Genomic DNA, 72,089 nt, shown 5'->3' with positions numbered 1-72,089 from the left:
AACTTGTGAGTTTCTTTGGGAAGAGGCACTTAGAAATGTTTTCTGAAGGATGTGGCTAGAATCCAGGGTTGAGGATTAATATAATCTAAGGCGTTAACGGCATATGATCAAAGGATAACTAAAGAAGCCTGGCTAGAGTTAAGGAAAATGAAAAAAAGATTATCTAATGAATGATGTCACAGGTTGGATCCTCTAGGAACAATATCTGAGAGATGGAAAGCTTATCAGGAAATGAACTTGAGATCAATTTCTTTGGGAGGGAGTCAGGGGAAAGCAAAATTAGGCAGAGGTGTGATGTAGTCTCATTGGAGGCTTCAGCCAGTCGACTACTTCTGAGTAGTTCAGAAGTTGGGATAATGTTTCAGAGTTGTCTCTGCTTGGAGCAAAGAGGTCAGGCCTTTATATCCCACACCTGACAGCCATAGGATGAGGGTGAATTAGGAAGAGAGCATGACCTTGGGCCAGGAGGCTGCCTTCAGCAAAGCCAATCCCTGAAGAGCCTGAGAGATGAGAGATTTATGCTGGGAGAGCAAGCATCTTAAATAATAATAAAAATAGTAATGATAATGCTAGAAGGGGGGTACATGTTGTTATTTTTTATGTTTTCAGATTGCTTTGATGTTATTTATCTTCTCAAACATCACAAAATCCCTATGAGGTGACCCTATGTCACCATATTCTAACTTGATATAATGAATATTTTCAACTTTATATAACTAGTTAAAGATGAGCTGGGTATAACAGTATTACCAATGATAACAACAAAATCCCAGGCTTGTCAACATTTATAGCACTCGCTTTCCTTCATGACAATACCAGGTACCAAACTTTAGATTTGCTCAATAAAGGGCCAGGTGTCCCTGAAAAATTCAAATGGCTCTTTTTAATATTAAATTTGTGTATCTGCTTTATACAGAAATAAGTTCATTTTTCTTTCCCTATTTTTCCTTTTCTGTCTTCATATTTTCATTCCTTTCACCTACCTCTTCCTTTTGCCCACCTAAAATCTAAATAAAATCAACCTTTTTCTATTGCTGTGAGTGAAATTTTAATGGTAAAGAAGAGCTTACAATTTCAAAACACTGTATAAACACTTCTATGATTTGTATCCTTCATAGAACCCTTATAGGAATAAGCTATCAGTTTTATGATTTCCAACCCAATTACATCCCTTTTCATTCTAGTTATTAAACAGACAAAAATACTTCATTAAAATGCCAACAAAGCGCTCTATTATTCCAACACAGTTACATAAATGAGGGCTATTATAATGGCCTATGTTTTGAAGTCAAGAAGGATATCCTAAGAAAATATTTGCACTCTCCAAGACTTAGAAGTTTTATATTTGAAAGACAACAGAAAATGATTGACTTAATTGTTAACATTCTCTAATTTTTTTTTCTAATTTTCTCAAATGTGTTCAGTCATTTATTGGCTATTTATCAGCTGCAAAAAGATTTATATTAATAGTAATGTAGGACTATTTCTGTCAAGGCAGAATGCTTAACATTCTTACCCAGAACTCCACGCCCCCCAAAAGTATGATACTGTTTAGTGGGAAATGGTTATTGAGGTTAAAAAAAAATCCCAAGTAGCCTCAATCTGGCAATGAGTCTGTCAGAAGGTTACTTAACATCTCTGTGCTTCATTTCTTCACTTACAGAAAAAGCCTAAACCATTAGCTTCACCAGGTGGCAAAAAGAGCAACCAAGACAATAAATCTGACAAAAGTCAGAGGCACTTTTCCAAGAGTGCCTTCGCAATAATTACTAGAATTATAGTGATATAGACTGGTTTAGATGGTAAAGAATCCACCTGCAATGCAGGAGACCCAGTGTTTGATCCCTGGGCCTAGAAGATCCCCTGGAGAAGGGGGTGGCTACCCACTCCAGTATTCTTGCGTGGAGAGTTTCACGGACAGAGGAGCTTGGCAGGCTACAGTTCATGGGGTCGCAAAAAGAGTCAAACATGACTGAGCAACTTACACTTTCACACTCTTCACTTCACAGACTCGTTATAGGAAATGCACAGAAGAAAATAACACCTTATCACATGAGGATGAATTCATTCTTTTGTATTTTTGTTTAATTTTATTTCCTGTTTGCCTAGCTTTTTGTCTGATCATTTATTTTGTAAGAGAATGGTCTGAGGTTCTATTTTTGCTGCTGTCCCCCAGGTGAATCATAATGTCTGCATTCCCAAACTCCTGAGCATCAAGTTCCCCCATATCACTATGCAATACAATTTCTCCTGTTACCCTATATTAAAACTAGTCCCAGGACATCCCTGCTGGTCAACGGCTAAGACTCAGTGCTCTCAACACAGGGGGCCCAGGTTCAGTCCCTGGTCAGGAAACTAGGTGCCGCAGGCCACAACCAGGGGTTTGCATGCTGCAACTAAGACCCAGAACAGGCAAATAAATAAATGTTAAGAAAAAAACTGACCCCAGAGAAACCTGTGTCATAGAGCTTTTGTCATCTATCCATGAGAAAAGCCAAGGTATATTGCAATATGGATGATGAGTGGCAATCAGTAAACGCTTAACATAGATATGCAGCTTCAGATTTCCAATGACTACATGTTATGGGCCTTGGAATGCACTTGAAAGTAATCTGACCCTCAATATACATGAGAAAGTATGTTAGTCTGCTCAGGCTGCTATTACAAAATACTATAGGTTGGGTGGCTTGAGCAACAGAAATTTATTTTCTCACAATTCTCACCTGAGACCAAGGTGCCAGTATGGTCAGTTTCTGGTGAGACTTCTCTTCCTGACTTGCAGAGGGCCACCTTCATGGCACACTCACACGGGCTTTCCTCTGGGTTCGTGGAGACAAGAGAGAGAGACAGAGAGAGGGCTTGAATGTCTCTTCTGAACACTAATTCTGTGAATTAGAACCCATTCTTATAACCTCATTTAATCTTAATTACTTATTTAGGGGCCCTAATATAAATATAGCCACACTGGGGGGTTAGAGCTTCAATATATAAATTTTGGAAGGGCCCATAGTTTTTCACAGAAGGCTAAGCACCTCCCACGTACCATTTGATGTTCCTTTTTTTTTTTTTTTCAAAAAAACTTAACTTCAAAATAAAAACATTTTCCTGGTTACAAAATCATCATAAAATAACTTTTATGTCTAATATGCTTAAGCAAGAGAATGTGTTTGAATTTATTTAGACATTTTACCCCTGTGATATTGAATATTTAATTCATTACAATATTTACCTTTATAAATATTAATGTGATGAAAAAATATGCCTAAAGCTTTACCAGTATATATTATTATTTCCTGGGGATTCCAAGCAGTTGAATTAGTGAGGCAAATGATGTGAATATATTAAAGGTGTTCACAGGATTGGGTTGGTATTAATAAGACCTTGAAATGTAAGAACTATACCTTTTGTTTTTAGATCCAGAAAGAGAATGTTGCCTTTTTGGAATTTAAGACATTATAATAAAGAGGAAGATTTGAATGGGAATGAATAGGGACACTGGGCAGAGTTGAAGAGAGCTGTTGAAATTACCAAAGAAAAGCATTTACTCCTTAGTGGATTTACCTAGGGCTCTAGGAAATGCAAGCATAGGAGCCAGAGCTCTGACAGGGAAGAAGTGGCATATGTTCACCGGTAATTTGAGATGTTAATTGGGGTTATAAAGGGTTAAGCAAGGTGTAAGGAAACTAGCAAGGGCTAGTGGTTCTTTTTTTTTAATGTCCTCTCCCTCCTGAAACTCCTGAACCTCCCACCCAGCTCCCTCCCCATCTCACCCCTCTAGGCTGCTGCAGAGCCCCAGTTTGAGTTCCCTGAGCCTTATTGCAAATTCCCATTGGCTATCTGTTTACATATGGTAGTGTATGTTTCCATGATACTCTTTCCATACCTTCCACCCTCCCCCTCCTCCTCCCCACCCCCTCTACCGTGTCCATAAGTCTGTTCTCTACGTCTGTGTCTCCACTGCGTGCTTTGTGCTAAGTCGCTCCAGTCGTGTCCGACCCTTTGCAACTCCATAGGCTGTAGCCCACCTGGCTCCTCTGTCCAGGCAAGAATACTGGAGTGGGTTTCCATGCCCTCCTCCAGCTGTGTCTCCACCACTGCCCTGCCCTGCAAATAAGTTCCCCCGGACCATCTTTTTAGATTCCACATATATGTGTGTGTTGTTTTATCACAGTCGGGAAGTGTGAAGAAGCCATTCCTAGCACCTGGAGAATAATCATATGGAAAAACTGTGGAACTAGGGCAGAATTGGATTTCCCTTGTGGCTCAGTGATGAAGAATCCGCCTGCCAATGTAGGAGACACGGGTTGGATCCCTGGGTTGGGAAGATGCTCTGGAGAAAGAAATGACAACCCACTCCAATATTCTTGCCTGAGAAATCCTATGGACAGAGGAGCCTGGCGGGCTACAGCCCCTGGGGTCACAAGAGTCAGATACAACTTAGCGGCAACAACAGGGTAGAATTACTTCTCATCAACATTCACGGTGACCTTCAAGGGTTTCAATCCAGTGCTTCAATCTGTTCTTTACTGTTCCCATTGGAGGCTCAGGTCTGGGGCCCAATCATTATCATTCTACTGACTCCTGGTGACGCGTCCTCTTTTTTTCATGTCCACTGATGAATCTAGTGTAACTGAGATCCCTGCTTTGTGTGTTTTGTTTTTTCCCCTGTGTTCCTCAGAAGTTCATGCACTAAACATTCCAACGCAGGTCTTTGTTCCTTTGTTTTGTTTTTCCAGCGATGGCATTATTCACGGTGGTTTTGTTCCTGGCGGCTGTGTGGCTTCCATTCTTTCCTGCAAAGGGACAGGTATGGTCAAGGGTAAAAATCTTTTCACAACAAGCCATGCAACTTTGAGGGATCAGTGTTTGAAAGTAAAAAAGACCGGAGTGTCTGGTACATTGCAAAGTACTTCTAAGTTGCTCACTGTTCTTCAGTCTAAGGCTGTGGCAACCAATATGGTAGCTTCTAGCCACGTGAGGATATGCAACACTGGAAATATGGATAGTGTGAATTGAGACCTGCATAAATACAATACAGTATGATGTAGTGAAAAAAATGGAGGTAAAAATCTCATTAATAATTTTAATATCGATCACATAATAAACACTGTAATATATTCATCAAGTGATATATATTATACTTAGCAATTCAATGTTTATTTTTTCTTTTTTTATATTAAAATCATATGTGATGCCTTAATTATATTTCTGGTGACAGCACTGGTTTATGGATTTAAAAGCTAATGATACTTCTCCTGTCCCAAGATCTTTTCTGATTTTACTTTTATTTAATACATTTCAAAGTGACTCCCACAGAAAATTAGCAACATATTTATATGATCTCAAATTAGCAAAACTTCTTCCCACACATCACCACATTTAATTTTCATAATTATCCTGTGAGAATAATTTTAAATTAAAAGGCAAGAAAATTCACTAAAGATATTAAGTATTTTGATTTTGCCCATAATTTTACAATTAGTATAAGTTAGGTAAGATGTTCTAATTATTTCTAATATGCTGCCTCACTTTACTAATCTCCCAAACAGGATCAATCATGTTCTCCAATGATTAGTGTGAAGATGCCCATATAAGGTGTTGACCTCCTGATCAGAGAACCTCTGAATGTGAGGAGCTTTGGGCACTGCTGTCTGTTCCTACACCCTCCTTTGACTCCAGGCACACAAGATTAGCTAGGATCACAAGTTTCTGACATTGCATTTAACCTCATTTGGCATTTACAAATATAGCTATTGTGTTATTATAATCAAAATTTCAATCCAAATACAATACATTCATCAGCTAGGGTTTCATTCAAGTTGTTTGCTGTGTTCCCAATTTCTTCCCTGAAGATTCCTTCTATGGCCCTTTCTAGTCCCCTGTTATGTGTCCAGTCCAGGTCCCAGTCTTTATTTATAAAAGTATTTAAAAGGGAGATATAATTTGGGTCCTTTGCACCAGTAAATGTCTCTTGATCAGATACTCCACACACCCTCTGCCCAGAGCATTTTCTCCAGATGCCTAGAAAACACAATTTATCTTTCAATATCCCAGTCCACACCATATTTTGTGAAATCTTTTCTAAGCTCAATCAAGAAGAATTAATCCCTCCTCCCTTTATATCTAGTAGATCCCTCCTATCATTTCAGTTATCAGGTCATAATTATCTATTTATGTCATATTGCCTCTCCAATATAAACTCTTTAAGGATAAATAGATACCACCTTTTATCCACTCTACTTTCAACAATTTTCATATCACCTGTCACTTAATAAAAACTTTATCAATGCTCATTTTTAAAACAAACCAATGAAAAACATGTCTTCTTCAATAGAATTTATCTGCAAAGCAAGATAGGGTAAGAAGCAGAAAATAATGACTTTTCAGAAACAAAATTTTGGTATGCTTTGAAATGAAACTACATTTTTCAGAATCAAAAGGACATATCCAGGGAGCTATTTTACAATCTGATGTATTTAGGTTACTGAAAAAGTAATTGTGGTTTTGCATTGTTGAACTTTGCTATTTGATATTGGAATACACTCTTAAATAAATATGGTTAGGTATACATCATTTTAATATGCATTTATCAATTTTTGCTAATGACATTGCTTGCTGTATATTTTGTATTTATTTTAGACTAGGGAAATGATCTTAGGCAAAAAGCAAATTTGAGCAATTTTCTTATTTGAGTTCAGAATGGGTTGGAAAGCAATGGAAATAACTCTCATCATCAACAATGCATTTAGCCCAGGAACTTCCAAGAATATACAGTGCAGTGATGGTTAAAGAAGTTTTGCAAAGGAGACAGGAGCCTTGAAGATGAGCACAGTGGCCAGCCATCAGAAGTTGATTGACCAATTGAGAGCATCATCAAAGCTGGCCTCTTAAAACTACATGAGAATTTGCCAAAGAACTCAACATTGACCCTTCTATGGTCATTCAGCATTTGAAGCAAATTGCAAAGATAAAAAAGCTCAGTTAATGGGTGCCTCTTGAGCTGACTGAAAATAAAAAATATCATCCTTTTGAAGTGTCGTCTTCTCTTATTCTATGCAACAACAAACCATTTCTCAACAGAATTGTGACATGTAAAAAAAGTGGATTTTCTACAACAACTGGCAATGACCAGCTCAGTGTTTGGCCTGAGAAGAAGCTCCAAAGCACTTCCCACAACCAAACTTGCACTCCAAAAAGGTCATGGTCACTGCCTGGTGGTCTGCTGACCATCTGATACACTGCTGCTGCTGCTGCCAAGTCGCTTCACTCGTGTCTGACTCTGTGCGAGCCCATAGACGGCAGCCCACCAGGCTCCCCCGTCCCTGAGATTCTCCAGGCAAAAACACTGGAGTGGGTTGCCATTTCCTTTCCAATGCATGAAAGTGAAAAGCGAAAGTGAAGCCACTCGGTCGTGTCCAACTTAGCAACCAGTGGACCGCAGCCTACCAGCCTCCTCCGTCCATGGGATTTTCCAGGCAAGAGTACTGGAGTGGGTTGACATTGCCTTCTCCCATCTGATACACTACAGCTTTCTGAATCCCAGCAAAACCATTACATCTGAGAAGTATGCTCAGCAAATCCATAAGATGTACTGAAAACTACAACACCTGTGGCTGACACTAGGCAACAGAAAGGACCCAATTCTTCCCCACAACAACACGTGACCACATGTTGCACTACCAACACTTCAAAAGTTGAACAAATTGAACTATGAAGTTTTGCCCCATCTGCCATATTCACCTGACCTATCGTCAACCAACTACAATTTCAAGCATCAAGACAGCTGTTTTGCAGGGAAAATTCTTCTGCAACCAGAAACAGGCAGAAAATGCTTTCCAAGGGTTCACTGAATCCCAAAGCAAGTATTTTTATGCTACAGGAATAAACAAACTTATTTCTTATTGGCAAAAATGCGTTGATTGCAATGGTTCCTATTTTGATTAATAAAGATGTGTTTGAGCCTAGTTATGATGATTTAAAATTCACGGTCCGAAACCACAATTACTTTTACACAGAGATTGGTATTTCACATCGGCTGCTGCTGCTGCTGCTAAGTCGGTTCAGTTGCATCCTTGCTATTTAGGAATCGATAGCTGGGAAAGCGCCCAGTCTGGGAGTACCACACATTCAATATTGGTCCCTGTCTTTAGGAACATACAAACAGGCAGGAGAAATGGACACATAACAAGATCATGGCAATAAAGTGTGGTGAGACCCATGTTCACAGTATTTGTAGAACTTTGAGGAGACTTAGCACTGGGGAAGGGAGAGAATAACTTATCCCAGGGTGTCAGGGAAAATCAACAAAAGGCCCTGTCTGGGCTTAATGCTTCAAAATTTTGCTCATGTACATATACCATGAGACGCTTCTGTAAATTTAAGTCACCAAATTGCTCAGACTTTCTGATAACTATTTACACACCCTACTCTACCTCCAGACTCAAGCCTTCCCAACATACATGCAAAGATACACTAAAAATATCAGCACCTGACTTAATATCCTGTTAATTATATTTCTGTTACTAAAAGGAACAAAGTCAGCAATAGTTCATTAATTGGAATGGCATTGCTCCCTCCAGATTGCTTTGGAGATTTTTTTTATAATATTGTTAAACTGTCTTTTGAGAGACCCCATGAAGTCTGTGACATAATAGGTAGAATTATTTACTGGAGTATTGAGTACACCTGGATTCTGCCTAAACATACTTTCTCTAAATACATACAGCGTGTCAGTTCAAGGTTCCCCAAACATCTAAAACAAGGGTGCCCAACCTCTAGGATCTAATGCCTGATGATCTGAGGTGGAGCTGATGTAATTAACCATAGAAATAAAGTGCACAATAAAGCTAATATGCTTGAATCATCCTGAAACCACCTCCTGCTCCCCAGGTCCATGGAAAAATTGTCTTCCAAGAAACCAGTTCCTGGTGCCAAAAAGGTTGGGAACCACTGGTCTAAAAGGAGCCACCTACCTGCACCCTATCACTCCCTTTCCACAGCCTGATTGAGTGTGAATGAGAATGTTTAATGGCTCTAATCTTGTAACTTTGTCATTGTGTTTTCATTCATATGTTTAGAAAACTCACACTGAGATGTCTCTTCATTCTAGAAAGTGGCATTTATAGCCCCGGAGGTGTCTTTATTTTTTGACTGCACCATGCAATGTATGGAATCTTAGTTCCCTGACCAGTGATAGAACCCGTGCCTCCTGAAGCAGAAGCACAGGGTCACTGGACCACCAGGGAATTTCCATCGAGGCATTCTGAATCATCACGGCATGAATTACAGCCCGACTCTTAAAATTCAACATTATTTCTTTCTTAAAAATTATAGTTTGGGCTCAGATTCATTGGCAGTGCTTAATAATACTGACTTGAACTGAACATGTCTGAAAATAATCTTTTTTCTCTTAAATTAACTTATGCATTCTTCTATACAGTTTCAAAACTTTTAAAAACTAATCCTAAACTGACTTTCCTTCAGGATCAACGTTTTGCTGATTTGTCAACCACCCTGAAAAATGTCCAAACTGAGATTGTAAACAAACACAATGACCTAAGGAGAGGAGTCTCTCCACCTCCCAGTAACATGCTGAAGATGGTAAGAAGCAGTCACATAAAGAAAGTGGCTTGAGCTGGCTGTGGTAAGAGCTGGCACCTAGTAAATTACATCTCTTAAGAACTTTCAAGCTTTGGAAGTTCTGGCTCTGCTTTGTTATTTCATTTGAGCTGTGTTATGGACAGGGAAGAAATTCTTCTTCTTTTAAATTCTATATACTATTTTTTGCTTAAAAATCATACTTCCTCCTTCTGTATTCTATTCACGACAATAGTTTAAATCTGTCAGAATCTATAATCTATCATGCATATTTCAGAGTTTACCATATTTGAAAGTGGAATTTCTCCCCTAAAAAGAAAAAAATGCATCTACATACAAACGTATACAATCAGTATGAAGCTCCAGGGTGCCCATGGAACCCCTGAAGCCTCTCCATGAACCCTGCCGCTGAGGTTAGTATGTGCCTTCTGACCTTAATAAGCTGACTTTTAGATACTTTCACTAGGTTTTTTCTGTTGTTTTTTTATAAAAACAGCTTTCTCATAACTTCTCTGGCCTGTGTGCTCCCTTCCTTCTATTGCCTCTCTGTACAGTCATAACTACAATACCATCACCCACACCATCCTCATGATTAATGTCCACTCCACCTGGGCTGTAATTTATGACCGAGACCTTTTCTAGAAGATACGTTATTAGCAGGAGAAATCCAAGTTTTGTTAACTTTAAGGAAGAGAACATAAAAATATCTTACCACTGCAAATGTTACCACTCCCTCCCCACAAAAATGGCCAAACATCTTCTGAGGTGCCCTCTTGCCACTCTGAAAGGGCCTATGCAAATGAGGGGCCTTCATTAGCTCATTGTCTCATTGGTCTCTTAAATTTTGCTTCATTATAGTGAAGCAACTTGTCTAGTTTTAAGGGCTATCTAAATTGTGGGGGGCAGAAGTAAAAGCAAATCTTTAGATATCAGTGAGAGATGTCTTTCTGCTCAGTATTTCTTCTAACCTAGAGTTAATGGGTTATTACGTTTTGATCTAGGGTAAATAACAGCCCACTGTTCTAAGTCCAGTACTGAAGGCCACATGTCTCCCAGACGTACTTTCTTAAAAAAAAAAAAAAAAAGGAACTAAGAGTAAAGTATGCCAGCTCAGTACTACAGGAAAAATAATCTCAACACCTCCGTGTGTTGATCAATATTTAGAGAGGATCATTACTAAAAACTGAGGTGTGTCTACTGTGCCATCAAAAACAGACCATTAACTCTCTTAGATTTTTTGATTACTTAGGGCAGATGTACGATTTTGTGGAGCAGAAAAAGACACATGAAAAAGATATCCATGGATATCATGATAAGCAGAAGATGCACATAGAGAAATTTTGTGCTTATATAGACTAGTCCACTATTCTAATCATAAAACTTATCCTCCTTTGTAATTTAAGTCATTGAATGCATCTTTTTTTTCTCTTCTTGTTTTAGCAATGGAACAGCAAGGCAGCAGCAAATGCCCAAAACTGGGCAAACAAGTGCCTTTTCAAACACAGTAACAAAAAGGATAGAATAGTAGGTATGTAATATAATATTTTTGTTGAGTCCATAAACAAGCAAGACCATAAGGGCTATTTTTGACCTTACATTAAGAAAGCTTTGTGAATAAATGTTGCTTATAATGCTGCCTTTTTCAATTGAAAAACTCTCTGCAGGAGAAAGAACTCTGAGAAGTACCACATTGTGCTTATTGTGTGTTTTATATTTTACAAAAACTGGCTCACACAATATCGTATTTGTGCCTCTTAACCATCCCCTAAGTAAAGCAGTCATGAGTCATCTCTTCCTCTGTTTTATAGAACAGAAAACTGTCAGAGAGAAATCAGTTGTTATCTTTAAACCTATTTATATTTGTACTTATAACATATGTTTGATTAAATCATTTTGATGACAGAATGTCAAGTCTTTTGTATATTCTGGGTGATTGCCATACAATCATTACTATATAGATTAAAAAATAACCTGTTAGACATGACTTCTGCATCAGGAAACATAGAAACAATGAGATAAAATATCTTATTATTAAATATTGGATAAAATATTTACTGAAATTATCAAAAATGGCATAGATTTAGGCAAACCCAATTTGAAAGAAGCAAATGACTTATCTGTTTTAAATGTAGAACTGTCATTGTTACTTGTATTTTTTTTACTATAATTTAGTGAAATCAGGAAGAGGGATGACAATATTCAGTAGAAGATTGGAACAAATTTTCTTGAAGACCTCAATCTACTGTTAAAATCTTAGCTTCTTTCTTTCCTTCTTAAAGGATTTATCCAAGAGTAATTTAGTTTGTACTCCCTTAAAGTAGCACGTAGACATTACATTTAAAGCCACCTAATTTGAAATATTCAACTTGAAAAATATATTGAGATATATATTGAAAATATCTTGAAATACTTCTGTTGTGCTACAAGTCACTTCTTTCCTTATTCTTTGAGAATTTGGCCTGTGATGCTCTTATTTGCTTATTAAGGGGAGATTCATAATCTTTGAAAATATTGTCTTTTCTAGTGCCATTTGCTTTATATTGGGGTTTTTAATTAAAGGCTGAGTGCTAGCTTTTTTTCAAAGTTCATACAGAATAGCAATCATAAACATTTATTTAGGGTCCTATGTATAAAACAATCTTTGATGAATGTGGGCAAGCATCAGAGAGAAATTGAGTTAGTCTCTGCCTGTAGCCCACAAAGCAGAGTATGCATTAACGCATATGCTCGTGAAAATTTAAAGTGTAAACAGATGAATCTAGGGAGAACAGATACTAAAGAAAAAAAAACTTGATGTACTCAAAATCGTGCACGTTAAGGCCATTCTCAAGGTGTTAAGCACATCTGACTTCTTTCCAGCTTATAGCTGATGAGAAACTCCCTCATGGATTAACAGCTATGAGCGCTGTGAAGGACAGGGACTTTGAATGTCTTATGGCTTTCGCCATGAATGATCTGTTTCTTCTCAGGTACAAGGAACTGTGGTGAGAATCTCTTTATGTCAAGTTACCCTTCCACATGGTCTAATGCAATCCAAAACTGGTATGATGAGGTCCATGATTTTGCTTTTGAAGTAGGGCCGAAGAGTCCCCAAGCAGTAGTTGGACATTTTACCCAGGTAAGGGAACAGATAAAAACATTCTGACATCAGTACTTTAAAAAGGAGGCTTCTCCAAATTTTGACTGATTCCAATGTTGAACTGAAAGGAAGATCTCAAATGGGTAAAGAGTAGTTTTCCTATGTTATGGGTATGTCAGCCGTGAGCTGTCATTGGTCAAAAGCCTGCACACTTTGAATGGGGAAATAGACCCTGTATTTTTCTTACAGCCTAAATGGATTAAATAGTGAATGTACATGGAAATGTAGTATTTTTAAAGATTTTTAGGGAATTTCCTGGCAGTCCAGCAGTTAGCACTCAGCACTTACACTGCCGTGGCCTGGCGTCCATCCCTGGATGGGGAACAAAGATCCTGTAAGCTGCATGGAGTGGCTAAAATAAAATAAAAATAAAAATAAAATATATCAGTAACATTCTTTTCAGTTTTATATTTCTTATTATAGTTTTTTCAATATATATTCTTCTGTAATGTACTCTCCTATCTTCACTTATGTGCTCATAGGTTGTTTGGTACTCATCTTTCCTTATTGGATGTGGAGTTGCCTACTGTCCCAAACAAAGTCTAAAGTACCTCTATGTTTGCCAATACTGTCCTGCGTAAGTATTTACTTTCAAGTTTGTTGTCAATACATAATGCCATCAGCAATCTAATATTTTAACATTGTTATCTAAAGGACAAACCAGACTTTTAAAAAAGAATTTTTCAGTAGAGGGGAGGAGGGATAAAACTTTAGAAGAGTTTCTTAAATTTGAGGCACAACCAATCTCTCCCTGTCTCTTGATGGGATATGTTTACCTCTTGCCAGCATGTGAGGGTGCACAGCCTTACCAAGTCCATCAAGTTTCAGTTCAGTTCAGCTCAGTCGCTCAGTCGTGTCCGACTCTTTGCGACCCCATGAATTGCGGCTCGCCAGGCCTCCCTGTCCACCAACTCCCGGAGTTCACTCAGACTCGCGTCCATCGAGTCAGTGATGCCATCCAGCCATCTCATCCTCTGTTGTCCCCTTCTTCTGCCCCCAATCCCTCCCAGCATCAGAGTCTTTTCCAATGAGTCAACTCTTCGCATGAGGTGGCCAAAGTACTGGAGTTTCAGCTTTAGCATCATTCCTTCCAAAGAATCCCAGGGCTGATCTCCTTCAGAATGGACTGGTTGGATCTCCTTGCCGTCCAAGGGACTCTCAAGAGTCTTCTCCAACACCACCGTTCAAAAGCATCAATTCTTCAATGTTACCACACTGAAATGCACTCTGTAAAACTTTAGAGCCTATTAGCCCATTTTGGCTCAGGCTGTTAGACTAGGGTCAAGAAAGTAAGTGCACATGTGAATTATTCTTACTTTGCATTGGGATCTGTGTACACTTGGGGAATGTTAGTTTTTCACTCATTTGACATGATTTAAAACACTAAAAGATATTTAGTCCCATATGATGATGGATGCTTCCCTTGGAGCATAAATTAAATTTAAAAAACGAAAAATGCTTGACATTTTGTATTTCAAATTTCAGTGGTAATATTGTTGGCAAACAGCATGTCCCTTACCAAAAGGGAACACCTTGTGGCAGCTGCCCCAATCACTGTGACAACGGACTATGCAGTAAGTTTGAAACCACTAACTGGCTAATATAAATGACCTGACATGGCTGAGCATTAGAAGATATTCTGAATGTAACCAACTTAAGCAATGCCTTCCTCCAAAAGGCAAAATTAAAATTATTCAGCAGAGTGCCTTTAAGCAAAAAGTTTACACTGTTGAGAATTCTTACTTGCAATGAAGTTGGTTACTGTACATAACCTAAAGAAACATCTACCACCAATGTATATTTGTAGCTGTGTTGAACCCATGACATATTGGCATATCTGAAAAACTTCCTGTGGAAATTAATCATTGCAACTGAATATGAACTTTCTTTTCACTAAATTTAATGACATTATAGCAAAGATGGAATTTTAAAAAGAGAAATATGTACAAATATAAAGATGTGATACCACAGAATATGACTTAACCTGGAAAGGCATATTGAAAATTATAATTCCTTATATGTTAATGAATTCATCATACTAAATTCCTCATTTTTCCCATAGGGTAATTTAATCATCAGATTTGGTTTAATGAACACTTGTATTTTTATCTGCTAATAACTTTTATATTCTTTTAAAATGTCAATCAAATCTGCTTATAGTGTTATTTGCTCACATAAACTTCACATATATCTTAGTAAAAGGAGTGAAATTAATGTCATATAATGTCTTAGTCCGTGTTGCTGTTAACAGAGGTATAGCATTGGTATTTTTGTTTAGTTGGTGTATGTTATTATAATTATTATTCACAGTGCAATTAACCCATTAACTGAGATTTCTACCTTTTAAATGCATTCACCTAACTGAATTACAGCACTCTCTCTGGAAGAATTGCTCAGCCATAATTCAGAATAGTGATGATATCAAAGCTTTGTATAAATTAACTACAGAAGAAAATAATTACACCTGGGCTGAATACTATTTGTTGAGGAGCTTGGAATTTATCCTAGTAGTAATGAGCAACCAATTGAAAGATTTCAAATGGAAGAATGATGAAATCAGAATTGTGTTTTACAAAGAGCTCCTGGCAATAGCATGCAGAAACAATTGGATGGGAATCCAGCTTGGAGACTGTTGAAAAACACGGGTTTAAAAGCAAATATCTTTACTGCATGAGGGCAAAATGAATGAAGAGAAATGGACAGAGATAGGAAATAGGAAGAATGTAGAAGAGCCAGTGTTTCTCACCTGTGCTTGTTGCACGCTGATGAAAAATAGGGGGAAAACATTGTTAATCAACTATACTTCAGTTTAAAAAGAAAGAGAGAGAAACTAGAAATATAGAAGGGAATGAGTTCAGGTTAATTCCTAGTGCCTGGATTAAATTATGCCACTTCTCTGAGTCTGGGTGAAAGGAGGGGAGAGTTGGGAAGCAATACTATAAAACTGCCAAGTTTGTAGGTAGGATAATGTACTTGGCTTGAGATGTGTTGAGTCTGTGGCCACTGAGGGACATCTGAACGGAAATACCCAATAATCATGGTGTAATTTCCTTTTGTTTTTGCAATTTTGCACCCACATCTTCTTAAAATGATTTCTTATTCCTGAAAGAAAGACTAGTAGAATTAGAATCTACAGCAACAGAGTCCAGTATAACTTCTTGCATTCATGGAAATGTTAAATAATTGTACTATCTCTTAAAGTAGCCCTTGGCCACATTGGTTATTGAGCACTTGGAATGTAAGTAGTATCACTGAGAACCCAAAATTTTTATTTTATTTTATTTTAATTCAATTAGGTTTAAATGTAAGCAATCACCTGCCTAGTGCTGATCATTTCGGACAGTGCAGTTCTAGAGAGATTCATTTAAATTCACCATACTCTGTTTTCTGAGGAAGGAAAAGAGGCCAATTCATTTTAGAAATATTTTAAAAGATTAAAATTTTAAAATAAATGGTGAGCTAATTGACTAGTTTAACTAAGAGACCTTATGTGTCCTTCAAGCTATGAAGTGCTTGTCACAGGGTAATGATGCCAACATGTTTGCTCAGTTTTCTCTTTCTCACTCACATTGAATTTACTGTTTGTGTTGCTGCTGTGGAGGAAAATGATAATGAAGTGATTACTTTCTTTGCTTTTATTCCAGCCAATAGTTGTGAATACGAAGATACCTATTCTAACTGTGCATCTTTAAAGGAAACATGGACCTGTGCCTCTGATTTTGTGAAGACCAATTGCAAGGCTGCCTGCAACTGTCAAGGCAAAATTTATTAAATTCCCAGTACTGACCAAGCAGGGCTACATGATGGAAGGCTGCATCATCTTCTCAGATTTGATATTTACTAACAAGGAAATCACAGACATGTTAGCTACAAATTTGATTTCAAGTAGTAATGAGTCTTTTTCTCCTAGATCTGCTTTTTATTTTACAGAAATTTTTTTTCGTACAAAAAATAATTTAATGTAACCTAATCTATGATAACAACTTTGGATTTTGATATAGACTGGGTGATGTAAATTTAACTGAATTTAATCAAGTTGAAGATTCTGAAAGCTGTATTCTCTTACAAATATGATCACTAGAAATTTGAACTGAAATTGAGAATCATGTATAAAATAAACAAGCTATAAGGATATTCTGTATGGCACAGGGCATGTAGCCAATATTCTATAATAACTATAAATGGAGTATAACCTTTAAAATTGCAAATCACTATGTTGTACCCCTGAAACATATAATATTGTACATCAATTATACCTCAAAACAACCTGAGGAGGAGGTAAAGAGTTATATCAGAAAACTTGGGATCCCCAAGGCCTGGGAGATGGGACAGAGGAAGCTCTGATTTAGAACTCACTTTTCAGCTCCTACAGGCAATGCCCAGACCACCTTGCCTGCCAGTCTAGGGGCGTTCTCCCCGGCGCCAAGGCTTCCCACTTCTCCTCCATCTCTCAAATCCTGGCTTGGGGCCCTTGGCTTGAGGGTAACCCCATGCTGGGAATGTGAAAGAAAGAAAGAAATTGAGAATCATATTTCTAGAACAAGATGTATGAAAAGGTCAGAATGTAATATCATTGTCTCATGAATCCTGAACTACAGTCCTCGTTCCCAGTCGCACTTTATAGCTAAACATCTTCAAAGATACATATGCTATCTTTAATTCTTCCTCTCCCAGCCATGCTCTTCCCACTGATGTCTCCCATTTTTACAATTAAATTCAAATCATTCTTCCTAAGGTAGCCTCCATCTTCATTTGGCCAAAATCAGTGAAGACTTTTGGGTCTTCATCTGCATAAATTGCACAGTAGACTATGACCACGCCTTCCTTTTAAAGTCTCTCTTCTTTTAGACAAATCTTCCTTAAAGAAAAATTCAAAATAATATATTTTGAATATACCTTCCTTTTGAATATACCTCCCTTTTGAATATACCTTCCTTCAGGAGGTAGAACTTTGTCCACTCGCTATTGAGTCTGTGCTGAACTTAGGGACTCACTTCCACAGCGGAAGGTATGAACAGTGGGAAAAATCTGGCAAATAACATCTTAACTAAGTGATCAAAATTCCACATCATTACTGACTCAGTAATGAGCCATGTGGATTCACATACCATCGTATATGACATAATTAAAAGAGATATCACTTCTGTGGTACTCTTTGCAACTCTAGTCTTACTATGCAATAAAACATCAGGGAAACCTAAATAGAAAATACCCTGATCAGGACTCAAAGCTGTCAAAATCATGAGCAATAAGGAAATTCTGAGAAAACATTACAGACCAGAGGAGAATAAGGAGACAGAACAACTAAATACAATGTGGTACCTTGTATCAGATCCTGGAGCAGAAGGAGGACATTAACGGAAAATTGATGAAATCTGAAAAATATCCACGGTATTTTTAACAACAGTGTTGATTTCTTAGTCTTGATCAATGTACCAGAGAGATGTAAAATGTTAATTTTAGGGGAAACTGTAACTGGGTAGAGAATGTATCGGAATTCTCTGTACTATATTAGCTAAATTTCTGTAAACCTAAAAATACTCCAAAATAAAAACTTTAGTTACTCAGTCATGTCAAACTCTTTGCGACCCCATGGACTGTAGCCTGCCAAGCTCCTCTGTCCGTGGGATTCTCCAGGCAAGAATATTGGAGTGGGTAGCCATTCCCTTCTCCGGGGGATCTTCCTGACCCAGAGACTGAACATGAGTCTCCTATATTGCAGGCAGATTCTTTGCTATCTGAGCCATAATAAAAGGTGCATTACAAAATTCTTTATTCCTTGGTTCCATGACACTTCATACTTTTCCTCCAGATAATCTGGTTTTTCTTTCTTGGACTTCCCCCGCCCTGCCACCCTACTCCTTGCTCCTACCACCAGCAATCAGGTTTCAGTTCCTCTATTCCATTGTTAAACGATCTTTTTTCCCATGGGCCTTTCAGATACCGCAGATGATTGGAATGTCAAATCAGACTCACTGGTTTATCCAGTGTCAAGCTTCACTTATTATTTCAAGGATAGGCATGGCCATAAATCCAAGGGGCAGCATGGAGACCTCAAGGTCACTAAGGCAGTCCCCTGATGCTGCTTGGCAGCACATTTCTTTATCTCTAAAGTAATAGACTTCCAGATTAATCAACTTTCAAAACCTTTTTATAGACGTCTCAAATACTTAGGAAAATATTCATACTCTTAAACTGGTATGTAAGAAGCTGAACGATCTTCTTTATACTCGCTTTCTAACAGTTAATTCATTCTGCTTGCCACCTTATTTCTTATGCTCCAAGTACAATGGTCCCATTAAATTCTCTTAAGCATCTCAAGCTCTTTCTGACCTTAAGGCACTTTATATGCTATTAGCTTTGTCTAGAAGTCACCACTTGATTATTTGCCAGAACAGCTCCTTCCTATGAAATGTCATTTCATCCAAGAGATTCCTTGGTGTAAATAATCTGAAGAACGCCCCTCATTTTCTCACACGAGTCCCTGCATTTTTCATAGTAATCACTAGAATGTGTCTTCATTAAATCCTGTGTTCAACAAATACTTGTTGAAACAGTTATGGCTCAGGTATTTAATAAGGTACTTTGAAACAAAGTGACAAACTAGACAGATTAAGTTCCAAACTTCATGGATTTCACATTCAAATAGGAGAGAGAGACGGAAAACTATTTTGCAATTAGATACTTAATATAATGTTGGAAGTGATAAGTGCAATGAACTAAAATGGGCAAGAGAATAGAGTATCATGAAGATTGGCTCTAGGGAAAGTGTTTATTTAAATAGGATAGTCAGGTAAGTCCTCTCTGAGATAATAGCACTGGGTTGAAAAAGTAATAGAAGTGAGAGAACCACCAATAAAATGATTCGATTGAGAAAACTTTCGAGCAAGGAGAATGGGAAGTACAAAGGTGTTGACCGAGGAAAAAACTTGGCATATTTGAGAAAAGACAAGGAGCCTAGAATAGCTAGAGCAGAATGAGCAAGGTAAAGATGATTTTTAAAAGGGGGTCATTTATTTTTCTGGAGTTGAGCTGCATAAGTTGCTTGTATATTTTTGAGATTAGTTGTTTGTCAGTTGCTTCATTTGCTATTATTTTCTCCCATTCAGATGGCTGTCTTTTCACCTTGCTTATATTTTCCTTTGTTGTGCAGAAGCTTTTAATTTTAATTAGATCCCATTTGTTTATTTTTGCTTTTATTTCCAGCATTCTGGGAGGTGGATCATAGAGGATCCTGCTGTGATTTATGTCTGAGAGTGTTTTGCCTATGTTCTCCTCTAGGAGTTTTATAGTTTCTGATCTTACATTTAGATCTTTAATCCATTTTGAGTTTATTTTTGTGTGCGGTGTTAGAAAGTGATCTAGTTTCATTCTTTTACAAGTGGTTGACCAGTTTTCCCAGCACCACTTGTTAAAGAGATTGTCTTTACTCCATTGTATATTCTTGCCTCCTTTGTCAAAGATAAGGTGTCCATATGTGTGTGGATTTATCTCTGGGCTTTCTATTTTGTTCCATTGATCTATATGTCTGTCTTTGTGCCAGTACCATACTGTTTTGATGACTGTGGCTTTGTAGTAGAGCCTGAAATCAGGCAAGTTGATTCCTCCAGTTCCATTCTTCTTTCTCAAGATTGCTTTGGCTATTCGAGGTTTTTTGTATTTCCATACAAAGCTTGAAATTATTTGTTCTAGTTCTGTGAAAAATGTGGCTGGTAGCTTGATAGGGATTGCATTGAATTTGTAAATTGCTTTGGGTAGTATACTCATTTTCACTATATTGATTCTTCCAATCCATGAACATGGTATATTTCTCCATCTATTAGTGTCCTCTTTGATTTCTTTCATCAGTGTTTTATAGTTTTCTATATATAGGTCTTTACAGTTCAACTCCAGAAAAATAAACGACCCAATCAAAAAATGGGCCAAAGAACTAAATAGACATTTCTCCAAAGAAGACATATGGATGGCTAACAAACACATGAAAAGATGCTCAACATCACTCATTATTAGAGAAATGCGAATCAAAACCACAATGAGGTACCACTTCACACCAGTCAGAATGGCTGCGATCCAAAAATCTGCAAGCAAAAAATGCTGGAGAGGGTGTGGAGAAAAGGGAACCCTCCTACACTGTTGGTGGGAATGCAAACTAGTACAGCCACTATGGAGAACAGTGTGGAGATTCCTTAAAAAATTGCAAATAGAACTACCTTATGACCCAGCAATCCCACTTCTGGGCATACACACCGAGGAAACCAGAATTGAAAGAGACACATGTACCCCAATGTTCATTGCAGCACTGTTTATAATAGCCAGGACATGGAAACAACCTAGATGTCCATCAGCAGATGAATGGATAAGAAAGCTGTGGTACATATACACAATGGAGTATTACTCAGCCGTTAAAAAGAATTCATTTGAATCAGTTCTGATGAGATGGATGAAACTGGAGCCGATTATACAGAGTGAAGTAAGCCAGAAAGAAAAACACCAATACAGTATACTAACACATATATATGGAATTTAGGAAGATGGCAATGACGACCCTGTATGCAAGACAGGGAAAGAGACACAGATGTGTATAACGGACTTTTGGACTCAGAGGGAGAGGGAGAGGGTGGGATGATTTGGGAGAATGACATTCTAACATGTATACTATCATGTGAATTGAATCGCCAGTCTATGTCTGACGCAGGATGCAGCATGCTTGGGGCTGGTGCATGGGGATGACCCAGAAAGATGTTCTGGGGAGGGAGGTGGGAGGGGGGTTCATGTTTGGGAATGCATGTAAGAATTAAAGATTTTAAAATTTAAAAAATAAAAAACTAAAAATTAAAAAAAATAAAAAAATTTAAAAAAAAAAAGGGGGTCAGAGGACTTCCCTGGCAGGCCAGTAATTAAGACTCTACAGTTCACTGCAAGGGGCATGGGTTCGATCCCTGATCAGGGGACTAAGATCACACATGTTGCACAGGGTGGCCAAAATTAAATAAAGGGGGTCAGAGACAGAAACTCAGTCAAAGGGTGCCTTCTGGGGCAAGTAAATAATTGATATTTTATTACAAGATGGCAGGCTATGAGAGTATACTGAAGACAGTGAGATGATGAAATGCATGTTGTAAGCGGATCAGAGTAGAAGCAAGAAATGAGTTAAGAGATTATTGACTAAATGAGATTAAGTTAAATTACACTAGATTATAGATGTATATTATACCTACATGTGTGTCTACCATGTATATTGTACAATTTCAAGATAGGTTTATTTAAATCATGACAGAAACCCCAAGAGAACTATTCCCAACTCAGGTTATTATTACCCTATGCCAAAGCCAGACAAAGACATCACAAGAAAAGAAAACTGCAGTCTATTATTGTTCATGAATATAAGTGTAACATATAAGATCATTCACCATGAGAAAATGAGGTTATCCCAGGAATAAAAGGTTGTTTCAACATTAAAAAGTCAATTAATGTGCAATACCATATTAAGAAAATAAATACATCATATGATCATCACAAAAGATGCCCCAAATACACTTGACAAAATTCAGCAAACTTTAATGAAAACAATTTTCAGAAAACCAACAATAAGAAGGTAACTTCCTCACTTTAAAGAGGAACACCTTACAAAGTCCTCTAACTTTATACTGAGTGATGAATGCTTTCTCATTATATCATTTTATGGGTGAAAACATCGTTATAGTGCCTTTTGATCTGAGGTCTACTGTCAAGAACAGAGCAAGGATATCAGCTTGCCCCACTCTGTCCACGTTTTAAGTTTACAGCTAATGTAAACTTGTAAGGTAAAGGGAAGAAATGAAAGGCATGTGGCTTAGAAAGGTAGAAACTGACTTTCTTTGCACATTAATCTTTTTTGTAAAGATCCACAAGAATATATTACAAAGAATTAATAAGGGAGTTTAGCAAGGTCACATGATAATGAGAAGGAGAGCATCTTACATGGAGAGGAACAGAATAAGAATTGAATAGATTTCTCATCAGAATCCATGCAAGAACCGAGTCCTCCCAACTCTCAGGCACTTTTAACACTGTTCCTTTCAAAGCTGCTAACTTATGGTTTCACAGGAATATTTAGAAGTGCTTTGTACTGTCTCAGTAACAGAGATGTGCTTTCTATTCTGCACTCAAACAAGTAGAGACTTAACACTGGAAAGCTCTATTCTGTTCTGGATTTGCCCTTATACCAAATTAATCATCAACACTGCTTTATCATCTCCTCACATCCCAACCTTTTGTTCTATTTCTACTGCTCTAAAAAGAGAAATTGTCACCACGCTTCTGTGTTCCCTGTCACCAACTTCTCAGCTCTGTAAATCGCCTGGCACAGTGATATCAGGTAGCTTTCACAAAACAACATTGAATCATATAATTTCCCCCATCTCTAAACATCAGCTTTCCTGTGTTATGCAAAGAAGCTACTCTACTTAGACTTCTATACATTTCCCCCAACAGAGGGCTTCCCTGATGGCTCAGATGGTAAAGAATCTGTCTGCAGTGCAGGAGACCCCAGTTTGATTCCTGGGTTGGGAAGATCCCCTGGAGAAAGGAAAGGCTACCCACTCCAGTATTCTGGCCTGGAGAATTCCATGGACTGTATAGGCCATGAGGTCACAAAGAGTCTTACATGACTGAGCGACTTTTACTTCCCCCAATATTTTCAACAGCCTATCATTCTGATAAATATGGCTTTTGATGCATATTTAAATTTCTGTTCTTCCAACCAAGCGTTACAAACTTTTCTTCTTTCTGATCAAGTGATATATATTTTTCAAAGCAGCTCAGATGTCACTTCCACCATCTATCTTTTACCCAGATAATTTCAAGGCACAGAACTCCCGATTACCATATATATTCTTTGTCCCAATCACTTGACACCAAACTATACCACCTGGTAATGTGTATCTTTCACTCAATACTATAAGTCTCAGAAAAAAAATATCATGATGTGTCCTTCTCTCTGCACTCCCTAAGTATCTAGGTCAATATTTATTCACTCTACAAATATTTACACTACCACCTAGGTAACTGATCCTGTGTGTTAAGCTTTGGAAATACAGCAATAACCAAGAGAGACATCATGTCTCAATACATGCTTACTGACAGCATCTATCAATGCAACACTCAAGCTGCTCTCATTCTGACATCATCTATGGGAACAAATAATAATTACAGGTATAGTGTCTCCAAGAATGAAAAACAGGCTATTCACAGTAATTATAGATTATCATTAGATAACAATGTGTTGCTTTGCACTAAAAAAAGAACCAGGACTTCCCTGGTGATCCAGTGGTTAAGAATCTGCCTTCCAATGCAGGGGACGTGGGTTCCATCCCTGGTCCAGGAAGATTTCACATGCCACAGGGCAGCTAGGCCCCTGCACCACAACTACTGAAACTCACGGACCTAGAGTCTGTGCCCCACAACAAGGGAAGTTCAGCATTAAGAAGTTCATGCACCCCAGTGAAGAATAGTCCCCCTTCCTTGAAATTAGAGAAAGCTATAAGCAGCAAGGAAGACCCAGTGCAGCCAAAAAAAATTAATAAATAAAATATTTTTATTTTTTAATTTTAATTTTTACTTTATTTTACTTTACAATACTGTATTGGTTTTGCCATACATTGACATGAATCTGCCACAGGTGTACATGAGTTCCCAATCCTGAACCCCCCTCCCACCCCATATCATCTCTCTGGATCATCCCCGTGCACCAGCCCCAAGCCTCCTGTATCCTGTATCAAACATAGATTGGCGATTCGTTTCTTACATGATAGTATACATGTTTCAATGTCATTCTCCCAAATCATCCCACCCTCTCCCTCTCCCACAGAGTCCAAAAGTCCGTTCTATACAAAAGAACCAAAGTTCTGAGCAATTTTATTTATTAAAAGTTGAGCAGCTATTTTGTGGCTATAAGTATTTGAAATGTTAAATTAGTAATTAAAGTAAGATACAAATGAAAACAGCTTCCTGGGTGGTACTAGTGTTAAAGAGCCTGCCTGCCAATGCAGGAAATATGAGACGTGGGTTCGAGCCCTGGGTTGGGAAGATTCCTGGAGGAGGGCATGGCAACCCTCTCTAGTATCCTCATCTGGAGAGTCCCATGGACAGAGGAGCCTGGCAGGCTGCAGTCCATAGGGATGCACAGAATCGGACACGACTGAAGAGACTTGGCACACATGCACACAAATGAAAACGTGGTGATAGTAGTGAAAAACAGAGAACTGTGGATGGATTTCTGGGTAACTGTCAGGAGTTACCTGTGCCTGAACGTAACCGTAAGAGTAAAGCAGTCTAGGAAAACTTCTAAATTCCAAGATCCTTTTGGTTAGTGGTACTTGAACTAAAACAGTGGTAAAGGAGAAAGAAAATAGCACCTGTGTGTTGGCCACCTGGAATTTTTACATTGCCGAGGGAAAAAGGCTCTCAGCATCAGGGCGTGTGGCAGTCATAGCTGTAGTTGTTCCTACAGGAGTCTAAGGGTGGGAATGGGAAATGGCAAGCCTCTTTGTATGGAGTACAGAGAGCTACTGTATGATGGATCTTAACCTTCTAGTCAAAGCTATGGTTTTCCCAGTGGTCATGTATGGATGTGAGAGTTGGACTATAAAGAAAGCTGAGTGCAGAATTGATGCTTTTGAACTGTGGTGTTGGAGAAGACTCTTGAGAGTCCCTTGGACTGCAAGGAGATCCAACCAGTCCATCCTAAAGGTAATCAGTCCTGATTTTTCATTGGAAGAACTGATGCTGAAGTTGAAACTTCAATACTTTGGGTAACTGGTATGAAGAACTGACTCATTTGAAAAGACCCTGATGCTGGGAAAGATTGAAGGTGGGAGAAGAAGGGGACAACAGAGGATGAGATGGTTGGATGGCATCACTGACTCAATGGATATGAGTTTGAGTAAACTCCGGGAGTTGGTGATGGACAGGGAGGCCTGGCATATTGCAGTCCACGGGGTTGCAAAGAGTCAGACACGACTGAGCAACTGAACTGAACTGAAGATAAGGAGCTAATTCATTCCTTTAAGTCTTGAAAACTAAGCATAGAAGTAAATCATCTATTACTCATCATCCCTCAATGAGGATAGGCTCAACCAGTGACTGCTGAACTTGAAGCCTGCAGCCTTGGATCAGGACTTCTGGGCATTTTCCCAAGACTTGAATTTCTAGATCACAAAATTGTTGTGGAAGGGAAAAAGAGGAGTGAGACCACGACATGTTTGTGAGCAAACCATCAAAATGCCAATTTTATCTGAGTGCATTGTTGGCAGTACACTGGTATTGGACAGCAAACTCAAGTATGTATGGACTTTTCCAATCAGCCCTTTCAGTTCAGTTTAGTTCAGTTCAGTCGCTCAGTCTGACTCTTTGCGACCTAGATTCTGCTAATTCAGGAGATCCTGTTTGGAAAGGAGTGCCTCCTTTCTCAGCCACCTTCTGGGCATTTTGAATCCTCATATCTCCATCCTCCTCCTCCTCCTACTGTTCTGTTTAGGTGTGTGAGCAGACATTTATTTTTCCTCATCAAGTGATGGTAATGATGGTAAATGTGTAGGGTTTTCACGGTGCGTCCCTGGAAGGAGTCCACGGAGTTGAGCGAATAATTCAATTGGCCTGTAACTGCGCTAAGGTCATAAAGCCTGGTGACGTCGCCCCCACGTGGCTGGTGCGGTATTTTACAACAGCGGCAGGAGGGGCGAGCCAGCGGGTATCTGGCTGCCGCTCTGCAACAGAAGATCTTGGCTCTCCAACCAGGGTAAGAATTAGAGTGGACTGGAAAACTGGAAATGCCCAGGGCTGGGAAGTGGGATGAGTTCGAAGGGGTGAGGGGTCTTCTCATCCTCCACGCCTCTTCTCAGGGTGGTACATGAGCTGTTTCAGTTCAAACAGATGAAAGTGGGGTCAGTTTTGTTGCTCGGCGCCTAGCACAGAGGAACCTAACTGGGCTATGGTCCATAGGGTCGCAAGGAGCCCGACAAAACTGAAACGACTTAGATAGCACACACCTAGGCACCAAAGATTCGACATCCTCTCCAGGGTGTCCTATTGAAATTCTTTACCTATCTGAAAAGTAAATCGTTCAATGTATGTGAAACTCTCTGAGACAAAGCAGAAGGCTGAAGTCATTTCTAACTCTGGCTTTTCATGAGATCAAACTAAGAGCTTTGGTTTTTTATTTATATTTTGAATGAACAGTTATTAGAAACTGTCTATTATAAACAACTAGAATTATGGCTGTGGACTTTTCTAGAGTTTATGTAATCTGCTGGCTTTCAGGAAAAGATATGAATAAATATAGCTGGGACCTTCCTCCCAGATCCACTCAATACATGCCCAACTGTATATAGAAATTACTTTCTAGAGAGTGTATGGGTTGGAGGTATAAATAAGGAGTTGGGAGTCTTCAAAATATATTTTACATGTTATATTTGTATTTTGAAGCCTTCAAAATATCACAGTATACTGTGATATTCCAAGAAAATTAGCCAACCAACAGTTAACTGAGCTTTTTTAAGAAGGCCACGTCTTTGTTAATGTGCGAAGGAAATACCAGGACATCAAAACATGATTTGATCTCAGAAGGAGATTATGGTCTTACTGGGGTAAGATCCAATAAGTGCAGTAAATTATGAGAGAAAATATCAACTAAATCATTGAGTCAAATTTTAAGTTTGTGACAGAAATTGTTGATACTACCTATCTCTTCTTCCGGCTTCTCTGGTGGCTCAGATGGTAAAGAATCTGCCTGCAATGCAGGAGACTCAGTTTTGATCCCTGGGTCAAGAGGATCCCATGAAGAAGGGACTGGATACCCAGTCAATATTTTTTCTTGGAGAATTCCATGGACAAAGGAGTCTGGTGGGTTATAGTCCATGGGGAAACAAAGAGTCAGACACAGCTGAACAACTAATACTTCCACACACACACACCTCTTCTTCGTGTCTTTATTTTAAATGTTCTCTCTTCCCTTGCTCTAGGATTATGAAACCATACACCATGCTCTTCCTGCAGACACTGTAGAAGAACCATGTCACCCTGGTCTTAAAACATACGAAAGGGCACAGTGCTTTTCCATTTGTAAGTATTGAAGGAAAATAATGGGATCCATGAATGTGGGCTTAAAGGAATAAAATAGCAACTTTTCTTTAAATATACTCTCACAAAAAGTGTCATTGCTTTCATTGAGGCAACAAAAACGATTATAGGCTGGGTGAGTAAGAGAGTGGGGAGAGGAAGGAGGCAAAGAAGAGTATGTGGCATCTTTTGTCTATTGAATTATGGAATTATGGGTTACCTAATACAAACCTATAACATGATTAAGCTATACAAAATCATCAGGCTCAGGCTATGTCTTTCAGTGAGTGATGAGGATACAACATCCCAGATGTTAGATCATTTTCCTACAGTTAGCCAGAAAGTCTCCAGTGGCGCTGGGCCTTGAATGTAAGAATATATGATTAGATTATAATGATTTTTTTCCTCTGACACCTGGAAGTAAATGCAGGTTTTATAAACACTTCTAAAACCAGCAATTCAAACAGCGTGCATTTTTGAGAGAGAGTATGATCTCAACAGATTACTACTCATTGCAAAGGATAATAATAAAAATATCAATCATTTCCATTTATTGAGTATTCTATACCAGGCATTGTATTAGATGTTTTGTGTATATTATGCCAATAAGTGTCCAAAACAAACCTATGATATGATAATCCACAGTTTATAGAAAAGAAAACTAAAGCTCAGAAAAGATTTCCCAGAACTGATGCTTTCCAAAGACTATCCAATAAGCTATAGAAAGTTGGTAACTGGGAAGTAAAAGTCATGGAAAGCTGAGCCATGGATGTTCAGCTATAGGTAAGAGCTGGGTTACTGCCACAGTGATTAACCGGTCTTCAGTGCTTATTATAGAAACACTCAGCCAAAAGGCAGCATCTATCCCCAAGAAAAAGAAATGCAAAAAAGCAAAATGGCTTTTGAGGAGGCCTTACAAATAGCTGTGAAAAGAAGAGAAGCGAAAAGCAAAGGAGAAAAGGAAACATATTCCCATTTGAATGCAGAGTTCCAAAGAATAGCAAGGAGATATAAGAAAGCCTTCCTCAGCAATCAATGCAAAGAAATAGAGGGAAAAAATAGAATAGGAAAGACTGGAGATCTCATCAAGAAAATTAGAGATACCAAGGGAACATTTCATGCAAAGATGGGCTCTATAAAGGACAGAAATGGTATGGACCTAACAGAAGAAGAAGATATTAAGAAGAGGCTGCAAGAATACACAGAAGAACTGTACAAAAAAGATCTTCATGACCTGGATAATCACGATGGTGTGATCACTCACCTAGAGCCAGACATCCTGGAATGTGAAGTCAAGTGGGGCCTTAGGAAGTATCACTACGAACAAAGCTAGTGGAGGTGATGGAATTCCAGCTGAGCTATTTCAAATCCTGAAAGATGATGCTGTGAAAGTGTTGCACTCAATATGCCAGCAAATTTGGAGAACTCAGCAGTGGCTGCAGGACTGGAAAAGGTCAGTTTTCATTCCAATCCCAAAAACAGGCAATGCCAGAGAATGCTCAAACTACCGCACAATTGTACTCATCTCACATGCTAGTAAAGTAATACTCACAATTCCGCAAGCCAGGCTTCAGCAAGACGCGAACCGTGAACTTCCTGATGTTCAAGCTGGTTTTAGAAAAGGCAGAGGAACCAGAGATCAAATTGCCAACATCCGCTGGATCATGGAAAAAGCAAGAGAGTTCTAGAAAAACATCTATTTCTGCTTTATTGACAATGCCAAAGCCTCTGACTGTGTGGATCACAATAAACTGTGGAAAATTCTGAAAGAGATGGGAATACCAGACCACCTGACCTGCCTCTTGAGAAACCTGTTTGCAGATCAAGAAGCAACAGTTAGAACTGGACACGGAGAAACAGACAGGTTCCAAATAGGAAAAGGAGTACATCAAGGCTGTATATTGTCAACCTGATTATTTAACTTCTATGCAGAGTACATCATGAGAAACGCTGGACTGGAAGAAGCACAAGCTGGAATCAAGATTGCTGGGAGAAATATCAATAACCTCAGATATGCAGATGACACCACCCTTATGGCAGAAAGTGAAGAGGAACTAAAGAGCCTCTTGCTGAAAGTGAAAGAGGAGAGTGAAAAAGTTGGTTTAAAGCTCAACATTCAGAAAACATGGCATCTGGTCCCATCACTTCATGGCAAATAGATGGGGAAACAGTGTAAACAGAGGCAAAATTTATTCTTTTGGGCTCCAAAATCACTGCAGATGGTGATTGCAGCCATGAAATTAAAAGACGCTTACTCCTTGGAAGGAAAGTTATGAGCAACCTAGATAGCATATTCAAAAGCAGAGACATTACTTTGCCAACAAAGGTCCGTCTAGTTAAGGCTATGGTTTTTCCAGTGGTCATGTATGGATGTGAGAGTTGGACTATAAAGAAAGCTGAGCGCCGAAGAATTGATGCTTTTGAACTGTGGTGTTGGAGAAAACTGTTGAGAGTCCCTTAGACTGCAAGGAGATCCAACCAGTCCATCCTAAAGGAAATCAGTCCTGGGTGTTCACTGGAAGGACTGATGTTGAAGCTGAAACTCCAATATTTTGGCCACCTGATGCAAAGAGCTGACTCATTTGAAAAGACCCTGACCCTGGGAAAGATTGAAGGCAGGAGGAGAAGGGGACGACAGAGGATGTGATGGTTAGATGTCATCACCGACTCAATGGACATGAGTTTGGGTAAACTGGAAGTTCGTGATGGACAGGGAAGCCTGGAGTGGTGCAGTACATGGGGTCGCAAAGAGTTAGACATGACTGAGAGACTGAACTGAACTGAGATTTTAGTATGCATAGGGGCTTTCCTGGTGGCTCAGAGGTTAAAGCATCTGCCTGCAATGCAGGAGACCCAGGTTCGATCCCTGGGTTGGAAAGATCCCCTGGAGAAGGAAATGACAACCCACTCTAGTATTCTTGCCAGGAGAATCCCATGGACAGAGAAGCCTGGTGGGCTACAGTCCGTGGGATCGCACAGAGTCGGACACGACTGAGCGACTTCACTTACTTACTTAAGAAGAGTGAGAATATGCTTTGCTTGTGTGCATGCTCAGTTGCTCAGTCATATCTAATTCTTTGTGATCCTATAGACTGTACCTTGTCAAACTGCTCTGTCCATGGGATTCTCCAGGCAAGAACACTAGAATGGATTGCCATTTCCTCCTTCATGGGATCTTCCCTATCCCTACCTGCATTTCTGCATTGGCAGGCAGATTCTTTACCACTGAGCCACCTGGGAAGCCCTGTTCTTTACTTACTCATGTTAAAAGCTAACTGAAAGCTAAATAATGTCAAAAAAACAACATCAGATAACTGTCAATGAAATTGGAAGCCATTGGCATAAAAAAAAATTCTGTTTTGGAAATGTATTGATTTGGATTTACTTGCAAACCAGAATGTTCTAAAACAGAGATAGATGTAATAGATATTGTGCTCTAATATCCTCTGCACCCTTTTCTTCCTACAGACAAAGCAGACTCTTCATCCTGCTCTGAAAACCAACAGTAAGGCAAAACTCATTTATTTAAATGTGAACATTTTGTCAATCATTTTTATTTTGCCAGGGGTAAAATTATATGTTTAATAAATGTGTCCTTGATTTTCAAGCTTAATGGATAAGTGTTTATTGAAAGAATGATTTGGGGTCAATTCTACTCTTACTATGTCAAGTTGAAACAAGTGAATTTTTTACATCTGATTCTAAAATACATAATATAAGTTTCCATTTTTTTGAATATACAAGCTTCAATTTTTTACTTTGAAACAATTATACTAAAACTATATTCCCTAGAAAAATGTAAAATATGACAATTTGTTTATATTATATACCCTTCCGTGTTAGTGATTTTTATTACGAACATATACGTTTATATATTAACATAGGGATTGTTAAAATAAAGTATCTCCATTAGATGCAAAATGATTGATTTTTCCCAGTTGAAACTATATTTTCCTTTCAATGTGCATTGACTTGGACATCATAATTGGATGAAGGTTAATTTCTAACATTACTTTAGAACTTTTCATTGGCATAGGTCAATCAACTCTTCTAAGCCTCAACCCTTTCATTGGTTAAATACTGCCATACCCACCAAGGTATGAGAGTGAAGTTAGACAGTGCATTTTACCATGAACTATCCATAAATGTTCATTCCCCTCCCTCTGAAGATCATACTATTGAGCAGAAAGGCAATACACGGAATAAGTATCAATTGTCTACTCTTTACAAATTAATAAGACCTAAGAAGTACTGGCTTCCCTGGTAGCTCAGCTGGTAAAGAGTCCACCTGCAATGCAGGAGACCCCAGTTCAATTCCTGGGTCGGGAAGATCCCCTGGAAAAGTAATAGGCTACCCACTCTGGTAGTCAGGCCTGAAGAACTCCATGGACTGTATAGTTCATGGGGTCGCAAAGAGTCGGACATGACTGAATGACTTTCACAAGTACTGCAGATAAATAATTGAGAACTTTCTTTCCCTCCAAGAATTTGGGAATACCAATTTCATAGGAAGAGAGCTAATTGAGGTATCATTCCTTAATTTATAAACTGAGCAGTTTATATGACTAATAGTGGAGAGGTGTAAGGCTCGGAGAACCACACTCTGAAAAGGAGACTCAGGGACAGCCTCTAGTGGACTGACAAAGTTTATTATCCAATTGTGTAGTTTTTCAATTTTCAGGAAATAGAGCATAAGGCTGACTTGCACGTAGCCATTCCAGATAAACATTAAAGCATTCAAGCATAAAATACAGTTCCCACCACTCAAGCCATAACATAGCTTTGGCAAGACTCTAAAGGGAATCTTATCATGAAACAACAGTCCTTGCTCTCAGAAACAGGTGGTCAGAAGGAAGCCTTCGAATGCCTCAAGGCCAGGTGTATTGACCCTTGTCATGCATTCCTAGCCTCGGGCACTCAGTGAACACTCATAACCCTTTGTTATGCTCGTCCCAGCTTCCAGCCTTCGTCAGGAGTGGAGCAAATACATTCTCAGTATTTGCTCAAAGCCTTCCAGCCCCTCCACGTTTCCTCCCTTTTTTCTCAAGAACAAAGACTGCTGCAGCCATGGTGACTCCCGCTTTTTGGGCAGCGGTGGCTCGAGCACAGAACGTTCAGAATCCTGTAAGAACAATAACAAACAATAAACAGATCAGCGCATAAGAAGCCATCGTATGGGGTACCCAATTTTTTGGATTTAAAAAGGAAGTACTAGCAGATAGTGTATTATAGAAGTCAGTGTTATATAACACAGGGGAATGCTGCTGAAGGTAGACGTGATTGGTTGCTTCAGTTTCTCTATATCTAGATTAGTGTTTGATTTCGAACCTAAAAGATGTAACTTTATTTGTTCCCAAGGATATACAGTGGCATTGTATGGCATATTGGTCAAATAGAAAGTAATAAAATTCCAGTGACACCGCAACGTCAATTGTATCTGTAAAGCATGCAGATCATCCCCCACATACATAAGGGCGGCTTGTAGGTCATCTAAGCGTGTTTGTATTTGTTGATCTATCTGAGCTTGCCGGGCCCAGAGATCATGAGAATCCTTTTTCCAAGCAGTAATGAAATCATGATTTTGAGTAGAATTATACAATGCCATTCCAGGAACTGTACCAACAAGTACAACTGAAATAGTACCCGCTATGGCACCTATAATCCAGCCAATTAAGCGTTCGCTTCTTTTTAGGGATTCTCTCAGAACAGAAGACAACAACATGGAATCTGACCAAGGTTCAGAAATCTTAACTGGAACCCACAAATCAGTCTTTTGCCGGACTGAAAAAACACTGTCTTTAGTAACATTAATTGACACACTATGATTTAAACAAGTTACAAATGACACTCAGTACAGGACAGAACTGAGCCATTACTCCTAAATTGTCTAATAGCAGAAAGATAGGGCGCATTTACACAAGCATGAACATAGCTAGTATAATTATACTCAATAGTATAATTTTGTGGGATGGAAACATGTGCATAAGCATGTGAGACCCTAAACCGAGACAAAGAAGCAGGAATTTTCTAAAGATGCCAGTGTTCAGACCCCAGGACTGGACTGATTATCTGGGGTCTGGGAGGTGAAAGACCTCTGTTGTACCAGTACAAAAGTTTATCGCGTTGATGCCAAAGTCCTGTTTGTGTTCTGTTAAAACGTGGTGCTGAAACATTATACCATTGGCACGTGTTCTTATTTTTTTGTGATTCTGAGCAATTCACAAAGAGTCCATGAGGTCCCCAATCAACAAAAGTCATGTTAGCGTGAACAGAAACTTTTCCAAACCTTTCTCTACGGGTGGACCAGTCCATTCCCGGCACAGACGATTTTTTCTTCCAAGATACGTTGTCACAAGGAGGCTCAGAAGGCTTAAATAGATAGTGAGTGAAGTTGGCTATTTGTCCATGGTAGGTAGTCTCTGTCCAGTTGAGAACAAAGGTCATGGTAGCGAGCATTCCAAGACGGAAAGAGCCATTTGAGAAAGAGCAAGCCCACCATTGTGGATATAGGCAGAGACACAAAGGGAGGGCCCCGAAACAGATGGGGAGCACTGGATACATAAGTGTTAAGTTAACTGTCTTTCCTTCTTCTTCTTTTATTTGTGGTCCTAGATCCGACCAGGGGGCAGGAAAATGTAAGCTGTCATTTGTGAAAACCACAGGAGATGATTCTGTCCAATCCACCACTTGTAAAAGAGGCGGGTTGGGGATATAAGCCCAATAGATGGAATTACCGCTTACCCCAGAAGCACAGGTTAAAACGGCCATCATGGCCAGCAACAGTTTTTCCGGTGTTGCCTCACTGTTGGTCATCAACAGAGTATCTTCAGCTCGTCTGGACAGATTTTTCATTTGTGCCCAGGTCGGAAAAGGCGCATTGCGTCGGGGACGTTTCATTTTCTTGCCGTCTTTCCGTGTCATCTGTTGCAATTTCCGTTTTAGTGCTGTGACCGGTCGGGGGATGTGGAGCAAGGCCTGCCCATCTTCTGACTCTTCTGAGTGGGACCCACTGTTCGGTTCCATCATCTAAAATGACAAGACAATATCCCTTGCCTAGGAACTTAAGCGTTCCTGGCCGCCATTGATCAAGACATTTAACCCAAACAGCAGTTTGTTCAGGCATACGCGAGGGTGAATCAGAAAAATGTCACTCTGCTTGTGTTTCCTGACTGTGTAGAGGCAAATTAAAATAATTGATTGTTAAAAGGGCTATAGGCAAAATGGCTTTAGGTCCATAAGGGTCCCTTAGCTTATTCCCCCTGTTTTGTTTATTAAGAATGAACTTGAGTGTATGGTGGGCCCATTCAATGATGGCTTGGCCTTGAGGGTTGTACAGGATGCCAGTAAGAAGGCAAATACCCCATTGATGCATGAAATCACGAAAAGCATTGGCTGTAAAAGCAGGACCATTGTCTGTTTTGATGGAGGCAGGGATCCCCATCACTGAAAAACATTGTAGAAGGGCTATGACGGCAGCTTTAGTAGTCTTGGCACTGGAAGGAACTGCCCAAATGAAGCTGGAAAAGGTATCTATGACTACAAATAACAATTTAAAAGGGGGCAGTTTGTAATGTGTAAAATCAGCTTGCCATAATTCATTTGTTTGTAAGCCTCTAGTCCCTTGGGGACTAGTGGTCAAATGAAAGGGGGCACATGCCCATCCTGCCTTATTTTTATTTATAAAATAATTAGGTGTATTTATGAGAGGGTGTTTAGAAACAATATTGTTGATGATAAAAGAAGTATTTCGTAAGAAATTTTATAATTTTTTTTAAGGTGGGTTGGCCAATAACTTTTTTGGATAATTAGTAAGGGCTATTTGAATGGTAGCAGACACCTGGAGAGTATTATTAATTTTTGTTTTTGTCAAAGGTAGGTAAATCTGAGTAGGGTTATATCTAGCTATAGCGCACAAATGAGAGCGTGTAAGAAAAATGATTTTTTTTATCAAGTCTATATAGGAAATAATGTATTTAGTCTGGAATGGAGATATATTTTAATAGGGTGATTATTTTGTACTATAATGCAGTAGGAGATATCTTAGTATCAAAGACATATATTTGAAAATGGGAATTGTAATTAATATGGTAAACAAATGTTTGTTGAATTTTTTGTTTTATTAATTGTAATTTTTTTTAGCTTTAGGGGTAAGTTGTCAGGGACTATTTAAATTAGAGGAACTTTTTAATAATTTGAATAAGTTTTGTAAAGTATATGTGGGAATTTTTAAGGTAGGTCATAGTCAGTTAATATCTTTAAGAAGTTTTTGGAAATCATTAAGTGTTTGTAAATTATCTTTTTTAATAGAAAGTTTTTGTGGCTTTATAGTGGAGCGGTCTATAAGATATCTAAGATATTTAAAAGGGGAATGGTATTGTAATTTGTCTTTTGTTATTAGTAGCCCATGATTAGTTACATTAGTTATGACCTCATTATTTAATAAACTTAATTGAGATTTTGAGGGAGAAGCCAATAAAATGTCATCTATGTAATGAATGAGATATGTCTTAGGGAATTGTTGTCTGATGGGCTGTAAAATTTTATCAACAACAAATTGACAGACCGTAGGGGAGTTTATTACATCTTGGGGCAGGACTTATTGATATCGTTGAGCAGGGGATTGATTATTAATAGAAGGTATTGAGAAGGCAAAACGTTGTCTGTTGTTTGGATGTAAAGGTATAGTGAAAAAGCAATCTTGTAAATTAATAATCATAATAGCCCAGTCTTTAGGGACCATAGCAGGGCTTGGGAGTCTTGGTTGTGATGTCTCCATAGGAATCATTATAGTGTTAATATTTTTTTAATTTGTTAGCATTTTTTATTTATTTGATTTTTTTTAATGACAAAAATTGGTGAGTGTTATGGTGATTGAGTAGTTTCTGTTTTATTTTGTTGTAGTAGTTTAGCCACCAAAGTATGTAAAGCGGACTGTTTTTTTTTTGCTAGGGGCCACTGAGCTGTCTAGATAGGGTTATCAGACTTTTATTTTAACTTTAGTGGCTTTATCTCAGTGACCCTTAAGAAAAAGGTTTATTTAATTGTATAGTCGTTTGAGCTTGTTGTAGAAAGTTGTTTTTGGTTTTGTTTTGTTTTTTTTTTTTTTCACAAATTTAATGGTAATGGGGCAATGTATGGTTTAATGTAAGTGACTAATTGATCAGGGCCTAGGGCTTGTAAGTAAGATGAACTAACTTAAGTTTGAGCTGTATTTGTAGTTTTTATTTTCACTAACTGGTGTGAGGCTAAAATTGTAGGCCAATTTGAAGGCCATTTTTTGTTTTTATGATGGAAATATTTGTCCCAGTGTCTAACATTTTTTTTAAAGTTTTTTTTTTTTTTAATTTTAACATGGGCCTATTGATTATTTTTATAACAGTAGAAAGGGCTGTAGTAACGTTGGTATTTTTAAAGCCACCTGTTTTGGTGTTTGGTTTTTCATTAAGTTGGGGGCACATAAGGTAATAGCAATAGCTGAGCAAATCTGTCACCTTTTTGTAAATATAACTTATGAGTCACATGTAACATTATTGTAATTTTATCTGTGTAATTTTTATCAGTGATCTCAGTATGTACAATTATCTCACGCATGGTGTTGTTGTTTTGTCTCAACAGGAGGCCTACAGTATTTTTTTGGTATAGGACCAAAATATTTAGTTAAGATTTTTATAGGATTATTTATCATTAATAATTTTATATCTCGGGGAGCAGGAATGTCTATACATGTGTTGTGCCTGGTAGCCTCTGTTAATTTAGTAATATTTGGTCGTCTTTTTTGTTTAACGGGGCTAGAGGAGAGCCCCTGTTTTAGTTTTTTGAAGGAGGTGTCTGAATGGGTAAAGTATTATCTTGTTTATCAAATTTGGAGTGGCATTTATTTAGTCAATGATTTTTTTTTTTTTTTAATATCTTGGGCAGAGGCCGGGGGGCTTTGTTTTAATAGCCCTTTTTTTGTCAGGAGAAAGACCTGTTTGTCGAGGCAAGTGATACTGTTTTTGCATATGTCTTGGTGTGTCGTAGTTAAAACATTTAACTTTAGACTTTTGGGAAATATTTAAGGTTTTTAAAGCGGCTATTTTAGCTTTATGTTGAATCGTCTCTACGTTTTTGTAGGCTTTTGAGTATTTTATAACTTTTTTGTTTTTTAATAGGTCTGATAATAGCCTGACAATTTTTATTAGCATTATCAAAAGCCAGTTGTTTTAAAATGATTTTTTGCAAAAGTGTATCTTTAAGACTGTGATCAATGGCCTCTTTTAATTTATCAATAAATTGAGCATGTTTTTTAGTTGGTCTCTGTAATATTTTTATAAAAGATCTATCAGAGGTGAAACTGTCGATCTTAGCCCATGTTTTGATAGCTATTTTTTTAATCTAGTATAACATGGGCGGCTGTACAAATTGTAATTGTGCAGCAGTTTTAGCCATAGCTCTGGTGTCAGTGAGAATCTTAAAATTTAGCCTAGCAGTATTTTTTGTTGTTTTGTTGTTTTTGTCAGATTAATTTGGCTTTATCTATGACCCACATTTGCCATTGTAGTAGTTGTTGTGGAGTCATAACTATTTTAGCAACTGTAAAAAAATTTGTATGAAGCCATTGATTTGCCCAGCCCTTAAGAAATTTTGTATAGTAGGGTGAGGTAGGTCTATATAACATACATGTCTTTTTGAATTGCATGAGCAAACCAAAATCAGGTGATTGTCATTGATTATGTCTAGGTTGAGGATTATTAAGTTGGACCGGAAAAGCCCACGCACAAAGAGGCATGTCTCAAGGAGGAATGCTAGGAAATAGGGGAGCAGTAGCAGCAGTGGACAGCGTTGCAGCGGGCGAAAGGCCGGTGTTAGAGGCTTGTTAATATGAGCTCGCAAAAAGCAAGGCAAAGGCGGATCAGGGGCCTCTGGCAAAGTTGATTGTTTAACTGCTTTCAGCACCTGTGACTCTTGTTTGTCTGTAATCTGTTCTAGCATGACATTTTTTTAATTTAAAACCTCTGATAGATCTTTTTTTTTTTTAATTTACATTTATGTAGGGATCGAACAGTTTTAACTTCAAATCTTTTTTTGAGCCATCTAATTGTTTTATAACAGCCCGTAAAAGAGACTAAGTTACCCACCATTGGGGGGGAATTTTTATCTCCTGTCTATAAGTTTTTAAAACATTATTTTTTATTTTGGTCTAAGTTTGTAAATCTAAGGTGGGTTTTTTTTTTTTGGAAACCATGGATTATATTTAACCACTGTCTGGTAACAGCTAGTTAACTGTTTTTTTAGGCAGATTAACCCCGTATTGTTTTAAGAAATGATGTATGAGATGAACAAAAGGAATTTTATTTGTCTGATGTCCCATTCTGTTTACTTTGCTTTTGTAGGAGTGTGGCCCTTTTTTAAAATTAGTCTGTTGTTTTGAGCCCCATGTTGGGCGCCAGTTGTAAGGCTCGAAGAACCGCACTCTGAAAAGGACACTCAGGGACAGCCTCTAGTGGACTGACAAAGTTTATTATTCAATTGTGTAGTTTTATAATTTTCAGGAAATAGAGCATAAGGCTGACTTGCACGTAGCCATTCCAGATAAACATTAAAGCATTCAAGCATAAAATACAGTTCCCACCGCCCAAGCCATAACATAGCTTTGGCGAGACTCTATAGGGAGTCTTATCATGAAACAACAGTCCTTGCTCTCAGGAACAGGTGGTCAGAAGGAAGCCTTCGAATGCCTCAAGGCCAGGTGTATTGACCCTTCGTCATCCATTCCCAGCCTTGGGCACTCAGTAAACGCTCATAACCCTTTGTTATGCTCTTCCCAGCTTCCAACCTTCGTCATAAGTAGAGCAAATACATTTTCAATATTTGCTTAAAGCCTTCTAGCTCCTCCACAGAGAGGGAATATGAGTTCTTCCTAAACTTAGTTCTTGTTGCTTCATCTAAAGGATCAAGGATTTTTTGGCACATTGAGGAAGAAATGGACGCGTGATGAATTGATGGTGATAAAGTGTAGTTTTTTGACACCTGGGCAACCCAGTACTAAGTGTGATTTTAAAAGTTAATAAAAGATACTAAACCACCTTTCTGCCTCATCATGGATTCAGCAGATTTGAACAGCCTGGACTTTCAGTACATTTGTTCTATTTGCATTTTTTCTATACTGGGAAATTTGATAATATAGACAAGTCTAAGGAAAAAAATAAACATAACTTCTAATGCCTCCGTTGGAGAAATAACTGCTAATAAAGTATTTGTACATTTATTTCTGTGTAGTCACAACCCTGAAATCTTGATTAGAGTTGCTTGTAAATAAAAGGACAAATATCTAGTTTTCATAGAGAAGAGGAAACTAAAAGATGGTATACACTGAAAATAAGCTTTCCCCAAAATTGAACTGAATAATCAATTGTGGCTATTGTTCTGTTGCTCAGTTGTGTCTGACTCCTTGCACCTGCATGAACTGTAGCATACCAGGCTTTTCTGTCCTTCACCATCTCCTGAAGCTTGCTCATATCCATTGAATCACTTATGCCCTCCAACCATCTTATCCTCTGTCATCCCCTTCTCCTCCTGCCTGCAATAATCAATGAAGGATCATAATTATCTGTGAAGAAATCGGGTTTTTTCCCCATATTTTCTTTCTGATGAGTTCAGGAGCAATAGAACTGGGCAGAAAGAAAGACAGAATGTCCCTTGCCTTTACAGGTGTAATTCAAAGGCAACTGTCACGTTCTTTAGCTTATTGTTTCTATCAGAGACGGGGTGGTTCCACTATGATTCCTCCGGCACCGTATGGTAGTTCTCTCTTGTTATATTACTTATGAATGTGGGAACCACCGCTCAGTTGAGATAACCAATATCATTACCTTCGTTCTTCCGTCTTAGTCAGAGGTCCCTGTACCACATGTTTTGATGCAGATCTGTGTTCTCTTTGACTTGCTTCCTAGCAATGGCTTTGCTCCCAGTGGTGCTGTTTCTGACCGCTGTGCTGCTTCCATCTTTCCCCACCGAAGGAAAGGTAAGGTTCAAGTCAAAAATCTCTCCCGAACTCTTTGGGATGAGAAAAAGTGAGAAGTGGAGAGTGGAAAAAGTGAGTGTCTGGTACATCATAGAGTACCCACCCATAGCTCAAAGAACTTAATTATCTAGATGAAAGTTTAAGGATGCTATCGGTCACACAAGGCAGTTGTGAAGACTTGAAATGTGACTTTTCCATAACAAGCCAAAATATGGACCAAATGTCAAAGATTTAGTATTTAAATATATATATATTTCAGTATTTTTATATTGGGTACATGATGGAATGATCTGGAAAATTAATATAGTAGGTCTTTGGGGTTGTTGTAAAGACATGAACAGGTGGCTTTGCACATAGAAATCTATTCTCTCACAGTTCTGAAGGCCAGAAGTGTGACATCCAGGTATCAGCAGGGCTGTGCTCCCTCTGGAGGACCAGAGAGGAAGTCTGTTCGGTGTCTCTCTCCTAGCTTCTGGGGTTCCTACCAGTCCTTGGTGTCCTTGGCTTGTGGCTACATCACTGCCATCTCTGCCTCCATCTTCACATCGCCTTCTCCTCTCTGTGTCTCTAATAAAGACACGTGTCATTGGATTCATTTTTCATTCAGTGTTGGTCCCTGTCCTTTGGAACATTATAAGCAGACGGGAGAAATGGACGCATGATGAGATGGTGGTGATAAAATGCAGTCAGACCCATGTTCATAGTGTTTTCAGAGCTTTGAGGGGACTCAGTGCCAAAGAATGTTCAAACTACTACACAACTGCACTCATCTCAGTTCAGTTCAGTTCAGTCGCTCAGTCGTGTCTGACTCTTTGCGACCCCATGAACTGGGAGGCACGCCAGGCCTCCCTGTCCAACTCCAACTCCCAGAGCCTACCCCAAACTCATGTCCATTGAGTCGATGATGCATTAAAAAACATGAGTCTCTGCTTTTTAATATGCTGTCTAGGTTGGTCGTAACTTTCATCTCACATGCTAGCAAAGTAATACTCAAAATTCTCCAAGCCAGGCTTCAACAGTACATGAACCAAGAACTTCCAGATGTTCAATCTGGATTTAGAAAAGGCAGAGGAACCAGAGATCAAATTGCCAACATCCATTGTATCGTCAAAAAAAGCAACCAAGTTTCAGAAAAACATCTGCTTTGTTGACTACATCAAAGCCTTAGACTGTGTGGATCACAACGAACTGTGGAAAATTCTTCAAGATATGGGAATACCAGACCACCTTACCTGCCTCCTGAGAAATGTGTATGCAGGTCAACAAGCAACAGTTAAACATGGAACAACAGACGGGTTCCAAAGTATGTCACGGCTGTATATTGTCACCCTGCTTATTTAGGTTATATGCGGAGTACATCATGCAAAATGCTGGGCTGGATGAAGCACAAACTGTAATCAAGATTTCCAGGAGAAATATCAATAACTTCAGAAACGCAGATGGCACCACCCTTACGGCAGAAAGTGAAGAATTACTAAAGAGCCCCTTGATGAAAGTGAAAGAGAAGAGTGAAGAGTTGGCTTAAAACTCAACACTCAAAAAACTAAGATTATGGCATCTGGTCCCATCACTTCATGCCAAATAGGTGGGAAACAATGGAAACCGTGATAAACTTTTTTTTTTGGAGGAGGGGGGAGTGGTTCCAAAATCACTGCAGATGGTGACTGCAACCATGAAATTAAAAGATGCTTGCTCCTTGGAAGAAAAGTTATGACAAACCTAGACAGCATACTAAAAAGCAGAGACATTACTTTGCCAACAAAGGTCCACCTAGTCAAAGCTATAGTTTTTCCAGTAGTCATGTATGTATGTGAGAGTTGGACTATAAAGAAAGCTGAGTGCCAAAGAACTGATGCTTTTAAACTGTGGTGTTGGAGAAGACTCTTAAGAGTCCCTTGGACTGCAAGGAGATCCAACTAGTCCATCGTAAAGGAGATCAGTCCTGGGTGTACATTGGAAGGACTGATGCTGAAACTGAAGCTCCAATACTGGGTACCTGATGTGAAGAACTGACTCATTTGAAAAGACCCTGGTGCTGAGAAAGATTGAAGGCAGGAAGAGAAGGGGGCAACAAGGATGAGATGGTTGAATGGCATCAACGACTCAATGAACATGAGTTTGAGTGAACTCCAGGAGCTGGTGATGGACAGGGAGGCTGGTGTGCTGCAGTCCATGGATTCTCAAAGAGTTGGACATGACTGAGTGACTGAACTGAACTGATGGGACTCAGTACTAGAGGAGCATACAATAACTTATCCCAAGGTGTCAAGGGAAAATCAACAAAGTACCCCATCTGTTCAGACTTACACTTCAAAATTTTACCCATGCTTATGTAATACCAGCCTTTTTTATAAATTTAGGCTATCCAATTGTTAGACCTTATGGGAACAATTCACACACCCTACTCCATCTCCAGGTTTAGGACTCAACCCTCCCCCAGCACACACACACAATGATACACCAAGAATATCTGCACCTGGTTTAATACCTTATCAATTATATTTCTGTTACTAAAAGGAACAAAGCCAGGAATGGTACACTGATTGGATGGTTTTGCTTCCTCCAAATGGCCTTAGAGATTTTTTTTAATGGAGTCTTTTGAGTGATTCCATAAAATCTACCTATAACAGAGTCATTTTACTAGAGTATTGAATGCACTTTGACCCTAAACATTATTGATCTAAAGACATTTATTGACTTTATTGACTATGCCAAAGCCTTTGACTGTGTGGATCACAATAAACTGTGGAAAATTCTGAAAGAGATGGGAATACCAGACCACCTGACCTGCCTCTTCAGAAACCTGTATGCAGGTCAGGAAGAAACAGTTAGAACTGGACTTGGAACAACAGACTGGTTCCAAATAGGAAAAGGAGTACATCAAGGCTTTATATTGTCACCCTGCTTATTTAACTTATACGCAGAGTACATCATGAGAAATGCTGGGCTGGAAGAAGCACAAGCTGGAAGATTGCTGGGAGAAATATCAATAACTTCAGATATGCAGATGACACCACTGTTATGGCAGAAAGTGAAGAGGAACTAAAAAGCCTCTTGATGAAAGTGAAAGTGGAGAGTGAAAAAGTTGGCTTAAAACTCAACATTCAGAAAACGAAGATCATGGCATCCGGTCCCATCACTTCATAGCAAATAGATGGGGAAACAGTGGAAACAGTGTCAAACTATTTTTTGGGGCTCCCAAATCACTGCAGATGGTGATTGCAGCCATGAAATTAAAAGACGCTTACTCTTTGGAAGGAAAGTTATGACCAAGCTAAATAGCATGTTAAAAAGCAGAGACATTGCTTTGCCAACAAAGGTCCATCTAGTCAAGGCTATGGTTTTTCCAGTGGTCATGTATGGATGTGAGAGTTGGACTGTGAAGAAAGCTTAGCGCTGAAGAATTGATGCTTTTGAATTGTGGTGCTGGAGAAGATTCTTGAGAGTCCCTTGTACTGCAAGGAGATCCAACCAGTCCATTCTGAAGGAGATCAGCCCTGGGATTTCTTTGGAAGGAATGATGCTAAAGCTGAAACTCCAGTACTTTGGCCACCTCATGCGAAGAGCTGACTCATTGGAAAAGACTCTGATGCTGGGAGGGATTGGGGGCAGGAGGAGAAGGGGACGACCGAGGATGAGATGGCTGGATGGCATCACCGACTCGATGGACATGAGTTTGAGTGAACTCCGGGAGTTGGTGATGGACAGGGAGGCCCGGCGTGCTGCGATTCACGGGGTCACAAAGCATCGGACACGACTGAGTGACTGCACTGAACTGAAAGACATTCCTTCTCTAAGAACTGATACCATATCAGGTATCAGTTAAGTCCAGGGTGACTTAAAGTCCAGGGTGAGTCTTGAGTCCCGCTCTTGTCCCCCGCTGCAGCATGCAGATAAATCTGCCTTAATGTTCCTGTTGTATGCTTTCCTAGGCATATTATAAAACATTATAAAGCATTATCACTCGTATATTGAGAAAAATCACCTTTGAGAGTTCCCCTGAAACTCGAAATTGGCATTTGTGGCTTCAAAAGAGTTTTCAATTTGTCATGCCATGAATTACATCCCCATTCTCAAAGCTTCAAGCTATCTCTTTCCTATTTGTCATTACTTTGGCTCAGTTCATTGACAGTGCTTACCAATTCACAGTGTCCTGAATGGAACATTTTGTAAAGTAATCCCTGGTTCCTTAAATTAACTTATTGCCTCTTAAATGCAATTTTTAAAAAATGTTTTAAAAAATAACCTTACTTTTCTTTTCCTTTAGGATCCATCCTTTACTGCTTTGATAACCACTCAAACTCAAGTCCAAAGAGAAATTGTAAATAAACACAATGAACTAAGGAAATCAGTCTCTCCACCTGCCAGCAACATGCTAAAGATGGTAAGAAGCAGGAATATAAAGAAAATAGTGTGAGCCACAGTTGGTAAGAGTAAGCAGCTGGTAACTGGCCTGTCTTAAAAATTTTGTGGCTTACAAATTTCCGTCTCTATTTTTTTATTTCATTTAGCTGTGTCATGGGCAGGGCAGAAATGAGTTTCCCTTTATAATGGTTGAATAGCTTGTCAAAGTAATAAGACAATGAAATTGGGAGGCAGACCTAGAAGCCAAATCTTCAGACATCAAATGTGAAGTCATTACATTTTTTTTTTTTTGTTCACTATCTTCCTCAGTCGAAAATGAACAAATCTATCTTTCAGGATCAATGCCTTTTAGGGTGAATATTATAACATCCCATTTTCCAGGAAATAGTCCATAAAAACTATCACCTCCCATATGGACACAGTGGGCTTCAAATGGAATTGGCAATAACCTGCGTCTGCTTATTACCATTGAAATGTAGTTACGCTCCCTCACATGTTAATTAGTATTAAGAGTAGCACCATTACTAAAAGATCTTAGGTGTGCCTGCTATGCTATCATAGTCAGACAATATTGTATTATCTTAGGTGTTTCTTTCGTTAAATATATCACCTGGGGACTTATCTTTGTATGGTAGCTAGCACTGGGGCAGATAAAGACACACATATGCAAATAAAAAGATATTTTAATACCAATGACAATTAGATAATGTTATAACTTAGATGATAATATAACTTTTTGGCCAACCTAGCATATCTGCAGAAGTTTTAAAGTAGTGCAAAATCAGCCTACCAATCAGATTTTAAAGCGTGTACTTCATTGGAGTTGAATCTTAGTGCATTTTGTTTTTCTTGGGACGTTTAGGAATGGAGCAGAGAAGTGACAGCAAATGCCCAGAAGTGGGCAAACAAGTGCACTTTAGAACACAGCGATCCAAATGAACGAAAGACCAGTACGTACATCAATAAATGTTTTCTGAATAAATGAGTAAAGAAAATACTAGACGCATAAGATAGACTGCTCTGGGGCATTGTACTAAGAAGACTTTGTGAATAAATATATGGCTGTATGTTTAAAATAAAATGTCTGTATATAGAGAAATACATACTAGTACACACAAAAGTACTATATTGTGTTGGTTGACTGTTTCCATTATACAGATTTATTTCTTAAGCAGCATCTCATTTGTTCCTCTTGACCAGCTCATGGTAAAGAGGCCATGCATAATCATTTTTCCAATTTTCAAGACTGAAAAATAAGGATGTGAAGGAATGTATTATGAAAAACATAACAGGAAAGAGTGTCATACGTTGAAAAATTAACCAGGCTTCCTAATTTCTCACCCTTTGCCTTTTTTGTGCAGCTGTTTGGTGTTTTGAAATTTGCATTCCCAAAATGTATTAAAATATGTTGAATTGTTCCTAAATTTTACACTAAAAATATATAAGCTTTTTAAAATCAGGATTGATATTTTGGGTGTGTTGATTCATTTTATACATTTCTGATAACAAACTGTCAAATATTTCATATAGACTATGTGCCTATAATGTATAGAATAATAGACTCAAAAAAATTATAAGACATATCAAGGATCATAAAAACCATGGAAGAAAAAAAACTTGTATGCATAAACATTACATAAAATATTTTACATTATCAAGCATGATATGTACATAGACAAGCCCAGTTTAAAAGCAGTGAATAGCTTACCTGTTACTTCAGCAGAATTATTATTGTTTATATTATTGGATGCAAGCATTATGATGAAATTACAAGAAGTGACTGCATTCAGTAGAATATTGGAACAAATGGCCTTAAAAATCCAAGTTTACTGTTAGATTCTTAGTTTCTGTCTTTCCTTATTAAAGGAGATATTCAGAAACGTTTTATACTCTCTTTAAGGAGCACACAGACATTGTATTTCAAGTCACCAAAGTGTAAATATTAAATGAGGGCTAAAAAAGGTAGGGAAAATTTTCTGGACGACAAGGCACTTATTTCTTTGTCAAATTCTTTTTTGTGGTAAGGACACATTTTTTTCAATTTTTAAAAAAGATATTATGATAGTAAAGACTCAACATGCGATCTACTCTCTTAAGAAATGTTTAAATGTGTAATACAATATTGTTAACTACAGATTCCTTGTTGTCCATCAGATATCTAGAACTTAGTCATCTAGTTTCCCTGAAAGTTTATGCCCATTGTTTAGTAACTCCCCATTCTCCCTTCCCCCAAGCCCAGCAACCACCATGCTACTTTTAGGTTCTATGAATGTAACCAGCATGCCACGTTTAGATTCTATGAGATACTTCACAACGATGGAATCAGGCACTAGTTGTCTTTCTGTGACTAGGTAATTTCACTTAGCGTAATGTTCTCAGGGCTGATCCATGCTGTTGCGTGTTGTAGAATTTCCTTCTTTTCTAAGGATGAATGATATTCCACTGTATGTATAGACCACGTTTGGTTTATCTATTCATCTGCTGATGAACCCTTAGGTTGTTCCCACATCTTGGCTGTCAGGAATAGTGCTGCAATGAACATAATAGTGCAAATATCTCCTCGAGATCCTGATTTCAGTTCTTGTGGATAAATACTCAAACTCAGGACTGCTGGATCATTTGATAGTTCTACTTTTAATTTTTTGAGGAAGCTCCATACTGTTTCTCACAGCAACTGTACCACTTTGCATTCTCACCAGCAGAATATACAAGGATTCCAATTTCTCCACATCCTTGCTATCGTGTGCTGTCTTTTTTTTTTTTGTTTAATAACATCTTGAACCAGGGGTAAGGTTATATATTTCACTCTGGTTTTGATCTGCATTTTCCTGATGATTACTGACTTTTGAGTCCCTTTGCATATACCTGTTGGCCATTTGTACATTATCTTTGGAACAATGCCTCTTCAAGTCCACTGTGGTCAGAAAAGATTCTCAATCATTTCCTCAGGAAGCTCTCAGGGGAAAAAAAAAAAATAAAGGACTTCTGGACATTCCATCCACTTCTCTCTCTCCCCAGAGAAAGGCTGGCCACTAGGGTATTTTGTTTGCTCACTCTGTGCTGAACCAGGAAGGAAAGTTATGGCAACCGCCAGCCCAAATCTCTGTCTCTGTTCTTACTAGCCCCAGACCGTGAATTTATGCTAGGTCTTGTGAGCATTCCAAAACAGGCAAATGAGGAGGCAGTTGCTCAGGCAGCCTCTGGAAAATGTGTGGCATCAGATAAGCAAACCAACTTCTACCCTCCCCAGGGAGAAGCAGGCAGTTGAGGTCTTTTTCTGCTTATCCTGTGCTGAGCTGTAGAAAAGGGTTATGATATCTCTCAATCCAAATTGCCAACTCTGTTCTCCCCTAGGGAGCAAGACAATGCTCTAGGACTGACAAGGAAGGTGCCAGTTCTTTGGGTAACCCCAGAGAAATTGGAGCACTGTACACATTGATCAACTCTACCTCCCAGAGTAGAGCTCAGAGCTAAGATTTTTAATCTGTTTGCTCTGGCACTGACCCAGGAGGAGTTATGGGATCTATCAGCCCAGTCACTATCTCCCTTTGTACCCGATTGTTAGAACTCCAACACTAGCAAGACAGAAGCCAGCCCTGTGGGGAGTCCCCTTGGAACATTTGGGTTGCCAGACGCATGAACCAACTCCTTCCCTCCCCTGGGAGAAGCTAGAAGCTAGGGAGTCTCTTCTGATCGTATGGCACTGTGCTGAGGGTAGGGACTCTTGCAAGAGGGTTTTCCAATTTCCCTACAGACTTCAGGGAGTCTGGTTGTATATCCTTCAGAGGATGAAGCCTTCAAATTTGTTTCTTAATTTCTCACGAGGGCAATCAGTTCATGAATTGTTGCTGAGTCACTGTGTCTGTTGGTGCTAGGAGAGGCCAAAACTTCCTGTCCCAACATTCTGCTGATGTCACCTTCTGCAAAGTCCTTCCTGCCTAACTCCCTGAGGAGGATTTGGCTTTGAGACATTATGATTTATTGATTAAGGAAAGATCAACAAGTTTTGAAAGTTGTCTTCCTCCTGATGTCAGTTGCCTCTTGATTAGAGGTCTTAAAGGCTATCTGTTGGGGACTTCCTGGTGGTCCAGGAAGGGGGCTTCCAGTGTAGGGGGCTTGGGTTCAACCCCTGTTTGGAGAACTAAATTCCCACATGCCCTGTGGCACAGCCAAAAATAAAAAGCTGCCTATAAACTTTTTTTCTCCGAAGTTTACACAAATCATAATCATAAATCTTTATTCTAGCTCTTATATGTGAACAATCGCTACTGAGGGTAAGAGGAAAGAAATAATAGAAGTTGTTTGCTGCCTTACTCAAGCTTATAATACAAAGCCGAAAGTACACACATTATACACATAAAGGATTTAGCGTGAAAAAGAAGGCATCTTTGACAGTCCAGAAGGAGGAGGATTTGTTTTGTTTTTATTTTCATCGAAATAAAGTTGATTTACAATGTTGTGTTAGTTTCAGATGTACAGTAAGGTGATTCAAATATACATATATTTAATTATATGTATTCTTTTTTCTACATTCTCTTCTAAGTTATTACAAGATATTGAGTATCGTTCCCTGTGCTATGCAGTGGGTCCTTGTTAGAATAAAGTGCTCTTGACCTATTCAAAGGTTGCACGCTGTGACCAGTCTCAGTGGGCTAGGTAGATCTGTCTTTTCTTTAGCTTTGTAATTGATTAGGAATGGAAGCGCTTTTTTAATGTATTACAGTTAGAACATATAGGCAGAGTTTGAAGGGTAACATTCTTGTGTTCGTATAGTTGACGTCTCTTGCCTTGGCATGCTTTGTGCTTGTCTTCATGGTGATCTGTTCCTCCTTAGGTACAAAATGTGGTGAAAATCTGTACATGTCAAGTGACCCTACGGCCTGGTCAGATGCAATTCAAAGCTGGTTTGACGAGCACCACAATTTTGTCTATGGTTCAGGACCAAAGAGCGCCAGTGCAATTGTTGGACATTATACTCAGGTAAGCAGAACAAATGAAAAATTTTGGCCACAAATGCTCTAACAGAGAAAGCTTCTCCAAATGATGACCAACTCCAATGTTCAGTTTAGAAGAGCTTGAATATAATAGAATCCTGGCATCTGGCTGGTATTTCATTTCTAACCATTTTTACCATGGTCTGAAAAATTCTTAGCAGGGAAGTACATTCTGTACTTTTCCAGCATTAGAAATGGATAAGGTAGTGAATATACATGGAATTTAATATTTGTAAAGTTTGTGACTTTGTTTCAGTGGTTTAAATATTTCCATAAGGCTTTCCATAAGAATGAGTAGCTGTTTTATATTTGCTATTATTTGCACTTTAATATTTACCCCTCTTCTTTAATGTACTCTCATGTATTCCCTTATGGATTTGTAGCTTGTCTGGTATTCATCTTTCCGTGTTGGATGTGGAATTGCCTACTGTCCCAATCAAGAGAGTCTAAAATACTACTATGTTTGCCAATACTGTCCTGCGTAAGTATACACTTTAAACTTTATACCAATAATTCATTGGCAATTTAATATTTTAAAATTCTCTTATATTTAACCAATCAAAATAAAAGGCCTGTTTCAATTAAGGGGAAGGGATAGATTTTTGGAAATGCTTTTTAAAATGAGATACATTCAGCTTACCAGAGAAGAGATTGAGTTCTCAGTCCCTGAAACACTTTCCTCAGTTATGAGCTGATGTCTTTTCTCTCAGTCCCCTTTCCCTAGAGCTCAAGGTTATTCCCTGAGCACCAAATCTCTAGATTTGGTGTCAATAATTCTTGCTAATTCCACATCTTAGGAAAGTGGAAGCTTGTTGGCTAAGCAAGAGGTAATAGTGGAGTAGAAGATAAAGGGTAGTAAAGTGTGTCAGCCCTTTCTGCTAAAATATTCCAACTCCTACCTATCTTAAAAGCCATGCACGTTATCATCATTAGAAATGATTCATTAGGTTTTTCAAGAGATCTTTAATACATTTCAGAGTCCAAAAAAAGGTGACAGCTTAAGCTTTTGTTTCTTAGAAGTTTTCATAAAAAACTCCATTATGAACAGTCCTTAACGTCTTTATTTATAGCAGGAAACATGCTTTTCAGTAAGCAAAATGTTTGAAGTTATCCAGAACAAAGCCTACAAATACATTGAAGACCTAACCTTAAGATATCTGTTAGTCTTGATTTCTTTTAAAACTTGGAATTCTTTACTACTACAGGCAGGGGGTCCCCAAAACCAAGCCTCCTTCAGGATTTACTTAATACTGTAGGTGGCTCAGTTGGTAAAGACTCTGCCTGCAATGCGGGAGACCACCTGGATGCAGGAGACCTGGGTTCAATCCCTGGGTCGAGAAGATCCCCTGGAGAAGGAAATGGCAACCCACTCCAGTATTATTGCCTGGAAAATCCCATGGATGGAGGAGCCTGCAGGGCTACAGTCCATGGGGGGTCACCAGAGTCAGACACGATTTAGTGATTAAGCCACCATAGGTGACCAGGCACATGGACTTCCTGTTTGAGGAGTATGGCCTCCAAAGTCATTTTCCTGCAAACAGCTATTGGAGTTTAGTATTAACAGAATTGGTAGGTCATTTGGAGAAGGACAATTGAGGCCTAAGAAGATGCTGAACTGATCTCTTCCCCTGGAGACAATGAATCTGCACCCACATACAGAGCAGGTCCTCCTGAAGAAGACATGCAGGCTGATGGAACAGCTACTGTACATAGAAGGACCACACAGAAATGGGGGGGAAGATGGACAGTGTATCCAAACTCACTGCCTGGCTGTGAAAGACGAGGCATTTGGAGCCAGGCATTTGAAGTGAGAGTTGACGTGAATCATGAGGAAAAGCAGGTGTGAGAGAACCTTGGGAACACTTTTGTATAGGTGTCATCCTTTCTCCAAGGGCAGCCACCATGCATACTGCTGTGTTCTGTGCAGGGAGCCTGAGACGCAGATACATTGCCTTGGGCCCTTGACCCCCTTGACACTGCTGAGATTTGGATTCCTGTGTATTTTCCAATGAATTACATAAACAGTCAATAGGATAATGATCATCAGTGAATTACAAATTAGTCACTGTAATTGATTATACCCAAGATATTGGTATTTATCAAAACTTTTAAAACTAATGTTCTTTTTTTTAGTAAATATAAACATCTCTCACATACCACCTCTGGAAACTCACAAGCCTTCCCTAGCTTTTCAGGCCCACAGGACATAGTCATCATAAATCACTTAAGTATCAGAACGTTATCTAGAAATTAAAAATATGTATATTTAATGTGATATATATATGGGAGATTTGTTGTCCCTAGTTCATAGTAGAGAAATTATGGTATTTATCCCCTTTTAAATATAAAATTATATTGTAACATTGAGTATTCTTTTTCATACTGCAACCCCCTACCACCAGGACCTTCCCCTGTCTCTGTAAGGGATATATTTACTCCTAGTCAGCTCATTGAGGTGAGCAGCCTTACCAGTTTGACTGAGACTTCTCTGGTGGCTCAGATGGTAAAGAATCTGCCTGCAATGCAGGAGACCTCGGTTCAGTCCCTGGGTTGGGAAGATTTCCTGAAGAAGGGAAAGGCTACCCACTCTAGTATTTTTGCCTGGGAAATCCCACGGGCAGAGGAGCCTAACAAGCTACCGTCCATGGGGTAACAAAGAGTTAGACACAACTGAGCTACTAAACAACAACTGGGAGATTAAAACGGTGTTGCCACAAAAATGTACTCTGAAAGCTTTAAACTAATTATGCCAACTTAGTTGCTCAGCCTGAAGAATTAGAGTAAAGGAGATGGGTCAATGTGTATGAAGCATCTCTTCAATTTGGATATTGTCTAAATTATCTACATGTTGGGAATTGTAATGTTTCAGTTTTGTTAACATAACTGAAAACATTTAATAACCTATCATACCTTGAATGATTGATGTTGCTCTTGGCAACCAAACAGCAAAGTGAAAAATATTTAACATTGTGTATTTTAAATTGCAGTGGTAATAACGTGAGTAAAAAGAATACCCCTTACCAACAAGGAGCACCTTGTGGCAGTTGCCCCAATGACTGTGACAATGGATTATGCAGTAAGTGTGAAATGATTAACTTGTATTATAGTCAGGAATTTATATTTAGGGACTTCTCTGGTGGTCTCGTGGTTAAGACTCCGTGCTTCAATGCAGGAGACATGGGTTTGATCCCTGGTTAAGGAACTAAGATCCCACATGCCACACAAAGTGGTCCAAAAAAAACTTTTTTAGTTAAAAAAAAAGAATTGGTATTTAATTTTCTTTTTATGGATTAAGAAATCTCCTAACAAATTTAAATAATGTCTTTATGCAAAAGACAAAACGATTACTCAACAGAGTGTAAGTAAAGATTTTATGCACTTCAATAACCTTCATATTTTTTGCAATGAAAAGAGTACAGACATACCTCACTACAAGAAAGAGATCACTCTACAGAAAGTCACACACATTTGGGGGTTTGTCAGTGCACATAAAAACTATTTTACACTATCCTGTGGTCTATTAAGTGTGAAATAGTATTATGTCTAAAACCAATGTACTTCAGTTAACATAAATAGTACTTTCAGAAAAATGACTCTAATAGATTAACTTGATGCAGGATCACCACAAACCTTCAATTTTTAAAAACAAAACAATATCTGCAGAGCACAATAAAGTGAAATGAAATAAAATGAGGTGTGCCTATATTACCACATGCAAGATGAAATGGAACATCTAGAATTCATTTGTTTTTGTGACCGTGGAGAGCTCATTAATAGCTATACATCCATGCTTCTGATAGTTTGTTTTATCAATATTAATACCATTACACCAAAGATTGCATTTTGAAAGAGCAAAATGTATAAATTTAAGGATGTGAGACCACATTACCACTCAGTCTATACAAACAAAATATTTCTTTTTGAGCAAATGAGTCCCTCATGATGATTTAGCATTTTTTTTCTATAGTATAATTGGAAGCATGGTGATTAACATAATAAATGATCACAGTCCTATAATTTAATCATGATTGTATGCACAATTTTAATGATAAAATCCAACCTGTACTTGATATTGGTTCATAGAGTCCATGAACATATTGTTGAAAGGGAAGGACTAAAATAAATGTTATAAATGTCATTTCTAAAGTTGTTATGATCTGAAACAAAAATAGCTGCTGGCTTTTTATAGTTGAGAAACTTTTATTAAAATTATTACAAACAGTAGAGTTGACATTCTCTGAGATTTTTACCTTCAAATGAGTTCATCTATAGTCCACAGTCCTTCTTACTGAATTACAGAACTAGAATTCAGAATATTGATGATGTCAGAACTGTAAGTCAACTAGAGGAAAAATATCAACTTAAAAAAATGTGGAGTATCTCTACCTCTACTGAATGCTTTATTTGCTAAGGAGCTTGGAATTTCTCCTATTAGCAATAAGCACACAATTCGAAGGTTTTCAACAAAACAGTAACAAGGTCAGAATAATGTTTTATAAAGAGCTTTCTAGCAATGGTGTGTAGAAACTATTGGATGGAATTCAGTTAGAAAACTGTTGAAAAACATGAATTAAAAAGAAATTGAGGGACTTGCCTGGTAGCCCAGTGGCTAAAGACTCCAACCTCCCAATGCAGGGGGCCTGGGTTCGATCCCTGACCAGGGAATTAGATCCTACTTGCCACAACTAAGACTCAGTGAAGCCAAATAAAGAAATTGAATGTCTTGACAGCATTACTGGCAAAGTGAATGAGGAACAATGGACAGGGCTAAGAGACAAGACTTAGAATAGCCAGTGTTCATTACTAGACTAGCTTAGCAGTAGCTGCTGGTCTCAAGTGGTCTTTGAACACCGTGGCTAGTAAGATTAAGGGGCCAAATTTTTAATTTCACCTAATTTAGAATAATTTAAGTTTAAATAGCTCTGTGTGGCTGGTATGTCCCATAGTAGAGTCTGTAGGTATTTTCATTTCACACTGTTTGCTAAGGAAGCAAAGTAGGTCAATTCATTTCAGAAAAATATCACCAAGTTCAAAATGAAAAGTGGTGGGTTTATCAGTGCGTTCAGCTAAGGCACCTCGTATGTCCCTGAAGAAGTGAAAGGCCCTTCATGGTGTAAGTGACCCTGACTTGCTTATCCTGTCCTACTGCTGTGTGTGTGCACTTTGAATGTGTGGATTGCTTTGTTGCTACTGAGGAAAACGATAATGATGTTAACTCGTCTGTTTTGTTACAGCCAATACTTGCGAGTATGAAGATCTCCTCAGTAACTGTGATTCCTTGAAGAAAACAGCTGGCTGTCAACACGAACTGCTCAAGGAAAAATGCAAGGCCACTTGCCTGTGTGAAGGCAAAATTTACTGAAATGCCCGATTTGCATTGTGTGGGACTAAATGGAGAAAAGCTGCGCCATTTAGTTGACACATACCAGGAGGGAGACTGTTAGATACACATTCGATTCCCAACAGTAAGGAACCTTTTTTCTCCTGGATGTTTACAGAGACCTGTTTCATACAGCAATTTACAAAAGTAGCATAGTCTACGATGACAACTTTGGACTGATACAAACTTGTCACATTACCTTTAATTAACTGAATCAAGTTGAAGATTTTGAAAGCTGTGCAACCACAAGATTTAGTCTGGATTAAAATAGTTACATTTCCTGAAACAACATGCCAAAAAAAGAAGACTGTAACATTGTCACTCCTTAGAATGAATTCAAAACTTGACATCTACCTTTGTTTTCCAACCTCTTCTTTAAACAAAAGCAAACAACTTAAAGAATAAAGAACTTATCTAAGCAAACATATGGATGTGATTTAAATAACTAAAATATAAAATCATATTTTATAATATTTATACATAACCCTAGTTAGACTCAGCCCAGATAAACAATAAGACAAAGCAAAATTTCTGAAAACAGCTGCTTATAAAATTAAATTTTAACAATAATTATAGCAAAATGAATCAGTTATATTCTCATTTGCTTTTTGTTTTTTTGACTTTGATCTCCTCCTAACTGGCTTGGTAGGACTTCTCTGGTCGCTCAGACAGTAAAGCGTCCACTTACAATGTGGGAGATGCAGGTTCCATCCCTGGGTCAGGAAGATCCTGTGAAGAAGGCAATGGCACCCCACTCCAGTACTCTTGCCTGGAAAAATCCCATGGACACAGGAGCGTGGTAGGCTACAGTCCATGGGGTTGCAAAGAGTCGGACATGACTGAGCAGCTTCACTTTCACTTAACTGTTTGGTATCCTATTTTTTTGTGTTAAAAAAAAAAAGTCAGTACAAAAATACACATGTATTTGTTGGCCAAACGTTTGTTTGGGTTTTTCTGTACTCTGTAATGAACTTTTTGGCCAACCCAATACCTTCACATTTGTGGGAAAATGTACACGCAACGTACGAAAAGTGTACAGAAACTAAAGGGACTGGTTACATAGAGTAAGTGGGCGCAGAAGGGGGTGGGAGGGATGGGGAGTGTCAAAATGTTGGAATAAATGTGTGGGGGGAGTGACTTCTTCATTTGTATAGCTTTATTTTGTGATTTTTGTTAATATTTCACACACTCTTTAACATAAAATGCAATCAACAGGATGGAGAGAAAATCCAAAATGTAATAGAAATAAGAATAAACTATATTGATTATAAAATAATCACCATAAAGTGTGAAGAAGAATCAATTCAACTAATGTTTGAATGCTATATTTGGACTATATGTCTTCTATATATTTATACAAAGAAATATTCTAGTGAATAAAATTTTTCTTTTAACATAGACCCGTGGATTAGTAGTTCTGAAAGTACTATGTACCCTGTGCTGTGCTGGGCTTAGTCACTCAGTCGTGTCTGACTCTTTGCGACCCTATGGACTATAGCCTACCAGGCTCCTCTGTCCATGGGGATTCTCCAGACAAGAATACTGGAGTGGGTTGCCATGCCCTCATCCAGGGGATCCTCCCAACCCAGGGATCGAACCCAGGTCTCCCGCGTTGCAGGCAGATTCCTCACTGAGCCACCAGAGAAGCCCAAGAATATTGGAGTGGGTAGCCTATGCCTTCTCCAAGGGAACTTCCCAACCCAAGAGTCAAACCAGGGTCTCCTGAATTGCAAGCGGATTCTTTAGCAGCTGAGCTACCAGGAAGCCCACCACGTACCCTACAAACACAGTTACAAAGAATGGAAGCCAGGTTTCTCACTGCTGGAGAAAGGATTTACACACAGAAATAAAATAATGGATCAAATCCTGTGTTGTACTGGAATTGAGGTATTGGTGTGAATTTGTAGTTTTTCACATAGAGAGAGAGAAATGCTAGAGAAATATCAGTGATAGAAGCAGAAGGAATCCCTCCCCTTCTGAAATCTGAATGGTTGATTTCTGAAACTGGAAAAGAACATAATGGTCCCCAGAGCCACTAGGGATACAAACCATACTTTGGTATGCTAATTTTGGATGATCAATTCAGTTCAGTCACTCAGTAGTGTCCAACTCTCTGCAACCCCATGGACTGCAGCGTGCCAGGCCTCCCTGTACATCACCAACTCCCAGAGTTTACTCAAACTCATGTCCATTGAGTCGGTGATGCCATCCAGCCATCTCTTCCTCTGTCGTCCCCTTCTCCTCCTGCCTTCAAGCTTTCCCAGCATCAGGATCTTTTCCAATGAGTCAGCTCTTCCCATCAGGTGGCCAAAGTATTGGAGTTGCAGCTTCAGCATCAGTCCTTCCAATCAACATTCAGGAATGATTTCCTTTAGAATGGACTGGTTAGATCTCCTTGCAGTCTAAGGGACTCTCAAGAGTCTTCTCCAACACCACAGTTCAAAAGTATCAATTCTTCGGCACTCAGCTTTCTTATAGTCCAACTCTCACATCCATACATGACTACTGGAAAAACCATAACTTGACTAGATGGACCTTTGTTGGCAAAGTAATGTCTCTGCTTTTGAATATGCTGTTTAGGTTGGTCATAACTTTCCTTCCAAGGAGTAAGTGTCTTTTTAATTCATGGCTGCAGTCACCATCTACAGTGATTTTGGAGCCCAAAAAATAAAGTCTGCCTCTGTTTCCACTGTTTCCCCATCTATTTGCCATGAAGTTATGGGACTGAATGCCATGATCTTTGTTTTCCGAATGCTGAGCTTTAAGCCAACTTTTTCACTCTCCTCTTTCATCAAGAGGCTCTTTAGTTCTTCTTCACTTTCTGCCATAAGGGTGGTGTCATCTGCATATCTGAGGTTATTGATATTTCTCCCAGTAATCTTGATTCCAGCTTGTGCTTCTTCTAGTCCAGTGTTTTTCATGATGTACTCTGCATACAAGTTAAATAAGCAGGGTGACAATATATAGCCTTGACGTACTCCTTTCCCTATTTGGAACCAGTCTGTTGTTCCTTGTCCAGTTCTGACTGTTGCTTCCTGACCTGCATACAGATTTCTCAGGAGGCAGGTCAGATGGTCTGGTATTCCCATCTCTTTCAGAATTTTCCACAGTTTATTGTGATCCACACAGTCAAAGGCTTTGCCATAGTCAGTAAAGCAGAAATAGGTGATTTCTGGAACTCTCTTGCTTTTTGCATGATCCAGCAGATGTTGGCAATTTGGTCTCTGGTTCCTCTGCCTTTTCAAAAACCAGCTTGAGCATCTGGAAGATCACAGTTCACGTATTGTCAAAGCCTGGCTTGGAGAATTTTGAGCATTACTCAAAGCTCAAAATGTGAGATGAGTGCAATTGTGGGGTAGTTTGAGCATTGTTTGGCATTGCCTTTCTTGGGGATTAGAATGAAAGTTGACCTTTTCCAGTCCTGTGGCCACTGCTGAGTTTTCCAAATTTGCTGGCATATTGAGTGCAACACTTTCACAGCATCATCTTTCAGGATTTGAAATAGCTCAACTGGGATTCCATCACCTCCACTAGCTTTGTTTGTAGTGATGCTTCCTACGGCCCATTTGACTTCACATTCCAGGATGTCTGGCTCTAGCCGAGTGATCACACCATCATGATTATCTGGGTTGTGAACATCTTTTTTGTACAGTTCTTCCGTGTATTCTTGCCCCCTCTTCTTAATATCTTCTGCTTCTGTGAGGTCCTCCATTTCTGTCCTTTATTGGATGATAATTATCCATAAAATGTAACAGCAAAGGGACAAATGCAGTCTTAATCACGTTTCAGTGAAACACATAGCACCTTTGAATTTAAAAAGTTCCAGAAAAAATGGTTTCAGACTGGCCACATGAAGTATTCATCCTTCTCTCTGGAACACAAAGCTGATGGTAACTTATGAGCGGCCATCGGAGGGCTCAGTGGAGTCCAGAAAACAAACTCATCTTTGAGATCTGAAGCTACTGTAAACATGCTCAGTGAGAGTCCCCAGACATCGGAATCCTTAGAGTCACAGATCTGTGAGAGAAGCCGGTGCCGAAGCAGAGAGAGAGAGCAGGCGCTGTGGAGGAGGCGCTAGCATCTGTCAGCACAGGCAAGAAAACCCCTGGGAGACCCCGGATCTTTGGGGTTAAAAGAAGGCTCTTTCAAGGACAGGAAGAAGGGAACGCTCCCTCTCCCCATCACACACATACATGTACAAACACACATGAAAACAATTAATGGAGGTTGTTTTAAAACCAAAACCACTAGTACTGGGAAATACAATTACAAAATGCACTTCGATCTGTATGTAGAATATTTAAATGTCACCAGATACTGATTTCTCTTTTCAAATTGAGATGATTTTTTTCTTTTTTAAGTGAAATAACGCATGGAAGATACTTAGCCGTAAGAGAGACTAATCGTGCTCAAGAAACTCTAATTTACTTCTCTGTGTCTCCCTCATGCTACTGAAGTTAATAATGAGTCTACATTCCAGGTGATATGCTGATTGGCTTATAGTCCTAATAGGCCTTTGTCTCCATTCTGCAGGTAAGTGAACAGGGACAGGAGAATTTTGGGGTCTGCATGTAGACAACCATGCAACATCAGAGCACAGACTCAACCCTCAGGCTTGTATGCAATACGCAATGCTGTTTCCTGATCTAGACTAACACTAATTGACAGTTCAGATTAAAAAATGCACTCAGACTGAGGATTTAATATGAAATAAAACAAATGTTTAAACAACGTTCCTAAATTTCTTTGTCCTGTATTCTCAGAGATGTGTTTACCTTTGACAATCGACATTTAAGGCGTGTAGTTCAATTGTAGTCAGACATGGAATACCTTCATAGAATTGTATAAAATTACGTCATGACTCAGTCCTATTGACCTTCATTTTATTATTTTAAAAACCGGTTCTATAAACCATAAAATTACCACAGAAATGTTCTTTGTGAGACTGACATAGATTTGTTCAGACATCAAAGGTTTCTTTACCAAGAAGGATGTATTGCCAAAGAAATCATTAACATACTTCCTGCTAAAACTGTACGTGAAAGAACACTGTCTCCTCTCTAATTTAACAAAATGAAAGAAAAAAATAATTGTCATCTCCACCTCTTCTGTAAATATGGCCCAATACTACTGTTTTTGGGGGGAGGAAGAAATAGGAGCTTGGCCTCAGCGGATGAGGCACGAAGGCTGAGGAGCGCCTCTGCACCCGGGAACTCGGTGGATAAGGAATCCAGCATCGTCCTTTGCGTTGCAAGTTCCTGTCCGTGTAGAGCGGGCTTCTGATGGGACTGGCGTTTTGTGGTGGAGCGCAAGGACACTGGGATCCGAGGGCTTCACTAGTTTCAGCTCGCTGCCTCAGTAGTTGTGGCAGCCTGGCTGTAGAGCGTTGGCTTAGTAGCTCCTCCCCACGAGAGATCTTCCCCCACCAGGAGTCGAACACTTGTCCTCTGCTTGCAAGTCGGGTTCTCAAGCCCTGCTGCTGCTGCTGCTAAATCGCTTCAGTCGTGTCCGACTCTGTGCAACCCCATAGCCGGCAGCCCACCAGGCTCCCCCGTCCCTGGGATTCTCCAGGCAAGAACACTGGAGTGGGTTGCCATTGCCTTCTCCAATGCATGAAAGTGAAAAGTGAAAGTGAAGTCGCTCAGCCGTGTCCTACTCTTAGCGACCCCATGGACTGCAGCCTACCAGGCTCCTCCGTCCATGGGATTTTCCAGGCAAGAGCACTGGAGTGGGGTGCCATTGCCTTCTCCGCTCAAGCCCTGGGTCACCAGAAAGACCCACAGCACCTTTCTTGAGGGCCAATGTTCCCTAAAGGTCTGCAGGCCTTGGGAATGAACATGAAGAGGTTCAGAGCACCAGTTTTAAAGCTGCAGCTGCAGGAAATGTCCACGAGGTGGCAACCTTCTCTCATTTACTACTAGAATTCCTAGAGCCAGCCGAATCCTGAACAAAGTCGTGTTCCTCAGTTGCAGATTAGAGGCCGGTGTGCCAGGTAAGGGGCCTCATTCCTTAACCCGCAGCAAATGCCAAGCCATGCCCATAGTGCGATGCAAAGGGTACTGTTTCTTCCTCCTTAGGAAGGGAACCGCCAAAGAAGAAGGCTGGCACTGGCAACAGCACCATGAGGGGCTGGGTGACCAGCTGGCATTTCAGCTCTCTCTCTGCCCATGGGGACCACTGTTTTCTGGGTCCACGCTACTTGGTTGAGCTGTTGGAGGACCCGTCTAGATCTGGAGGTCGCAGTCCCATGCACACGAGACCAAGTGCTCCAGCTCAAAAAGGGGCTCTTCCCCTGGACCCCTTCCCTGGGCCCCTCAGCTCCACCTCACTCCAACCTTGGGCTCCAAGGAGGTAACACCAGCCTAGGTTATTGAGGCCTGAGGGGAAAACCCTTGGTGTTTCTCCTCTGTTCTTTTTTAAATTTTGTTTCTATTTTTTGTTAAAGTAGTGTGGATTTACAATGATGTGCATGTATCAAGCCAGGGCAGTCTGATCCGGTTACCCAATACATCAATCTCTCCCAGCCAGATTTTTCCCACGTTGGTATTACAGAGTGCTGAGTAGAAATCCCTGTGCTAGACGGAAGGGCCTTGCTGATTCACTTTTCAGATCTATTACTGGGTAAACCTGAGGCCCAGCCTCCTTGTTTCTTCTTCCCCTGCCCCATTTTTTTTCTTTTCAGAAACCAGAAGCTTTTTGTCTGTGTCCTGGAGTCTGTTTTTCATTTTCAAAATGGGTTCCTTGGAATCAGTTTTTACATTCTATCTGTAAGCCATACCCTAGGATCCTTCTCATTCTTGCTCCGTCTGCCCTCATTCAGCATGACCATCTCCAGAGTCATCCATGTTGCTGGAAAAGGCATTATATTATTCATCTGGATGCCTGAGTCATATTACCTTATGTAGATAAATATATAAAACATCTTTTATGCCTCTGACGGTGCCCGTTTTGGTTGCTTCCACGTCTTGGTTTTTGTAAAGCATCCCGCGTGAAGGCGAGGATGCAAGTGTCTCTTGCAACGAGGATTTCTCTATGCATATAGGCCGAGACACAGCATTGCCGAATCCTGAAGCAAGCCTGTTTGGGGGGTTAAGACACTACCCTACTGTTCTCCATCCTGGCTATTACCAGTGCTGCTACTGCTGCTAAGTCGCTTCAGTCCTGTCCCACTCTGTGTGACCCCATAGCCAGCAGCCCACCAGGCTCCCCTGTCCCTGGGATTCTCCAGGCAAGAACACTGGAGTGGGTTGCCATTGCCTTCTCCAGTGCATGAAAGTGAAAAGTGAAAGTGAAGCTGCTCAGTCGTGTCCGACTCTTAGCGACCCCATGGACTGCAGCCTACCAGGCTCCTCCGTCCATGGCATTTTCCAGGCATTCCCTCATATCCCTAAAGAGAATTCTATTCCCTCTATGCTCTCATGCTGGGTATAATTGTTAGACTTTTGTGTGATGCCAATTGTGACCTTTTAGGAATGATACCTCATTGTAGTTTCGATATGCAATTAAAGAGCCACATGGAGCATCTTTTCCATTGCTTTGAAACAGCAGAACAAAAGCCCTGTGCCTTAACTTGACCTGTGGAAACCAGATTATGGAAGGACAGTGCTTTGAAAATATTTTTGCACTCCCTAAGGCAGCACGTTTCTTTCTTTCTGTCTCACTTTATAAATTTGTTTTTGCCTGGGCTGCATCTTTCTTACTGTCCCAGGGTCGTCTCTGTGCACATGGGCTTCCCATGCACTGGCATGTCTCAGAGGGGTGCATGCGCTTTAGGATTCATGGGCTTCACTAGCTTCAGCTCTCTGGCGCAGAGCTGCAGCTGCCTGGCCATAGAGCGTGGGCTCAGCCGATGTGGCGCAAGGGCTTAGAAGCTCCCCACTCCTGGGATATTCCTGGACCAGCAGTGGAGCTCTTCATCCTCTGCGTAGTGAGTTAGGCTCTTAAGTCCTGGGTTACCAGAAAGACCCACAGGACCTTTCTAGAAAGCCGGTGTTCCTTAAAGCTCTGCAGGCCTTGGTAATGAAGGTGAAGTGTTCCCTGGCACCAGCTTTAAAGCTGCAGTTCCGAGAAATGTCCACAAGGCTGCTGCTGCTGCTGCTAAGTCGCTTCAGTTGTGTCCGACTCTGTGCAACCCCATAGACGGCAGCCCACCAGGCTCCCCCATCCCTGGGATTCTCCAGGCAAGAACACTGGAGTGGGTTGCCATTTCCTTCTCCAATGCAGGAAAGTGTAAAGTGAAAGTGAAGTCGCTCAGCCGTGTCCGACTCTTCGAGACCCCATGGACTGCAGCCTACCAGGCTCCTCCGTCCATGGGATTTTCCAGGCAAGAGTACTGGAGTGGGGCGCCATTGCCTTCCCTTTTTCCTTTACCACTAGGATTCCTAGGGCCAGTAGAACCCTCGAGGAAGTCCTGTTCCACAGTAGTAGATTAGAGTCGAATGTGCATTGCTTCTTTCTCCTTTGCCTTCTGCTAGTCCGGGACAAATGGTAACCCAGCTGCGATGCTGAGGGTGCTATTCTTCCTCCTCAGCTGGGGAAACACCAAGGACGAAGGCTGCTGCTGGCAACCCCACCACCGAGAGGCTTGGTGGCCGGCTGCCATTCAGCGCGCTCTGCTCCCACAGGGACCGCCTCGGGACTGTGTTCTGGGTGCACATGTGTGGTTGAGCTGTCAGAGGAGCCGTCTAGGTCTAGAATCCCAGTCCCGTGAACGGGAGACCACGCGCTCCAGCTGCCCAGGGGCTCCTTTGCTGACGCCCCCTCCCCAGTTCCCTCAGCCCCACCACTCTCCAGCCTTAGGCTCCAAGCACCTCAAGCTCCAGGGATGTGACACCAGGCAGGGTTATCAAGGCCTGAAGGGAATCCCCTTGGTGTTCCACCTGTGTTCTTTTTAAATTTAACTTTTGCTTGATTTAAATACAGATTTATGATATTGTTTATGCTTCAGGCTATAGCAACAGCATCCAGTTACACAGGTCCATAAATCTACAGTCGAGTGCGTCCTTCTCCCACATAAGTATTACAGAGGGCCGATGAGACACTCGCGTGCAAGAGTAGGTCCTTGCTGATTCACTTTTCATGTCTATAACTTGGCATTCGTGAAGTCCCGCCTCCTCTTTCTCCCATCTAAGGCCCTGTCTTTTCTTTTTGGAATCCAGAAGATTGTCGCCCGTGTCCTGGGGTCTCTTTTTGTTTTCTATTTCAAAATGAGTTCAGTGGAATCGATTTTTATATTCTACCCATAGGTTATCTCCTAGGATCCTCCTTCTTCTCTGACTGCCCTCACACAAGTATGACCATCTCCAGGTCCATCCATGATGCTGGACAAGGCATTATGTCATTCATCTGGATGCCTGAGCAATCCTGCCCTGTGTCAATAGATGTATTAAACATTTTCTTTTATCCGTGGCTCTGACGGTGCCCATACTGATTGCTTCCACATCCTGATTATTGTAAACACCCTGCATGAAGGATGGGATGCAAGTGTCTCTTCTAAGGAGGATTTATGTCTGCATATAAAGCCCAGGAGTGGCATTTCCAGATCCTGAATCAACTCTGCTTTGGGGGTTTAAGGCACTTCCCAACTGTTCTCTATCCTGGCTGTTACCATTTTGAAGGTGAAGTCGCTCAGTCGTGTCCAACTCTTTGCGACCCGGTGGGCTGCAGCCTACCAGGCTCCTCTGTCCATGGGATTCTCCAGGCAAGAATACTGGAGTGGGTTGCCATTTCCTTCTCCAGGGGATCTTCCCGACCCAGGGATCGAACCCAGGTCTCCCTCATTGGAGGCAGACGCTATAACCTCTGAGCCACCACATTCCCTCAAATCGGGTAGGAGAGTTCTCTTTTGTCCAAGCCCTCAAGCCACGTGTCGTTCCTAGACTTAGATGATGGTAATTGTGATCTGCGAGGAGTGATACCTCCTCCTAGTTTGAATGTGCAGTTCTATAATAATGACTCACGTGAAGCATCTTTTCTCGTTCTTCTAAATACAAACAGCAAAACAAAAGCCTTGTGTGTTAACCCGACCGCCAGAGACCAAGTTTTGGAAGGATGGCCATTTTGAAAACCTATCCCAAGAATATCTTACTCTCTGTCATTTTCATTTATAGGTTTGTGTTCGCCTGGGCTGTGTCTTTCTTACTTTATTAGGGCTGTTTCTGTTTGTGTAGAGCAGACTTCTCACAGCACGGGTATTTCTTGGGGCGCTCAGACCCTAGGATTCGAGGGCTTTGCTAGTTTCCGCTCTCTGGCTCAGGAGTTGCGGCTGCTTGGCTGTAGAGCGCTGGCTTAGTACCTGTGGCACGAGGGCTTAGGAGCTCCTCCCCACGGGAGATCCACCCCCACCAGGAGCTGAACACTTGTCCTCTGCATAGCAATTTGGGTTGTTAAGCACTGGGTTACCAGAAAGACCCACAAGATATTTCTTGAGGACCAGTGATCCCTAACCCTAACCCTAACCCTAACCCTAACCCTAACCCTAACCCTAACCCATTCTTAAAGGTCTGCAGGCCTTGTGAAAGAAGAGGAAATGGTCCCAAGCGGCAGCGTTAAAGCGGCAGTTGCAGAAAGTGTCCACAAGGCGACAGCACTTTTCCATTTCCCTCGGCAATTCCTAGGTTCCGCAGAGTCCTGGAGAAAGTCGAGTTGCTCAGTTGGAGATTAGATTCGAATGTGCTAGGTCTCGGTTCTCATTACTTCTTCCCCTTTACCCTTCTGCCACCCCGAGACAAATGCCAAGCCCTGGGGCTTGGACCTCCAGATCTAGGCAGGTTCTCTAACAGTCTCCGAAGGAGACTGCCTTTCGGAAGGATGGCGGCACTGAAAAACTTTCCCCACTGCGTATCGCAGGACATGTGTTTTCTTTCTCTCTCACTTTGATTTATCGATTTATTTTTGGCCCGGCTGCGTCTTCTTGTGTGCCTCCGGGCTTTCTCTGTTTGTGCGGAGCAGGCTTCATACTGCAGAGGCTCCTCTTGCTGGGGAGCACAGGCTCCGGGTTTCACTGGCCTCACTAGTTTCAGCTTTCTGGCTTAGAAGTTGCAGCTTGCTGGCTGTAGAGCGTGGGCTCAAAAAATGCTGCACAAGGGCTGAGGGGCTCGGCTTGGGCGAATCTTCCCCGAACCAGAATCAAATCCTTGTCCCCTTCATGGCAAGTCGGATTCTCAACCACTGGACCACCACGGAAGCCCCACCGGACATTGTTTGAAGGCAGGTATGCTTTAGAGCCAGGCTGGCCTTGTGCAAGTGGCCGCGAGCTTTAAAGTCGCAGTTGCGAGAAATGTCCACAAGGCGGCAGCACTTCTCAATTTCGCTCTTGGAATTCCTCTGGCCAGTTGAGCCCTTGAGAAAGGCTGTTGATTACAGTGGGCTGTGTCAGGCCACGGGTTTCATTACTTCTTCCCGCTTAGCCTTCAGCCCCATCAACCAAAAATGCCAGGCTCTGCCCCAGCTGCAACGCTGAGGGTGCTGTCCTTCGTCCTCTAGGTGGGGGCCTCCAGGAAGGAGGCTGCTGGTGGCAAGACCACCGTGGGGGAAGGGGTGACCCGTTGACTATTCAATGCTCTCTCAGCCCTTAGGGCCCACAGCTTTGGGGGGTGCCCTAGGGGTGGCTAGAGTCCATGGGGTCGCTAGGAGTCGGACACGGCTGAGCGACTTCACTTTCACTTTTCACTTTCATGCACTGGAGAGGGAAATGGCAACCCACTCCAGTATTTTTGCCCGGAGAATCCCAGGGATGGGGGAGCCTGGTGGGCTGCCATTTTTGGGGTCGCACAGAGTCGGACATGACTGAAGCGACTTAGCAGCAGCAGCAGGGGTGGCTGAGCTATCAGAGGGCCCACCTGGATCTGGAGGTCGAGGTCCCATTCACAGGACCAGGTGCTCCAGGTCCCAAAGGGGCTCCTTTGCTGGCAACTCCTCCCCAGGTCCCTCAGCTCCACCACATCCAGCCTGAGGTTCCAAGGCTGTTCAGACTCCAGGCACATGACACCAGCCCTGGTCACCGAGGCCTGAGGGGAACACCGTTTGTCCTTTCTCTCTGTTCTTTGTAAATTTTTCAGTTCGGTTCCGTTCAGTCACTCAGCTGTGTCCGACTCCTTGAGACCCCATGGACTGCAGCACGCCAGGCCTCCCTGTCCATCAACAACTCCTGGAGTTTACTCAAAATCATGTCCATTGAGTCGGTGATGCCATCCAGCCATCTCATCATGTCATCCACTTCTCCTCCTGTATTCAATCTTTCCCAGCATCAGGGTCTTTTCAAATGAATCAGTTCTTTGCATTAGGTGGCCAAAGTATTGGAGTTTCAGCTTCGACATCAATCCTTCTAATATTCAGGACTGATTTCCTTTAGAATGGACTGGTTGGATCTCCTTGCAGTCCAAGGGACTCTCAAGAGTCTTCTCCAACACCACAGTGCAAAAGCATCAGTTCTTCGGTGCTCAGCTTTCTTTATAGTCCAACTCTCACATCCATACATGACCACTGGAAAAACCATAGCTTTGACTAGATGGACTTTTGTTGGCAAAGTAATGTCTCTGCTTTTTAATATGCTGTTTAGGTTGGTCATAACTTTTCTTCCAAGGAGTAAGCGTCTTTTAATTTCATGGCTGCAGTCACCATCTGCAGTGATTTTGGAGCCTCCCAAAATAAAGTCTGCCTGTTTCCATTGCTTCCCCATCTATTTGCCATAAAGTGATGGGACCAGATGCCATGATCTTAGTTTTCTGAATGTTGAGTTTTAAGCCAATTTTTTCACTCTCTTAACTAAAATTTAAGTTTTATTTGATATTAAAATAGAGTGGATTTACCACATTTGTTTTGGTGTACAGCAATTTGATTCAGTTACCCATTAATGTATATCTACTCTTGTGTGATTCTTTTCCCATGTAGGTATTACAGAGTGCCGAGTAGACTTCCATGTGCTAGACAGTATGATTCACTTTTTGTATGTATTACTGGGCATATGTTAATTTCAGTTTCCTCATTTCTCCCTACTCCATCGCTTCTTTTAGGCAACCATAATTTTGTTTTTTGAGTCTTTGAGTGTCTTTCTGTTTTCAAAATGAGTTCATTTGCATCAATTTTTAGATTCTACTTAAAAACTGTATTCAAATCTCTCTCTTTCTCTGACTTCCTTCACCCATTATGACCATCTCCAGGTCCATTCATGTTGCTGAGAGTGGCATTATTCATTTTTCTTAATGGCTGACTATATTGCCTTATATATGTATATATGTGTATAACTTCTTTTTAATCTGTTCATCTGAAGATGGAGATTATGATTGCTCCCACCTCTAGGCTATTGTAAAACGTGCTTCAGTGAAGGTTGTGGTGCAAGTCTCTTTTCTAATTATGGTTTTTCTCCACATACAGGACCAGGAGTGGCATCTCAGTTCCTGCAGAAGGTCTCTTTCTAGTTGATTAAGGAACCTCCATGCTGTTTTATGGGGCTTCCCTAGCGGCTCAGAGGGTTAAAAATATGTCTACAATGCAAGAGACCTGGATTTAATCCCTGGATTGGGAAAATCCCCTGGAGAAGAGAATGGCAACCTGTTGCCTGGAGAACTCCATGGACAGAGGAGCCTGGCAGGCTACAGCCCATAGGGTCCCAAAAAGTTGGACACGACGGAGTGACTAACACATACTTTTCTCCATCCTGCCTGTTGTCATTTACATCCCCTGAAGCACTGTAAGAGGGTTCCCTTTCTCCATGCCTTCTCTGGCATTTATTTTTTCTAGGCTTTTGGACGATGGGCATTCTTACTGGTGGGAGGTGCTACCCTACTTGATTTGCTTTTGTTTAATCATGGGTCAATCCTAAAGTCCTGAATATTCATTGAAAGGACTGATGCTGAAGCTGAAGCCCCAATACTTTGGCCACCTGATGCGAGGAACTGACTGATTGGAAAAGATCCTGATTCTGAGAAAGATTGAAGGCAGAAGAAGGGGACGACAGAGGATGAGATGCTTGGATGGCATCACCGACTCAATGGACATGAGTTTGAGCAAGCTCCAGGAGTTGGTGATGGACAGGGAAGCCTGACATGCTGCAGTCCATGTGGTCACAAAGAATAGGACACAACTGAGCGACTGAACTGAATCATGAGCCATATTGATCATCTTTTCACATGCTTTAAAAAACAAACACAGAAAGAAAAACCTTGTGAGTTAAAATGACCTTCTGACACTGGCTGTTTTAAGGACAGCCTCTTTGAATTCTTTTCCGATTACCTACCACAGGACGTTTTCCAGGGCGGGTGGTCTTTACAGCCCGGCATGTGCCTTCTTGAACATGACGTGTCCCTAAGGCCCCATCTTTATAGTTGTAGTTACAAAAAATGTCCACAAGGCGGCAGCACATTTTCATTTCCCACTGAGATTCCCAGGTCAACATGAGCCCTAGACAGAGTCCTGTTCAAGGGTTGTAGATATTTTTGGAATGTGCCTCATCTAGGAGCTCATTGCTTTTGCCCCCTTAGACTTCACTCCCTGCCCAAACAAATCCAAAGCCCTGCCCAAACGTCGAGGCGTGGGATTCTGTCCTACTTAGGTGGGGACCTGAGGAAGACGGCTGCCCGTGGGAACTGCAGTACTGGGGTTCACGGAGGCCAGGCCACTTTCCAAGGCCCATCACCCTCTCAGGGCGCCAGGCATGGCTGAGCTGCAGGGGCCCACCTGGAGGGCCCACCTGGAGGTCGGGGTGCCCTGCAGAGGGGACCAGGCACCCCAGGTCCAAACAGGGCTCATTTGCTGGTGCCTCCCCCAGTCCCCTCAGCTCTGCCACACCCCAGCCTTAGGCTCCAAAGCTCTTCAGGCCCCAGGGATGTGACACCAAGTCACGAGGCTGAGGGCAATTCCCTTGGCATTTCTTTTCTGTTCTTCTTAAATTTAATATTTATTTTATATTAAAACAGAATGGGTTTTTAATGTTGAGTTTGTTTTCAGTGTACAACAACCTGATTCAGTGACATGTACATAGTTTTATGCTTCAGATTCTTTTCTCATTTTTGTTGTTACAGAGTGTTGAGTAGAGTGTGGCTTGTTATTTAGGAAGACCTTGCTTTTTGTCCATCCTATGTACACTAGTGTGCATTTGCTAAAAACGCTGGACTGGAAGAAACAGAAGCTGGAATCAAGATTGCCGGGAGAAATATCAATAACCCCAGATATGCAGATGACACCACCCTTATGGCAGAAAGTGAAGAGGAACTAAAAAGCCTCTTGATGAAAGTGAAAGAGGAGAGTGAAAAAGTTGACTTAAAGCTCAACATTCAGAAAACTAAGATCATGGCATCCAGTCCCATCACTTCATGGGAAATAGATGGGGAAACAGTGGAGACACTGTCAGACTTTATTTTTGGGGGCTCCAAAATCACAGCAGGTGGTGACTGCAGCCATGAAATTAAAAGACGCTTACTCCTTGGAAGGAAAGTTATGACCAACCTAGATAGCATATTCAAAAGCAGAGACATTACTTTGCCGACTAAAGTCCGTCTAGTCAAGGCTATGGTTTTTCCAGTGGTCATGTATGGATGTGAGAGTTGGACTGTGAAGAAAGCTGAGCGCGGAAGAATTGATGCTTTTGAACTGTGGTGTTGGAGAAGACTCTTGAGAGTCCTTTGTACTGCAAGGAGATCCAACCAGTCCATTCTGAAGGAGAGGAGAGGAGAAGAGAGGAGAATCAGCCCTGGGATTTCTTTGGAAGGAATGATGCTGAAGCTGAAGCTCCAGTACTTTGGCCACCTCATGTGAAGAGTGGACTCATTGGAAAAGACTCTGATGCTGGGAGGGATTGGGGGCAGGAGGAGAAGGGGACGACAGAGAATGAGATGGCTGGATGGCATCATGGACTCGATGGATGAGAGTCTGAGTGAACTCCGGGAGTTGGTGGTGGACAGGGAGGCCTGGCGTGCTGCAATTCATGGGGTCGCAAAGAGTCGGATATGACTCAGCGACTGAACTGAACTGAACCCCAAACTGCCAATCCTTCCCTCTCCCACGCCCCTTCCCCCTTAGCAACCGGAAGACTGTTCTCTATTTGAGGAACTTTTTGTAACTGTGGAGGTCATAAAATATATAGGGTTAGTGGGCTACATAGCACCTCTGTCTCATATTCTTCATTTTTAAAAAATACACTGTGGGCATAGACCTCTTATCATCAAATGGGATGCTATAGCTAATAAAAATCTTTCACTTGCAAAGATGGAAAGTCATGTGAAATGTGGTTTGGTGAAACTAAAAAGAACATCTTTTCTCTATCTAAAAACCTTGTTCCTCTTTATAGTGGAAAAAGATGTTATCCATCAGCCATATATACATATATATTCATTTCTTCCTTCTTGTTCAAATGGGAAAACTGTCTTACTCCATCCAAGGCCAACCACGGCATCTGTTCTCTGGTTCCCAATTCATTTTGGTCACTTGATAAACTTTTTCTTTTTCATTTTTTTCCTTTGCAAGGAAATCTCAAATTGTTTTGTTTTGCTTCATTGCCATACCGCAGGGGATACGGGA

The 72,089-nt window shown here is 40.3% G+C and overlaps 2 protein-coding genes and 1 non-coding gene across 3 annotated transcripts in view; all 3 read left to right on the top strand.

Annotated features, from left to right (window-relative positions):
* The window catches only part of LOC138425129 (cysteine-rich secretory protein 3-like), a 23,609-nt gene extending 5,306 nt beyond the window's left edge, over positions 1–18,303 (top strand). Inside the window, exons 2-8 of the mRNA XM_069562747.1 lie at positions 4,737–4,807; positions 9,484–9,600; positions 11,038–11,125; positions 12,567–12,715; positions 13,219–13,313; positions 14,222–14,310; positions 16,381–18,303. Coding sequence (XP_069418848.1) covers positions 4,739–4,807; positions 9,484–9,600; positions 11,038–11,125; positions 12,567–12,715; positions 13,219–13,313; positions 14,222–14,310; positions 16,381–16,508 — 735 coding nt within the window. The 5' untranslated portion in view covers positions 4,737–4,738 and the 3' untranslated portion in view covers positions 16,509–18,303. The remainder of the gene's footprint in view (positions 1–4,736; positions 4,808–9,483; positions 9,601–11,037; positions 11,126–12,566; positions 12,716–13,218; positions 13,314–14,221; positions 14,311–16,380) is intronic.
* Positions 18,304–27,734: 9,431 nt separating this feature from the next.
* LOC138425092 (cysteine-rich secretory protein 2) lies at positions 27,735–56,511 on the top strand. The gene is made up of 9 exons (XM_069562712.1): positions 27,735–27,835; positions 31,301–31,337; positions 40,765–40,835; positions 45,103–45,219; positions 46,063–46,150; positions 50,035–50,180; positions 50,578–50,675; positions 53,182–53,270; positions 55,429–56,511. Exons 3-9 carry the CDS (start codon positions 40,767–40,769, stop codon positions 55,554–55,556), a joined length of 735 nt encoding a protein of 244 aa, XP_069418813.1. The 5' UTR covers positions 27,735–27,835; positions 31,301–31,337; positions 40,765–40,766; the 3' UTR covers positions 55,557–56,511.
* Positions 30,639–30,710, top strand: TRNAC-GCA (transfer RNA cysteine (anticodon GCA)). The gene has a single exon. It is a non-coding gene; the product is annotated as a tRNA-Cys (tRNA).
* Positions 56,512–72,089: the final 15,578 nt, after the last annotated feature.

The sequence above is a fragment of the Ovis canadensis genome, chromosome 20, assembly GCF_042477335.2.
Source record: "Ovis canadensis isolate MfBH-ARS-UI-01 breed Bighorn chromosome 20, ARS-UI_OviCan_v2, whole genome shotgun sequence".
NCBI classification, from domain to species: domain Eukaryota; kingdom Metazoa; phylum Chordata; class Mammalia; order Artiodactyla; family Bovidae; genus Ovis; species Ovis canadensis.
This window is presented reverse-complemented; position numbering and strand designations above follow the sequence as displayed.

Excerpts from the sequence above, each read along its gene's own strand:
- LOC138425092 (XM_069562712.1), top strand. The coding sequence starts at position 40,767 with ATGGCTTTGCTCCCAGTGGTGCTGTTTCTGACCGCTGTGCTGCTTCCA. Across the intron at positions 45,220-46,062 it reads CCAGCAACATGCTAAAGATG|GAATGGAGCAGAGAAGTGAC; the intron begins GTAAGAAGCAGG and ends TGGGACGTTTAG. Across the intron at positions 53,271-55,428 it reads CTGTGACAATGGATTATGCA|CCAATACTTGCGAGTATGAA; the intron begins GTAAGTGTGAAA and ends GTTTTGTTACAG.